Consider the following 72,089-nt stretch of genomic DNA (forward strand, 5'->3'; position numbering starts at 1 on the left):
TGATTTCCAGTAATACACTGTAACGTAGCATTTCGTAGGCAGATAAAGCCGCAGTTGCACACAGACTATAGGCATGCCTCATATCATTTTAATCAGCAGAAGCTGCTTGTGCCCCCAGGCATACCAAATGCCCTGGGCAATTGCCTAGTTTGCCTATGCCTAGGGCCGGCTCTGTATAGGCCTGCCCTCCCTGTGGACTTCACCTCGGCATCACTTCTAGTAGTGATGAGCGGGTTCGGTTCCTCGGAATCCGAACCCGCCCGAACTTCAGCTTTTTTTACACGGATCCGAGCGACTCGGATCTTCCCGCCTTGCTCGGTTAACCCGAGCGCGCCCGAACATCATCATGACGCTGTCTGATTCTCGCGAGGCTCGGATTCTATCGCGAGACTCGGATTCTATATAAGGAGCCGCGCGTCGCCGCCATTTTACACGTGCATTGAGATTGATAGTGAGAGGACGTGGCTGGCGTCCTCTCCGTTTAGAGAAGAAATAGATAGGAGAGTGAGAGTGAGACAGTGACACTTCATTTACTGGAGCTTAGGAGGAGTACTCAGACAGAGAGTGCAGAATTTTGCTGATAGTATTAGTTAGTTATACTAGTGACAGAGTGAGACAGTGACACTTCATTTACTGGAGCTTAGGAGGAGTACTCAGACAGAGAGTGCAGAATTTTGCTGATAGTATTAGTTAGTTATACTAGTGACTGACCAGTGACCACCAGTGCAGTTTTATATTATTTAATATAATCCGTTCTCTGCCTGAAAAAACGATACACAGTGACTCAGTCACATACCATATCTGTGCTCAGCCCAGTGTGCTGCTGCATCATCTATGTATAATATCTGACTGTGCTCACACAGCTTAATTGTGGGGGAGACTGGGGAGCAGTTAGGTTATAGCAGGAGCCAGGAGTACATATTAAAATTAAACAGTGCACACTTTTTTTCTGCAGGAGTGCCACTGCCAGTGTGACTGACCAGTGACCTGACCACCAGTATATAGTATACTATATTGTATTGTGAATGTCTGCCTGTAAAAGTTAAACACACGTCGTGTGACTTGTGTGGTGTTTTTTTATTCTATAAAATAAAAAACTCATTCTGCTGACAGACAGTGTCCAGCAGGTCCGTCATTATATAATATATACCTGTCCGGCTGCAGTAGTGATATATATATATTTTTTATATCATTATTTATCATCCAGTCGCAGCAGACACAGTACGGTAGTTCACGGCTGTAGCTACCTCTGTGTCGGCACTCGGCAGTCCATCCATAATTGTATACCACCTACCCGTGGTTTTTTTTTTCTTTCTTCTTTATACATACTACATCTCATTATCATCCAGTCTATATTAGCAGCAGACACAGTACAGTACGGTAGTCCACGGCTGTAGCTACCTCTGTGTCGGCACTCGGCAGTCCGTCCATAATTGTATACCACCTACCCGTGGTTTTTTTTTTCTTTCTTCTTTATACATACTACATCTCATTATCAACCAGTCTATATTAGCAGCAGACACAGTACGGTAGTCCACGGCTGTAGCTACCTCTGTGTCGGCACTCGGCAGTCCATCCATAATTGTATACCACCTACCCGTGGTTTTTTTTTCTTTCTTCTTTATACATACTACATCTCATTATCATCCAGTCTATATTAGCAGCAGACACAGTACAGTACGGTAGTCCACGGCTGTAGCTACCTCTGTGTCGGCACTCGGCAGTCCATCCATAATTGTATACCACCTACCCGTGGTTTTTTTTTCTTTCTTCTTTATACATACATACTACATCTCTTTATCAACCAGTCTATATTAGCAGCAGACACAGTACGGTAGTCCACGGCTGTAGCTACCTCTGTGTCGGCACTCGGCAGTCCATCCATAATTGTATACCACCTACCCGTGGTTTATTTTTCTTTCTTCTTTATACATACATACTACATCTCTTTATCAACCAGTCTATATTAGCAGCAGACACAGTACGGTAGTCCACGGCTGTAGCTACCTCTGTGTCGGCACTCGGCAGTCCGTCCATAATTGTATACCACCTACCCGTGGTTTTTTTTTCTTTCTTCTTTATACATACATACTACATCTCTTTATCAACCAGTCTATATTAGCAGCAGACACAGTACGGTAGTCCACGGCTGTAGCTACCTCTGTGTCGGCACTCGGCAGTCCATCCATAATTGTATACCACCTACCCGTGGTTTTTTTTTTCTTTCTTCTTTATACATACTACATCTCATTATCATCCAGTCTATATTAGCAGCAGACACAGTACAGTACGGTAGTCCACGGCTGTAGCTACCTCTGTGTCGGCACTCGGCAGTCCATCCATAATTGTATACCACCTACCCGTGGTTTTTTTTTCTTTCTTCTTTATACATACATACTACATCTCTTTATCAACCAGTCTATATTAGCAGCAGACACAGTACGGTAGTCCACGGCTGTAGCTACCTCTGTGTCGGCACTCGGCAGTCCGTCCATAATTGTATACCACCTACCCGTGTTTTTTTTTTCTTTCTTCTTTATACATACATACTACATCTCTTTATCAACCAGTCTATATTAGCAGCAGACACAGTACGGTAGTCCACGGCTGTAGCTACCTCTGTGTCGGCACTCGGCAGTCCATCCATAATTGTATACCACCTACCCGTGGTTTTTTTTTTCTTTCTTCTATATACATACTACATCTCATTATCATCCAGTCTATATTAGCAGCAGACACAGTACAGTACGGTAGTCCACGGCTGTAGCTACCTCTGTGTCGGCACTCGGCAGTCCATCCATAATTGTATACTAGTATCCATCCATCTCCATTGTTTACCTGAGGTGCCTTTTAGTTGTGCCTATTAAAATATGGAGAACAAAAATGTTGAGGTTCCAAAATTAGGGAAAGATCAAGATCCACTTCCACCTCGTGCTGAAGCTGCTGCCACTAGTCATGGCCGAGACGATGAAATGCCAGCAACATCGTCTGCCAAGGCCGATGCCCAATGGCATAGTACAGAGCATGTCAAATCCAAAACACCAAATATCAGTAAAAAAAGGACTCCAAAACCTAAAATAAAATTGTCGGAGGAGAAGCGTAAACTTGCCAATATGCCATTTACCACACGGAGTGGCAAGGAACGGCTGAGGCCCTGGCCTATGTTCATGGCTAGTGGTTCAGCTTCACATGAGGATGGAGGCACTCAGCCTCTCGCTAGAAAAATGAAAAGACTCAAGCTGGCAAAAGCAGTAGCACCGCAAAGAACTGTGCGTTCTTCGAAATCCCAAATCCACAAGGAGAGTCCAATTGTGTCGGTTGCGATGCCTGACCTTCCCAACACTGGACGTGAAGAGCATGCGCCTTCCACCATTTGCACGCCCCCTGCAAGTGCTGGAAGGAGCACCCGCAGTCCAGTTCCTGATAGTCAGATTGAAGATGTCAGTGTTGAAGTACACCAGGATGAGGAGGATATGGGTGTTGCTGGCGCTGGGGAGGAAATTGACCAGGAGGATTCTGATGGTGAGGTGGTTTGTTTAAGTCAGGCACCCGGGGAGACACCTGTTGTCCGTGGGAGGAATATGGCCGTTGACATGCCTGGTGAAAATACCAAAAAAATCAGCTCTTCGGTGTGGAAGTATTTCACCAGAAATGCGGACAACATTTGTCAAGCCGTGTGTTCCCTTTGTCAAGCTGTAATAAGTAGGGGTAAGGACGTTAACCACCTCGGAACATCCTCCCTTATACGTCACCTGCAGCGCATTCATAATAAGTCAGTGACAAGTTCAAAAACTTTGGGCGACAGCGGAAGCAGTCCACTGACCAGTAAATCCCTTCCTCTTGTAACCAAGCTCACGCAAACCACCCCACCAACTCCCTCAGTGTCAATTTCCTCCTTCCCCAGGAATGCCAATAGTCCTGCAGGCCATGTCACTGGCAATTCTGACGAGTCCTCTCCTGCCTGGGATTCCTCCGATGCATCCTTGCGTGTAACGCCTACTGCTGCTGGCGCTGCTGTTGTTGCTGCTGGGAGTCGATGGTCATCCCAGAGGGGAAGTCGTAAGCCCACTTGTACTACTTCCAGTAAGCAATTGACTGTCCAACAGTCCTTTGCGAGGAAGATGAAATATCACAGCAGTCATCCTGCTGCAAAGCGGATAACTGAGGCCTTGACAACTATGTTGGTGTTAGACGTGCGTCCGGTATCCGCCGTTAGTTCACAGGGAACTAGACAATTTATTGAGGCAGTGTGCCCCCGTTACCAAATACCATCTAGGTTCCACTTCTCTGGGCAGGCGATACCGAGAATGTACACGGACGTCAGAAAAAGACTCACCAGTGTCCTAAAAAATGCAGTTGTACCCAATGTCCACTTAACCACGGACATGTGGACAAGTGGAGCAGGGCAGGGTCAGGACTATATGACTGTGACAGCCCACTGGGTAGATGTATGGACTCCCGCCGCAAGAACAGCAGCGGCGGCACCAGTAGCAGCATCTCGCAAACGCCAACTCTTTCCTAGGCAGGCTACGCTTTGTATCACCGCTTTCCAGAATACGCACACAGCTGAAAACCTCTTACGGCAACTGAGGAAGATCATCGCGGAATGGCTTACCCCAATTGGACTCTCCTGTGGATTTGTGGCATCGGACAACGCCAGCAATATTGTGTGTGCATTAAATATGGGCAAATTCCAGCACGTCCCATGTTTTGCACATACCTTGAATTTGGTGGTGCAGAATTTTTTAAAAAATGACAGGGGCGTGCAAGAGATGCTGTCGGTGGCCAGAAGAATTGCGGGACACTTTCGGCGTACAGGCACCACGTACAGAAGACTGGAGCACCACCAAAAACTACTGAACCTGCCCTGCCATCATCTGAAGCAAGAAGTGGTAACGAGGTGGAATTCAACCCTCTATATGCTTCAGAGGTTGGAGGAGCAGCAAAAGGCCATTCAAGCCTATACAATTGAGCACGATATAGGAGGTGGAATGCACCTGTCTCAAGTGCAGTGGAGAATGATTTCAACGTTGTGCAAGGTTCTGATGCCCTTTGAACTTGCCACACGTGAAGTCAGTTCAGACACTGCCAGCCTGAGTCAGGTCATTCCCCTCATCAGGCTTTTGCAGAAGAAGCTGGAGACATTGAAGGAGGAGCTAACACGGAGCGATTCCGCTAGGCATGTGGGACTTGTGGATGGAGCCCTTAATTCGCTTAACAAGGATTCACGGGTGGTCAATCTGTTGAAATCAGAGCACTACATTTTGGCCACCGTGCTCGATCCTAGATTTAAAACCTACCTTGGATCTCTCTTTCCGGCAGACACAAGTCTGCTGGGGTTGAAAGACCTGCTGGTGAGAAAATTGTCAAGTCAAGCGGAACGCGACCTGTCAACATCTCCTCCTTCACATTCTCCCGCAACTGGGGGTGCGAGGAAAAGGCTCAGAATTCCGAGCCCACCCGCTGGCGGTGATGCAGGGCAGTCTGGAGCGACTGCTGATGCTGACATCTGGTCCGGACTGAAGGACCTGACAACGATTACGGACATGTCGTCTACTGTCACTGCATATGATTCTCTCAACATTGAAAGAATGGTGGAGGATTATATGAGTGACCGCATCCAAGTAGGCACGTCACACAGTCCGTACTTATACTGGCAGGAAAAAGAGGCAATTTGGAGGCCCTTGCACAAACTGGCTTTATTCTACCTAAGTTGCCCTCCCACAAGTGTGTACTCCGAAAGAGTGTTTAGTGCCGCCGCTCACCTTGTCAGCAATCGGCGTACGAGGTTACATCCAGAAAATGTGGAGAAGATGATGTTCATTAAAATGAATTATAATCAATTCCTCCGCGGAGACATTGACCAGCAGCAATTGCCTCCACAAAGTACACAGGGAGCTGAGATGGTGGATATAATCTGTGAGGAGGGGGATGTACACGGTGATATATCGGAGGATGATGATGAGGTGGACATCTTGCCTCTGTAGAGCCAGTTTGTGCAAGGAGAGATTAATTGCTTCTTTTTTTGGGGGGGTCCAAACCAACCCGTCATATCAGTCACAGTCGTGTGGCAGACCCTGTCACTGAAATGATGGGTTGGTTAAAGTGTGCATGTCCTGTTTATACAACATAAGGGTGGGTGGGAGGGCCCAAGGACAATTCCATCTTGCACCTCTTTTTTCTTTTATTTTTCTTTGCGTCATGTGCTGTTTGGGGAGGGTTTTTTGGAAGGGCCATCCTGCGTGACACTGCAGTGCCACTCCTAGATGGGCCCGGTGTTTGTGTCGGCCACTAGGGTCGCTTATCTTACTCACACAGTCAGCTACCTCATTGCGCCTCTTTTTTTCTTTGCGTCATGTGCTGTTTGGGGAGGGTTTTTTGGAAGGGCCATCCTGCGTGACACTGCAGTGCCACTCCTAGATGGGCCCGGTGTTTGTGTCGGCCACTAGGGTCGCTTATCTTACTCACACAGTCAGCTACCTCATTGCGCCTCTTTTTTTCTTTGCGTCATGTGCTGTTTGGGGAGGGTTTTTTGGAAGGGCCATCCTGCGTGACACTGCAGTGCCACTCCTAGATGGGCCCGGTGTTTGTGTCGGCCACTAGGGTCGCTTATCTTACTCACACAGTCAGCTACCTCATTGCGCCTCTTTTTTTCTTTGCGTCATGTGCTGTTTGGGGAGGGTTTTTTGGAAGGGACATCCTGCGTGACACTGCAGTGCCACTCCTAGATGGGCCCGGTGTTTGTGTCGGCCACTAGGGTCGCTTATCTTACTCACACAGCGACCTCGGTGCAAATTTTAGGACTAAAAATAATATTGTGAGGTGTGAGGTATTCAGAATAGACTGAAAATGAGTGTAAATTATGGTTTTTGAGGTTAATAATACTTTGGGATCAAAATGACCCCCAAATTCTATGATTTAAGCTGTTTTTTAGGGTTTTTTGAAAAAAACACCCGAATCCAAAACACACCCGAATCCGACAAAAAAAATTCGGTGAGGTTTTGCCAAAACGCGGTCGAACCGAAAACACGGCCGCGGAACCGAACCCAAAACCAAAACACAAAACCCGAAAAATTTCCGGCGCTCATCTCTAACTTCTAGGTAATAGACTGAATAGGCCCCTACTGCACTCTACAGTAAGTAACAGTAAGTGTGTTGGTTATTATTAATATTGTGTGTGTGTGTGTGTGTGTGTGTGTGTGTGTGTGTGTGTGTGTGTGTGTGTGTGTGTGTGTGTGTCTGTGTATGTTTCTCTTTATCAAAATTATTTTTACTAAAGTAATGTGAAAAAGGGTATTTTCACATTTTAGTTTAGTTTAGTATTACCTGCATGTATTAAAGTACTTTTGGAGCAGTTTTCAGGAAAAACTGCTCCAAGCCTTTTAATTAAGTAAGCCATTCTAGTAATGGGATTTTTACTAAGGGGAATTGCAGGAGTGGTTCTTGGTGCAGGACGCAGTCACCCCGCAGGCACCGCCGCCTACCCGCACCCCGCTCCCCGGCTGCAGCAGACGCCGTGGGCTGTGTGGTCGTCCGCTGCAGCCGGCTCCAGTGACAGACACTAGAGGTCATTATTGACCTCTAGTATATGTGCGGCGCTGCTATGGGAGAGACGTCATCATGTCTCTCCCATAGAGAGGAGCCGTGGGAGGCCAGACGGAGCAGCAGCAGCAGCGGTCGGGAAGCAGGAGCGGGACAGTGGTAAGTATTGTTTTTTTATTTTTGTGTGTGTTTGACAGCGACAGGGGCACAACTACTGGGGGCACAGCAACAGGGGGCACAGCAGCAGAGGGCACAACTACTGGGGGCACAGCGACAAGGGACACAACTACTGGGGCAAAGCAACAGGGGGCACAACTACTGGGGCAAATCTACTGGGGGCAAAGCAACAGGGGGCGCAGCAATAGAGGGCACAACTACTGGGGGCAAGGCAACAGGGGGCACAGCGACGGGGAATAGCTACTGGGGGCATAGCTACAGAGGGCACAGCTACGGGGGGCACAGCTACAGGGGGCACAGCAACAGGGGGCAAATCTACTGGGGGTAAATCAACTGGGGGTACAACTACTTGGGGCAGATCTGGGGGCATAACTGTGGCCACGCCCCTCCCCTATGATGCCACGCCCATATTTTTGCCACGCACACTGTTTTGCCATGCAAGGGGGGGGGTGGCGCCAGTGGAAACTTTCGCACAGAGCGCCACAAAGTGTTGAACCGGCCCTGGGAATTGTGATAAATACCTGGAGATGGCATTAAGCAGTGTCCCTTTCCCTACTTCACCCCATCTGCCACACTGCCCCCTCACTACAGCTGGATATGCCATCTGCCACGCTCCTCTTTCACTGCAGCCAGAATCCCCCTATCTGCCACATGCCTCCCTCACTGCAGCCAGACACCCTATCTCCACACTCTTCTCTCAATGCAACCAAACACCCCACCTGTCACATGGTTGTGGGATGATAGATAGACAGTGTCTAGTTAGACAGCCAATAGATAGACACCACATATTAGACAAACATTAGGTCGACAGGGTCAAAAGGTTGACAGGGTCAAAAGGTTGACATGACATAGGTAGACAGTACAAAAAGTCAACGGGGTCAAAAGGTCGACATGAATATTGTCGACACAAAAAAAGGTAGACACTATTTTTTTTGCATTTTTGTGGTTTGTGTGGATAGTTTTGTCGTCTGGGACACCCAATTGTAGAAAGGCTTCGCTCACCACACTTCGGGCACGGTGGCTCACTGCGCTCGCCACAAGGTTTATAGCCAGCTCGGGCAGTACAGATGGGTTTCCTCCGGGTACTCTGGTTTCCTCCCACAATCCAAAAATATACTGGTAGGTTTATTGGCGCCCAACAAAAAAATTAACCCTACCATGAATGTGTGTGTGTGTGTGTGTGTGTGTACATGTGGTAGGGAATATAGATTGTAAGCTCCACTGGGGCAGGGACTGATGTGAGTGGCCAAATATTCTCTGTAAAGCACTGCGGAATATGTGTGCGCTATATAAATAACTGGTAATAAATAAATAAATAAATAAATAAACTCTATGCCGACATGGATAGAGAAGGTATGAAATAGTCCCAAAACATGTAAAATAAAAAAACAGGATTTTGATAACCTACCGGTAAATCCTTTTCTCCTAGTCCGTAGGGGATGCTGGGGATGAAATCAAGACCATGGGGTATAGACGGGATCCGCAGGAGACATGGGCACTCTAAAGACTTTTCATTGTGTGTGAACTGGCTCCTCCGTCTATGCCCCTCCTCCAGACCTCAGTTGTAGGAACTGTGCCAGGGAGACTGACATTTCGAGGAAAGGAATTACTTAACTAGTGGTGAGATATCTATCAACTCACACCCTCAACCATGCCGCACACATGGCATTCAACATAACACACGCCAACAGGCATAAACCAATTGCAGCAACATGCTGAAACCAAGATAACACAACTTGTGTAACTCTAATAACTAAACTGCAGGTAAAGTACGCACTGGGACGGGCACCCAGCATCCTCTACGGACTAGAAGAAAAGGATTTACCAGTAGGTTATCAAAATCCTATTTTCTCATACGTCCTAGAGGATGCTGGGGATAACATCAAGACCATGGGGTCTATACCAAAGCTCCAGTACGGGCGGGAGAGTGCGGATGACCCTGCAGCACCGATTGACCAAACTTGAGGTCCTCATCGGCCAAGGTGTCAAACTTGTAGAACTTAGAAAATGTGTTTGACCCTGACCAAGTAGCTGCTCGGCAAAGTTGTAATGCCGAGATCCCCCGGGCAGCCGCCCAGGCTGAGCCCACCTTCCTAGTGGAGTGGGCCTTTCCCGACATCGGTAACGGCAAACAAGCCGTAGTATGAGCTTGCTGAATCGTCTTTCTAATCCAACGTGCAATAGTCTGCTTGGAATCAGGACAGTCAATCTTGTTGTGAGCATACAGGACAAACAGAGCCTCTGTTTTCCGTATACGAGCCGTTTTAGCGACATAGATTTTCAAAGCTCTAACCACATCTAGAGATTTTAAATCAGTGAATGTGTCAGTAACTACTGGCACTACAATAGGTTGGTTTATGTGGAAAGATGAAACCACCTTCGGAAGAAAATGTTGACGAGTCCTCAACTCTGCCCTATCTTCACGGAAGATCAGGTAAGGTCTCTTGTGAGACAAGGCCCCCAATTCAGACACCCACCTTGTGGATGCCAAAGCCAAAAGCATCACCACTTTCCAAGTGAGAAACTTCAACTCTATCTTTTGTAGAGGCTCAAACCAATCCGATTGAAGGAACTGCAATACCACGTTAAGGTCTCATGGTGCCACTGGAGGCACGAATGGAGGCTGGATGTGCAGAACCCCTTTCACAAAGGTCTGAACCTCTGGAAGAGAGGTCAATTATTTCTGGAAGAACACTGACAAGGCCGAAATCTGGACCTTGATTGATCCCAATCGGAGGCCCGCCTCCACACCATCCTGCAAAAAATGGAGAAAATGTCCCAACTCAAACTCTTCCGTAGGAGCCTTCTTGGATTCACACCAAGACACATATTTTCTCCAAATACGGTGGTAATGTTTCAACGTTACTCCCTTTCTGGCCTGAATAAGGGTGGGGATGACCTCGGGAATACCCTTCCTGGCTAGGATACGGCGCTCAACAGCCATGCCGTCAAACGTAGCCGCGGTAAGTCTTGGTACACGCACGGCCCCTGCTGCAGCAGGTCCTCTCGAGGAGGAAGAGGCCGAGGATCTTCTATGAGCAACTGCTGAAGATCTGGGTACCAAGCCCTCCTTGGCCAGTCTGGGGCAATGAAGATTGCTTGAACCCTTGTTTTTCTTATGATCCTGAGTACTTTTGGGATCAGCGGAAGTGGAGGGAAGACATACACTGACGGATACACCCACTGGGTCACCAGTGCATCCACTGCTACTGCTTGAGGGTCTCTTGACCTGGAACAGTATCTCTGAAGCTTCTTGTTGAGATGAGACGCCATCATGTCTATTTGAGGAACTCCCCAAAGACTTGTCACCTCTGCAAAGACTTCTTGGTGTAGGCCCCACTCTCCTGGATGGAGATCGTGTCTGCTGAGGAAGTCTGCTTCCCAGTTGTCTACTCCCAGAATGAATATTGCCGACAGAGCTTGTAGATGTTTTTCTGCCCAGCGGAGGATTTTTGTCACCTCTGCCATTGCCGCTCTGCTTTTCGTTCCGCCCTGCCTGTTTATGTATGCGACTGCTGTTACATTGTCCGCCAGGATCTGCACGGGACCGTCTTGAAGAAGATGTACCGCTTGTTGAAGGCCGTTGTAAATGGCTCTTAGCTCCAGAACGTTTATGTGAAGGCAGGCTTCCTGTTGTGACCAACGTCCTTGGAAGTTTTCTCCCTGAGAGACTGCTCCCCAGCCTCGGAGACTTGCATCTGTGGTTAACATGACCCAGTCCTGAATCCCGAACCTGCGTCCCCCTAGCAGGTGAGAGCTGTGCAACCACCACAGGAGCGAAATCCTGGTTTTTGACGACAGGATTATCTTTCTGTGCATGTGTAGGTGTGACCCTGACCACTTGTCCAACAGGTCCCACTGGAATACTCTGGCATGGAACCTGCCAAACTGTATGGCCTCGTAGGCCGCCACCATCTTCCCCAACAACCGAATGCACTGATGGATCGACACACTTGATGGTTTCAATATCTGTTTTACCATTTTCTGGATTTCCAGAGCCTTTTCCAGCGGAAGAAATACTCTCTAAACTTCTGTGTCCAGAATCATCCCGAGGAAAGACAACCTTGTCGTCGGTTCCAACTGTGACTTTGGGTAATTTATGATCCACCGGTGTTGTTGGAGTATTGACAGAGAGAGAGTGATATGTTTTGTAACAACTGCTCCCTGGATCTCGCCTTTATCAGGAGGTCATCCAGATAAGGAATTATATTGACTCCTTTCTGACGAAGGAGAACCATCATCTCCACCATAACCTTGGTGAATACCCTTGGCGCCGCGGAGAGACCGAAAGGTAACGTCTGGAATTGGTAATGGCAATCCTGAACCGCAAATCTCAGATAACTAAAAACATATACCATATAAGAATATGTATATTACAAGGAAGCGCATATATATAATCTATTTGATTAAAAATTGTAAATATTTTTTATTTAGTATTCAATTTTCTTAATAATGCATGACATAATAAAACCTTAAAACACACCAAATCTGCAGTGCAAAGAAGTCCAGAAACTGTGACTATTACCGTCCAGATAACCATATACCGCTGGAGCTCCAATAAGGATTTTCTTTAAGCACACTAAGTGCTATTTTTGTAACTCCCCGGTGAAAAGCTGGTTATTTTAAAGTGATATCCGTTGTTACTTTGTATCCACTAGCCAGAACAATATACTTTGTAGGAACTGCAAATGTTCACAATGTGCCTGCCGCACAGCAGCTAGTGTCCCCTTTCTCACCCCACCGCCAATGATTATTGCTCACCACAGCCGTACGTTGAAGCCTCAGTGCGGCTAGATCTTAAATGGTTAGTACCGAAGTTCTCTGGCGGGAGCGGCGGTAACAGCAGCGTCCACGGGGGAAGGGTGCACACTTTCAAAGTTGGTTTTAAAAGATTCTTCCAAAGTGTTCTCTGGCATAGAGGGATTCTGGACAGCCTGCCGGTGTTTAAAATGGATCCTTAACGCGTTTCTCCGTGCTTCCAATCTCACGGTTTCATCAGAAGGTATTGAGGTGCATTAGATTGTCCGTATTTAAATACCAGGTACCCAATCAATGGAGAGCATTAATTAATTAAACTTTTACAGGTGTGTTGATCTTCTAAACCTGTGTTATCATCTCTCATTAGTTCACACATTAAAAACTATAATAAACTATAACATAAGGCAACAACCTACTTATATTCATTATACAAATATAGAGAACCATTTCGTTTATAGTATATATTCCGTATTATTCATTTATTTATTTGCACAAGAGACATAGGAGTTAATTTTCATTTTAAATCTTTTTAGATGATAACTATCCTTTCTTATAGCTCAAAATAATGTGCAGCCGTGTGGCTCAAGAGGCTGAGGCCTCCACCTGCAACCGGGCAGACCCGAGTTCGAATCACCCTCAGAGCACAGGAAAAAAGATTTTCAATTTATTTCATATTCATTAGATATTTATTTTATATATTGATTATACTTACTAGAATTATCAAAACCAGACGTAACTTGATTCTAAGAAATATCTCGAATATATACACACTTTCTTAACACGATTGTATTTCGTATCTCATATAGATGTAATAATTTTGATTTATTAATACATATAAAAATCTTTATATAAACATAATTGTCACTAAACATATTATTCGGAAGAGAATCAGGCTTATCATACAATAACATAGTCCTATATGATTAATAAATCCCTCAGATATTTATAGTGTAAGCCCTTTATAATTTTGATCTATATATACACATACCATATATTCATTTTAGCTTTCCCACATTTTTTGTGTGTGTGTATATATATATAGCACTCTCTCTCTCATGCTCTTAAATGTTATTTTTATTTTTAATCCTTCAGAGAGTATAGACCCAATAATGTTCCCCAGGGGTCTCTTTCTTTATACATTATGCAGTCATATGTCATATTGCTCATTGGGATGTCCTATATATTGTTCATCTCAATTGAATCATTCAAACCATTCGGAAACAATGTACCCAGGGAGAAGATCCAAAACGCTTCGCGTTTACATAGAAGATTGAATCTATCCCCCCCTCTTGTTGTACTTTTAACATGTTCCACTCCTTGTATCCTGATCCCTGAAACATTACTATGATGTTTATACTTCACATGTCGCACTAAACTGTGTGTACTAACCCCCCGTCTTATATTGTTTTTATGTTCTAAGCATCTAATGTGTAACATTCTAGTCGTACGGCCTACGTATTGTATGCCACATACACACGTAATTACATATATAACATATGTGGTACGGCAGTTAATATGTTGTTGTATATCAAACGTGGTCCCATTTGAATAGGATGTAATGGTTGTGCTTTTATCTAACATAGTGCTACATGTGGAGCATCCTAGTTTTCTGCATCTATAGTTCCCCTTTTCCGTATGGAGCTTCTGTAGCCATGTACTTTTGTTATTAGGACCATTTTTTATAGATTCATAGTGACTAGGTGCCAAAAAGTTTTTCAAACTCGAAGCCTTTTTAAAGATAACTTGTGGTTTATCTATTAATTCTTTTGATAGGATCTTATCAGTTTTTAAAATAGGATAATTCTTCTGAATAATACGTTTGATCTCTTTTGAACAAGCATTATATTTTGTTATGAATCTAGGTTGACCATCATTAATGGAATCTTTTACATCTTCTTTCTTTTTATAAGTAAGAAGGGACTCTCTATCGCATTTCAAAGCCTCATCAAACGCATGTTCTATGATATCTAAAGGGTAATTCTTTTCTTTAAATGCTTGCGTTAATTCTAAAGCTTGAATTTCAAATTGTTCAATTGTTGAACAATTTCTACGGAGTCTAAGGTACTGGCTTTTTGGTATATTATTGAGCCAGGGGCGGTGGTGACAACTATGATAATTTAAGAAATTATTAGTATCAACCTCTTTTTTAAAAGTAGAGGTATCGATATAATTATTTTCTATTCTGAGGGCGATATCCAAGAAAGTTATTGAAGATTTGTGTACTGTGCTCGTGAAGGATAACCCAAATTCATTATTATTAAGATATGTCAAGAATTCCTCTATCTGATGCACATCCCCATCCCAGATAAAAAACATGTCATCAATATATCTTCCATATAGCACCAGGTTCGCCCCGAATGGACCACCCCAGACATACTTGTCTTCTAGGTGACCCATATAGATGTTAGCTAAACTCGGGGCGAACCTAGTGCCCATTGCCACACCCAATATCTGTAAGTAAAATTTGGTATTAAATGTGAAATAATTGTGAGTCATAATAAATTTGACCGCCTCCAAAATAAACCGTCTTTTGACTATATCCAATGATTTATCCATGCTTAATGTGATTTCAAGTGCCTCAAGCCCCAATTTGTGGGGTATATTGGAGTACAATGACTCCACATCACAAGTCATAAATATATAACTATTTTTCCATTTTATATCTTTAATTAGATTAATAAAGTGGGTGGAATCTCTAATATATGATCTGAGACTTATAACATGTGGCTGTAAATAATAATCAACAAAGGCAGATAAATTTGAAGTGAGGGACCCTACACCAGATATTATGGGACGCCCAGGAGGTGCATGCAGTGACTTGTGAATTTTTGGGAGGTGATAATATGTGGGAATAACTGGGTGTGTAATAAATAAGAAAAAATACTCAGACTTGGATATCGCCCCCTCATCTAGCGCCACATCCAGGAACTCTTTTAGTTCTTTCTGATATCTGGAGGTGGGGTCAGATTCAAGTGTTTTATAGAACAATGTACTATTCAATTGTCTATAAGCCTCCTTCAAATAATCCTCAGTGTTTTGTACCACCGTCCCCCCGCCTTTATCTGCAACCCTAATAGTAAGTGATTTATCTTTAGTTAGACTATTCATGGCCCTTCTCTCTTGGGAATGTAAATTATCTCGCTTTTTCATTAATGTCTTTGAATTTTGACATAGTGATCTCATGTCATTTAAAGTTATATTAAAAAAGGTCTCAATTCCCCCACTAAGTTGATTAGTGGGATAGAATTCTGATTTCTTTTTAAAGGGGCCTTTCTTATTCTTATCAGCCTCATACAAAGGTATCTCACTAGTCTGACTGTTGTTTTCTTGTTTTAATTCAATAAGAATATTTAAAGGCAATAAATCCGCATCATCCAAAATTATAGGATATCCCTCTTCGCCTTGTTTTTTCAAACATTTAGTAGCGAAGTAGCGTTTTCTACATAAATCTCGAGTATATCGATTAAGCTCTACATAGAGTCCGAATAAATCAGGTTTTTGTGATGGTGCGAATTTAAGACCCTTAGCAATTAGTGCCTTTTCACTTTCACTAAGTACACGTGAAGAAAGATTAAATAGACCTTTATTTCTTAGTTTTTCCTTGCGCTTTTTGATAGATTCCCTTCTTCCTCCTCTTCTTCCTCTGTATCTAGCTCTTTTCTTTTGGGAGAATTGGTTTGTAAGACCTGATATCTGTTCTTGTTTTTCCATATTGGATACAGTCTCTGGTCTAAAAAAGATGTGGAAGTATCTTCCATATGTGGTTCGGTGTTCCTAGGAGTAGTTTTTGGTCTAGCTCCTTGTGTGTATGCCCTTGTCCTATTGTCTGGACTTCTTTTGTGTTTATTATACTGTTGAGATATTTGTCCAGACTCACGTACATATTCTCTCCTTTGTTCTTTCTGCGGAACTGTATTATGATGGAATCGTTCTTTTTCTCTATATGTAATTCTATCAGATAAGCCTGGTGAGGAGGATAAATGGGAACATCCAGGTAAGCATCCTTTATGTCCACCGACACCAAGTAGTCCCCCTCCTCCAGACTGGCAATCACTGCCCGAAGTGATTCCATCTAGAACTTGAACCTTTTTAGGTAATTCAGATCCTTTAGATTTAGGATCGGTCTGACCGAGCCGTCCGGCTTCGGAACCACAAAGAGGCTTGAATAAAAACCCCACCATTGTTGTGACAACGGTACCAGGACTGTGACCTGGTCTTGACATAATTTTTGGATTGCCGCTGTTACTGCTTCTCTTTCTGACGGAGAAATTGGCAAGGTCGATTTGAAAAATCGGCATGGGGGAACGTCTTGAAACTCCAGCTTGTACCCCTGGGATACTATTTGCAACACCCAGGGATCCAGGCCAGACAGAATCCAATCCTGGCTGAAGAGTCTGAGACGTGCCCCCACCCAAGCGGCCTCCAGCAAGGGAGCTCCAGCGTCATGCTGGGGATTTGGCAGAAGTAGGGGTAGACTTCTGCTCTTGGGAACCTGGAGCCGCTGTGGGCTTCTTTCCCCTTCCCCTTCCCCTACCTGCAAAGAAGGGGGAACCTCTCGTTCTTTTTTGCTGGTGCAGGCGCAGAGGGCAAAAATGTCGACTTACCTGCGGTAGCCGCCGAGACTAACGCATCCAGGCCATCGCCAAATAAGGCCTCACCTTTATATGGGAGAGCCTCCAGGTTTCTTTTGGAATCTGCATCCGCGTTCCACTGGTGAATCCACAACGCCCGTCTAGCTGATACTGCCATGGTAGCGGCCTGTGAACTCAAGAGTCCAATATCCTTCATTGCTTCCAGCATGTAGGCGGCAGCGCCCTTGATATTCCCTAACTTAAGGAGTATCTCATCTTTATCAATCGTGTCAATTTCTGATGACACGCTTTCTGACCATTTTTCAATAGCGCGACTCACCCATGCGCAGGCAATAGTGGGCCTGATCAGTGTACCATTGGTAACATAAATGGATTTCAATGTCGTTTCCATTTTGCGGTCTGCCGGCTCTTTAAGAGAAGCCGTGCGAGGAGCAGGGAGAATTACCTTCTTTGTCAACCTGGAAAGTGCACTGTCTAACACAGAGGGTGACTCCCACTTTTTCCTGTCCTCAGCCGGGAAAGGGTAAGCTATGTGAATCCTTTTGGGAATACGAAATCTTTTATCAGGATTCACCCACATCCCTTCAAACAGAGCATTTAGTTCATGTGAAGGGGGGAACGTGACTTTGGACTTCTTTTCCTTACATAAATACGCCTTCTCCTGAGGTACAGGAGTGGTTTCTGTAACCTCCAACACGTCCCTTATAGCCACAATCATATATTGTATATTTTTTGCCAATTTATGATCTATCTCTCTGGATTCACTATTGTCGACACAAGAGTCAGAATTCGTGTCGGTATCAGTGTTTACAACATTTGCAAATGGTCTCTTATGTGGCCCAGAGGGGCCTCCCGCATAAGGAATAACAGCATCCTGAAAAATCACATCTTCCACAGATTTTCTCCAGCATGCAGCCTTAGATTCAGACTTATCTAATCTACGGTTAATCAGATGCATACTGTCACGTAACTCACCCATGCAGGCTTTTGGTGTGCCGGTAGCGCCACCACATTACAACTCTGTGTCCCTAAAATGGCTTCCTCCGGGGAGGAACTCCCTGCCTCAGACATGCCTCACACGTGTACAGCACACCAACAGACACACTGGGACTTATTTTGGGGACAGACCCACAGTAAAATCTGACAGAGGGACACAGGATAGGAGCAGCCAGTTCACAATCCCAGCACCAGTATTTCTTTTTAAATAGTAATATACACTATCAAATGCACCACAATCGCTTTGTGCCCCCCCTTAATAGCACCCTGTACTTGTCAGAAGTGGAGGAGAGGACCAGCGTGTTCTCTGCAGCATGAGGAGAGAGAGAAAATGGCGCTGAGTAGTGTGCTGGCTGCCTGAGGAAGAAGCTCCGCCCCCGTAATGGCGCGTCCTTACACTCATACAAACACTGTAATATTTATACTGGCGGGGGTAGGGCTGTGCCAGCGGCAACTTATGCCCCCTTTTAGCCAGTTTGAGATATTTTTCTTGCTGTCCAGGGCGCCCCCCCCGTGCCCTGTACCCTGCAGTGCCTGTGTGTGTGGGCAGCAATGGTGCGCTGCGCTCCCGCCAGCCTCGCCACACCTCAGCCGTCACTTACTTGATAGAAGATCATTCTTCTTATATTCACCTGTCTTCTGACTTCTGGCTCTGTGAGGGGGGTGACGGCGTGCTGTGGGAGTGAGCATCTAGGCACGGCTAGCGTTCAGTTCCCTTCAGGAGCTAATGGTGTCCTGTCAGCCAGAAGAAGAGCCATGAAACTCTGAGGAAGTTGGTTCTGCTTCTGCCCCCTCAGTCCCACGAAGCAGGGAGTCTGATGCCAGCAGATCTCCCTGAAAATAAAAAACCTAACATAAGTCAGTAGAGCTCCTCAGAGTGCATCCAGTCGTCCTGGGCACATTTCTAAAACTGAGGTCTGGAGGAGGGGCATAGAGGGAGGAGCCAGTTCACACCCAATGAAAAGTCTTTAGAGTGCCCATGTCTCCTGCGGCTCCCGTCTATACCCCATGGTCTTGATGTCATTCCCAGCATCCTCTAGGACGTATGAGAAGAACCCTGTGTCTACCTTTTTTCATGTCAACCTTTTGACCATGTCGACCTTTAAGCCCTGTCGACCCTTTGACCCTGTCGACCTTTTGTACTGTCTACCTTTTTCATGTCGACCTTTTAACCCTGTCGACCCAATGTCTGTCTAACATATGGTGTCTATCTATTGACTGTCTATCATCCGGATACCCTGTCACATGCCCCCATCACTGCAACTAGATACCCCATCTGCCATGCTCATTCCTCGATGCATCCAACCCACTTTATCTGCCAAACTCCTTCATCACTGCAGCCAAACTCCCCATCTGCCACATTTGTCCCTCACTGCAACCAGACACCCCATCTGCCACACGCCTTCCTCACTGCAGCCAGACTCTCCATCTGCCACACTCCTTCTTCACTGCAGCCAGACTCTCCATCTGCCACACTCCTTCCTCACTGCAGCCAGACTCTCCATCTGCCACACTCCTTCCTCACTGCAGCCAGACTCTCCATCTGCCACACTCCTTCCTCACTGCAGCCAGACTCCCCATCTGCCACATTTGTCCCTCACTGCAACCAGACACCCCATCTGCCACACTTCGCCCTCTCTGCAGCAATTATCCATCTGCCTCACTGCTCCCTCACAGCAGCCAGACACTCCCATCTGCCACATGCTCTCCTCCGTGCAACCAGACACCCCAATCTGCCACACTCCTCCCTCACTGCAACCAGACTCCCCATCTGCCACACTCCTCCCTCACTGCAACCAGACACCCCATCTGCTGCACTTCTTCTTCACTGCAACCAGACACCCCATCTGCCACACTCCTTCCTCACTGCAACCAGACACCCCATCTGCCACACTCCTTCCTCACTGCAACCAGACACCCCATCTGCCACACTCCTTCCTCACTGCAGCCAGATTCCCCATCTGTCACATTTGTCCTTCACAGCAGCCAGACACACCGTCTGCCACATGCTCCCCTCCCTGCAACCAGACACACCATCTGCCACACTCCTCCCTCACTGCAGCCAGACACCCCATCTGCCACACTCCTCCCTCACTGCAACCAGACACACCATCTGCCACACTCCTCCCTCTCTGCAGCCAGACACCCCATCTGCCACACTCCTCCCTCACTGCAGCCAGACACCCCATCTGCCACACTCCTCCCTCACTGCAACCAGACACACCATCTGCCACACTCCTCCCTCTCTGCAGCCAGACACCCCATCTGCCACACTTCTCCCTCACTGCAGCCAGACACCCCATCTGCCACACTCCTCCCTCACTGCAGCCAGACACCCCATCTGCCACACTCCTCCCTCACTGCAGCCAGACACCCCATCTGCCATACTCCTCCCTCACTGCAGCCAGACACCCCATCTGCCACACTCCTCCCTCACTGCAGCCAGGCACACCTGTCGGGATACGGCCGTTAGGTCGACACAACTTAGGTCGACAGTCATTAGGTCGACCACTGAAAGTCGACATGGACATTGGGTGGACATGTACTAGGTCGACGGCAAAAGGTCGACATGAGTCTTTCACATTTTTTATATTTTTTTACTTTTTCATACTTTACGATCCACGTAGACTACAATTGGGAACGGAAACCTGTACCATGCGCAGTGGTAGTGGAGTGAGGCACCTTGCCCGAAGCATGGCGAGCGAAGCGAGCCATGCGAGAGGACACAGTGCACTAATTGGAGTTCCCGGTCACTTTATGAAGAAAACGACACCAAAAACAAAAAAACAAAAAAACTTCATGTCGATCTTTTCACCTGTCGACCTAGTACATGTTGACCTAATGCCCATGTCGACCTAGTGCATGTCGACCTAATGCCCATGTCAACCTTCAGTGGTCGACCTAAGTTGTGTCGACCCAACAACCCATACCCCACCTGCCTCACCGTAAAGTACTATTTACTCTGTATTATTTTAAGTGTGCAGGGCCATGCCTCTCATGATTAAACCACGCCCCCTGAAAAGTACCTGGTCCCGGCCATGCTCTCTACTGCCCTGACCCCATCTGCCACACTACTTTCTCACTGTAGCCACACACCCTATATCCCACACTGATTAAGCATACCGCCACAGGAGGGAGGGGGCAGGATGGAGTAAGGGTAGAGCAGGTGGCAGACCAGGGTGACCATGCATATGTCGGGTCCATTTGCTAGTTATAATTAGTGATGAGCGGGTTCGGTTCCTCGGGATCCGAACCCCCCCGAACTTCACCCATTTTACACGGTTCCGAGGCAGACTCGAATCTTCCCGCCTTGCTCGGTTAACCCGAGCGCGCCCGAATGCCATCATCCCGCTGTCGGATTCTCGCGAGATTCGTATTCTATATAAGGAGCCGCGCGTCACCGTGCTTTGGAGATGATAGCGAGAGGACGTGGCTGCGTTCTCTCAGTTTCTGTGTTCAGTGTGCTGCAAATATCTGTGCTCAGTGTGCTGCAAATATCTGTGCTCAGTGTGCTTGCAAATATCTGTTCTCAGTGTGGATATCTGTTCTCAGTGTGCTGAAAATATCTATGTTCTCTGCCTGAAAAACGCTCCATATCTGTGCTGCATTGTAGTATATAGTAGGAGGACAGTGCAGAATTTTGCTGTGACCACCAGTATATATAGCAGTACGGTACAGTAGTCCACTGCTCTACCTCTGTGTCGTCAAGTATACTATGCATCCATACCTTTGCTGCATTTTAGTTGTGCACAGTATATGGTAGGAGGACAGTGCAGAATTTTGCTGACCACCAGTATATATATAGCAGTACGGTACAGTAGTCCACTGCTCTACCTCTGTGTCGTCAAGTATACTATGCATCCATACCTGTGCTGCATTTTAGTTGTGCGCAGTATATAGTAGGAGGACAGTGCAGAATTTTGCTGACCACCAGTATATATATAGCAGTACGGTACAGTAGTCCACTGCTCTACCTCTGTGTCCTCAAGTATACTATGCATCCATACCTGTGCTGCATTTTAGTTTTGCACAGTATATAGTAGGAGGACAGTGCAGAATTTTGCTGACCACCAGTATATATATAGCAGTATACTACAAAAGTTCAGTAAAATGACCCAAAAATCAAAATTAAAAGCGTCTGATGAGAAGCGTAAACTTGCCAATATGCCATTTACGACACGGAGTGGCAAGGAACGGCTGAGGCCCTGGCCTATGTTCATGGCTAGTGGTTCAGATTCACATGAGGATGGAAGCACTCATCCTCTCGCTAGAAAACTGCAGTGCCACTCCTAGATGTGCCAGGTGTTTGTGTCGGCCACTTGGGTCGCTTAGCTTAGTCACACAGCTACCTCATTGCACCTCTTTTTTTCTTTGCATCATGTGCTGTTTGGGGACTATTTTTTAAATCTGCCATCCTGTCTGACACTACAGTGCCACTCCTAGATGGGCCAGGTGTTTGTGTCGGCCACTAGGGTCGCTTAGCTTAGTCACACAGCTACCTCATTGCACCTCTTTTTTTCTTTGCATCATGTGCTGTTTGGGGACTATTTTTTAAATCTGCCATCCTGTCTGACACTGCAGTGCCACTCCTAGATGGGCCAGGTGTTTGTGTTGGCCACTTGGGTTGCTTAGCTTAGTCACACAGCTACCTCATTGCACCTCTTTTTTTCTTTGCATCATGTGCTGTTTGGGGACTATTTTTTAAATCTGCAATCCTGTCTGACACTGCAGTACCACTCCTAGATGGGCCAGGTGTTTGTGCCGGCCACTTGGGTCTCTTAGCTTAGCCATCCAGCGACCTCGGTGCAAATTTTAGGACTAAAAATAATATTGTGAGGTGTGAGGTGTTCAGAATAGACTGGAAATGAGTGGAAATTATGGTTATTGAGGTTAATAATACTATGGGATCAAAATGACCCCCAAATTCTATGATTTAAGCTGTTTTTTTAGGTGTTTTTTTTTAATCATATAAATTTTTATTTTGATAGACATATGTAGTAAGACGTTTTCGGGGGTAGAAAGATGTAGGAACAGAAAGAGTAGTGGGGTCGTGTGGTTCCGAGCTGAGGTGGAGGTAGTAAGTAGCGAAGTGGGTAGGAAAAGCAAGTGGGAAGTGAGGATCAGAAAAGAGAGATCAAGTGATATAGAAGAAGGTAGAAAATAAAGAGGAGGGGAAATTCTCTGAAGAGTCGGGGGTCTGAGGAGGAGAGGAGAGAGAGAAAAGAAAAAAAAAATAACAGGAAAAAAAAAGAGAGGGGGGGGGGTATAGGGGAAGGGGTAACAATCGTAGAACAGAGTCCATAATTAGTTTAAACCAGTTAGGGGGTGGTCATATCTGTACCAGGGGAGCCAGATGGAGTGGAATTTTTGTACTGTGTTTTGACGGAGACTGGTAATATACTCCATATTTGCGACAAACCAGATTCTATTCGTAAGTGCATGGCGATTGGGAGCTCGGGGTTCTTCCAATTTCGCGCTATTTGATATTTGGCCGCGCAGGAGATAAAGAGGGTCAGGCTTTTCGAGTCTTTGGAAATGTAATCGGGTGGTGCGCAAAGGAGGAGGTTCGCGGGTGAAAGAGGAGCTGGCAAATCAATTAATAGGGAGAGTAGCCTGCGGACCATCGCCCAATACTGAACAATTACCGGGCAGGTCCACCAAACATGATAAAACGTGCCTATTTGACCGCAGTTCCGCCAGCAAAGGTCGGAGGTGTCAGGATAGATCCTATGCAACCGATCTGGTACCAGATACCATCTTGTGTATATTTTGTATGAATTTTCGCGGATGGCCACGCTGATGGAGCAGCGTGAGATCGTAGTGCGGATTGTGTCCCAACCTTCCTCCCCGAGGTGACACCCTAAATCCGCTTCCCACGCTAGCTCGTGTGGTTCGAGAGGGGGAGGTTCAGGGTTGAGGGTGGCTTTGTAGAGAAGAGAGATAGTGCCCCTATCAGTAGAGTTATAAATGCAGAGTCTCTCGAAAGGTGAGGGGACCGATAGGGGAAATGGTGAATGTAGAGAAGAAAGGAAGTGGCGGATTTGTAGATATTGATAAAATAGAGAGTGGGGTAGATCGTATGTAGTTTGTAAGTCGGAGAATGATTTAATGGAGTGCGTCCCTGTGAAATGGTGGATTCTAGTAACACCTGCCGAGATCCAAGGGCGGGCCATTCCTCGAGAGAGCCCCGGGGGAAATGCTGGGTTGCTCCAGATGGGAGTCAAAGGGGAGGGGTGGTAGATAATTTTAACTTTTTGTTCAGGTTTCGCCAGTGTGTAAGTGTTAATTCTATTGTGGGTGAGATGCAGTGGTGTGGGGATCGTTGTTTTCCAGGGAGCCAAGGCAGGTATGAGATCGATGGGACTCCCGAGAGATCACTCTCCAGGTCAACCCATCTTTTAGTATGATTTGGGGCATGCCAGGCAACCATTTGGCTCAACCTGGTCGCATCATAATAACGTTGAAGGATGGGAAGGCCTAGACCGCCGCTCCGAGAGTGTTTAGCTAAGATATCCCGCCAGATTCTAGGCTTTTTATGGCTCCAAATGAATTTGCACAAGGAAGATTGGAGAGTATTAAGAGTCTGGGAGGGGATCGGAATTGGAAGCGTCTGGAACAAGTACAGAAGTTTAGGGAGGGCAATCATTTTTATAGCGTTAATGCGCCCTACCCAAGAGAGAAAGTAAGATTCCCATTGGTGGATATCATTAAGGATTGATGTGATGAGTGGGGGATAATTTGCCCTGTAAAGAGAACTGTAGGATTTAGTGATGGAGACCCCTAGATACCTGAGGGAGTGTCTGCGCCAGGAAAAGTTAAAATTCTTTTGTAATTGAGACTTAATTAGTTTGGGAATGTGTAAGGAGAGGGCTTCAGATTTTGTCTGGTTAATTTTGTATCCCGAGAGGTTGCCATATATGGATAGTTCTCGGAAGAGGTTCAGGAGGGAAATAGTCGGGTTCATCAGAGTCAGAAGGATATCATCGGCGAAGAGGGAGATGGTGTATTGGATTTGGTGGACACAGACTCCAGATATGTCAGGATTGGCCCGAATGCGGTTTGCAAGGGGTTCAATGACAAGTGCGAAGATAAGGGGGGATAGTGGGCACCCCTGGCGGGTTCCGTTCGAAATTTTGAAAGGGTCAGATAGTAGGCCGTTGGTGTGGACCGATGCTGATGGATTCTGGTATAAGGCCTTTATGGCCTGAAGAAATTTACCCTGAAGGCCAAAATGTTGTAAAGACTGCTGCATGAAGGGCCATGAAACCCTGTCGAAGGCCTTCTCTGCGTCCAGGGCAGGAGTCAGGGACGGGATCTTGTGAAGATTAATGTGGTGAATGATATCCACAACACGCCTAGTATTGTCAAGTGCCTGTCTGGAGGGAACGAAGCCCACCTGATCGGGATGTATGAGCGAGGGAAGAATAGGATTAAGTCTATTAGCCAGTACTTTGGCAAAGATTTTCAGATCAGAGTTCAGAAGTGATATTGGTCAATAGTTAGAAAGAAGCTGGGGATCTTTATTGGGTTTTGGAAGCACCGTAATGACAGCCGTAGTAGTGTGGGGGTGGAAGGGAGTCCCATCTAGAATAAGATTAAATACTGTCATGAGGTGAGGTAGTAGTGCGGGTTGAAAAGTCTTATAATAAGACATCGGATAGCCATCCGGACCTGGGGCCTTAGATGGTTTCTGGCTCTTGATAGCGAGGCTTATTTCTTTGGGGGTAATAGGTCCATCTAGGTCCGAAGAGGTATTTGGGTCGATACGGGGCAGTTCGGAAGACGTTAAGTAGTCAGAGGTCGTGGGGTGAGTCGGATCCAAAGAGGGTAAGGTGTCGGGCAAGTTATAGAGTCGCTTATAATAAGTCTGAAAAAGAGAGTTAATAGTCTTTGGGTTATATTGAAGAGAGCCATTCTCGTCTTTAATAGCCGGGATAGCAGTGCGCACCTTCCGGGCTCTCAGTCTGCTGGGCAGTAGCGAATCGGCTTTGTTGCTTTTCTCATAAAATTTTTGTTTCAGCCAGCGGAGTGAGTGCTCAGTTTTTTCGGCTAGTAAATCGTTTAATGTAGCCCTGGTAGATGTGAGTTGTGAATACAGAGACCGTGAGGGTCGTTGTTTATGTAGTGTTTCTAAGGTGTGGACCTCAACTGTGAGGGACGATATTTTTTGCTTGCGATCCCTGTACACATAGCTAATAATGTGCCCCCTGATGACGGCTTTATGAGCTTCCCAGATTAATGGGGTGCAAGAAGAATCAGTGATATTTAAGGAGAAATAGTCAGCGATGGCTAAATTGATTTTTTCCTGGAATTTAGGGATTTTCAGAAGTGTCTCGTTTAATCGCCAATTGGAGCGAGTTGTCGGAGTGTCAAGAATGTCAAAGGTGGCAGTGATGATGGAATGGTCTGACCAAGGGTTGGTAATAATAGAGGAGTCCATGCTTGGAGGCCTGTGTGCCACAAAAAAAAAGATCGATTCGAGAGTAGGATTGGTGCGGGATCGAGAAGAAGGTATAGTCTCTAGCAGTTGGGTTGAGGGCCCGCCATACATCGAAGAGGCCAGATTCATGGATATGTTTGTTTAAGGAACGTGAGGACGAGTCGCGCTGGGGGCGGGACTGACCAGAAGATTTATCCAGGTCGAGGTCTGGAACAGTGTTGAATATTAAATAACCTTTTCTGACTTTAGTCAGATCTGCGAAGAAAGAATTGAAAAAAGAGGGTTGCCCGGAATTGGGGGTGTAAACAGTGGCAATCGTGCATTCTAATTGTCCGAGTGCGCCCGTCAGAATGATATATCGGCCGTCAGTGTCAGTGTGAGACGAGTGTAGTGTGAATGGGATTTTGGAATGAATCAAAACGGCCACTCCATTGTGTTTCGATTGGCTTGAGGAGTAAAAAGCCATTGGATAGCACTTAGTAGCCAGGGTTGGATGTGACCGGGATTTAAAGTGAGTTTCTTGAGTGAACACTATTCCCGCTTTTTGAGCTTGAAGAGAGCGGAACAGGGACGAACGTTTCTGAGGGGTATTGAGACCCTTGGCGTTCAGGGACGCCAAGACCAGGGACATCTTAAATATTGCTTAAAGGGGCAAAGAATAGGGAAGTAGGAGAGAAAGAGATAATAATAAGAAAAAAAAAAAGAAAAAAAAAGGGGGGGGGGCGGGAGGGAGGGAGGGACCCCAAATCAACGGAGGAAAAAGAGGGAGGGAGAAGGAGGAGATAGGTACAGAAGGGAGGTGTCAGAGAGGAAAAAAAAAAGAAGGGGATGGGGGGGGGGGGGGGGAGTCTGTGCAGGGGTTCCTTACGACCAGCGAGAAGGTACAGGCACAGGAAGTAGGATCAAAGGATCCGAAGTGGAGGAGCGTCGGGTAGCGATCGTGCTCCCTCCACGGAGGGGAAAGGGTGGAGAGGCGGGTCGACGCGCTAGAAAGCAATAGTGTGAGCTTGTGTGGTAAGTAAAGGTGGTGGGGGAACACGTCCGTCCAGTGGTGGTCTATGTGAAATTTACAGTAGAGGCTGTGAGGAGTATGAACCAGTGTGTGAAGAACATTTAACAGGGGAGTGGTATACAGAACCAAACATTGATTGCAGTAATAGCAATACCGTGGTAATAATAATAATAATTATTATTATTATTTTATTTATATAGCACTCTTTCTCCAATAGGACTCAAGGCGCTTAACAGATACATAGCATAATATAGTACAGAAAATAATGAAGTACATTTTCATAAAATACAGAAGCATGAAGATACTAAAGGTGACATTATGGAAATGCTTGAGTAAACAGAAAAGTCTTGAGTCTACTTTTGAAGGATTCTACAGTTGGGGCCTCTCGCACTGTGCGGGGAAATGAGTTCCATAGAGCCGGAGCCGCATGACTAAAAGCTCGACCCCCAGATGAATTACGGTAGATTCTAGGTACTGCTAAAAGTCCTTCATCTACAGATCGCAGTAATCGAGTGGGGCAGTATGGGGTCAGAAGCTGTTTCAGGTACCTTGGGCCTTGGTCATGTAATGCTTTGAAACTCAGTAAGCCGATCTTGAAGATGATTCGCCATCTTACAGGCAGCCAGTGAAGGGAGTAGAGGATGGGTGTTATGTGGCTAGAACGGGGCTGGTTGGTTAATAGCCTGGCAGCTGTGTTTTGCACCAGCTGTAAGCGTTGCAATTCTTTTGCTGGTAGACCAAGGTAGACAGCATTACAGTAGTCTAAACGAGATGATACAAATGCATGTATGACTTTTGGCATATCATCTGAGGGAATTAAGTGCTTGATTCTGGCTATGTTCCTCAGGTGAAAGAATGAGGATTTGATTGTGGCTGATATCTGATGTTTAAGTGTCAAGCCACCATCCAAGACAACGCCAAGATTCTGCACACGATCACTGGTCTGTAATTCTGAATCCCCGAGTGTAAGTCCAGTTGGTTGGCTATGCTGCAGTCTTGTCCTTTGATGTTGCGGTCGTATCATAAGGACCTCTGTTTTATCCGGGTTCAGTCGCAGCCAACTGGCGCTCATCCACTCCTGTAGCTCAGCTAGACAGCCATTAAGGGTTGCTATTGGGTTATCAGTGCCCAGAGCAAAGGACAAGTACAGTTGTGTATCATCTGCATAGCAGTGGTAGACCAGGCCATGGCACCTGATTATTTCGCCCAATGGGAGCATGTATACTGCAAAAAGCATGGGGGATAGTATAGAACCTTGTGGGACACCACATGGCAATGGCACTGGTGGTGATGAGTATAATCCAGATGATACTCTCTGTGACCTGCCTGTGAGAAATGATTTGAACCAGCTTAGGACTGTGCCATCCAGACCACAGAAATGTATCAGTCGCTCAATCAGAAGCCCATGGTCCACGGTATCAAATGCTGCCGAGAGATCCAGAAGGATTAATATTGAACAGTCACCTCTGTCTTTTGCCATCAGAAGATCATTTAACACACACACCAGGGCTGTTTCAGTGCTATGTCTTCTCCTGAATCCTGATTGAAATGGATCATAAATATCATGGGTTGTCAGGCGGGTTTCCAGTTGATTTGCAACGACTTTCTCAATAACCTTTCCTAGGAAAGGAAGGTTTGATACCGGTCTGTAGTTGGTCATGCATTCGGGATCTAAATTTGTTTTTTTAAGAAGCGGTCTAACAATTGCTTCCTTTAGGGGTCCAGGAAAAATGCCTGTCTGCAAAGAGCATTGAACAATTTTTGTAAAGACAGGACCAATTATATCCATATAACCTATTAGAAGCTTGGTTGAGGCTGGGTCCAGATCACAGGTGGTGGGACGCAAAATCCGAGCAATTTCAGCAGTGTCCTTTACATCCACTGGATCTAAGCTGGTCCATGAAGGCAGGTAGCTTATATTGGCAGGCTTTGTAGTTTGGCACTCCTTTGATGGCACTGTGGAGATTCCAGCCCGGATGGTGGATATTTTATCTGCAAAGAAGTTTGCAAACTCGTTGCATCTTGCCTGGGAAGGGGTGTCATCAGTCTGCAGGCATGCTGGCTTTTAAAGCATCTCCACTGTGCGGAAAAGTTGAGCTGGCCTAGTGTTTGCTGCTGTGATCTTATTTGAAAGGAACTGTGCTTTCTTACGAGTGATTGTCGATTGATATTCTTCGTTATGCTTTATTAGTTTTATTTTGTCATCCACTAGGTTAGTCTTTCTCCATCGTCTTTCCAGTCTACACCCCCTTTTCTTGAGCTCACTAACACTGTTGTCGAACCATGGAGCTTGACGTTGTGGTTTACAAGGTCTTAAACGCACAGGGGCGATAATATCAATTGCAGCCATAACATCCCTATTATAATAACGGATCAGGGAACAGGGATCTTCACAGGCACCCAGTATAGCAGAGAGATCCAGATTTGCTGCAAGAGCCTGGGGAGTCATACCTCTCCTTGGACGATACCTGGTCAACTCCACGGGCAGAGATCTTATTTGAGGGGTTGCAACTGAGAACCAGACAAGATTTTCTACAAAAGGATCACATAGAAACTGTCAGGGATATAGATCACCTTATCCAGGATATATAACATAGAAACAAATATAATATAGAAACAAAATTACTAGAAATGTTTAAACTAAACATCCTGGTGCCCGTACACAATTATAAAGTATGCATTAGCAGCCGATATGTGGTATCAAGTGCCACGTGGGCAGACCTAATAAAATAGATATAGCCGCGGGGCTTTGAGTGGTGGGGTTAGCAAGGTAGGCTGAGAAAAGTGAGGGCAAGTAATATACAGTAGGCATACGGAGCAACCAGGATGAGAAACTGAGATAGGTTAAATAGTCAATATGGGTACTAGAGCAGTTTAACGAGAAGAGTGTCCACGTAACCGCTGGTGTAAAAGTGGTCAGGGCGGACGGGAGTCAGAATTCTGCCCGATTGGCGGGTCTGAGTCCTCCAGGTGTGACAGGAAGTCTCCTCCTTCTCTCGGATCTTTGATGACGATCGTTTTACTGTTGTAGTCGACCAGAAGTTTAAAGGGGAATCCCCAGCGGTAGCGGATCCCGCGTGTGCGGAGTGCGGAGGTTAAGTCCCTGAGTTCTCATCTTTTAAGTATGGTAGAGGGGGCCACATCTTGAAAGAACTGCAGCTTAGAGTCTTCAAACATTATGTGTGGCTTGCCCCGGGTCGGGAGGAGAACCAACTCTTTGTCTTTGAAGCTGAGAAAGTGCATGATAACGTCCCTAGGGGGATCGCCATCACGAGGTCTAGGTCGGAGGGCCCTGTGAGCTCTTTCCAAGGGCAGATCCCGCGGATTTGTACTTGGAACTAGGGAGGAGAACAGCCTCTGTAGGTATGCTTTGAGAGCCGCTGGAAGAATGGACTCTGGGATGTTGCGGATTCGGGGGATTGTTTCTCCTCTCGCGATTTTCCAGATCCTCGTTTTTGGCACGCAGCTCCGATATATCCTGGATAAGGTGATCTATATCCCTGACAGTTTCTATGTGATCCTTTTGTAGAAAATCTTGTCTGGATTCCAATTTAGAGGTTCTGGAAGACAGGGATGAGATGTCCGATCTAATTGAGGTGACCGCTCTGTCCAATTTGGATTTCAGCGATTCTTTGAAGTCCATTATGAGCGATTGCAAGGCCCTGATATCCTCTTTGGTCGATAGAACGGATGAGGAGGACAGGTCGTCTCTATCGGATGAGGATAGGCTAGAAGAGGGAGGGCCTGAGGGTAGGGAGGGCTTGTCGCTCTTGTCGGTTTTAGTGAAATGTTGGGTAATATCTGTACCCGCACATCCTCTGGTATTCGGGTTGGATTTAGACATGGTTGTACCTCGGTAGATGAGCTTGAATGAGGGAGGATTAAACAAAGCACTGGAGTAGGTTAATGAAGTAGAGCTACTAGAAGAAAGGGAGAGAAAGAAGGCTCTTGTGTGGGCGCACTCTTGAAAGAAAAGGAAAATTCCTATAACGTATAGAAAGAAATGCTTAAAACATAACTTTTAATGTATATGATAAAAATACCCCTATACATGATCCATATCAAAGAAAGATTGTGTTAGTTTAGAATTAATTATTATTAATTATTGATTAATAAAATGTTCTGGTCTGTGTAATCACACTGGGTAATTGGAATGGTTGTAGACATTGATTGGTCTTACCTCCAATTCCCTGACCAGCACAGAAAATCTGTGTTAATGGAACCAGGGAGTGATCATAAGAGTTATTAGATGAGTAAGACCCACTTGGGCTACTTGGTTCAAAATTGGTAAATCTCCTGCATGGAGGTGAGTTGGAGTTTCAGACGTAAGCCAAGAGAATTAGTATTAAGCCTCAAAAAGAAAGGGGGGAAGGAAGAATTAGTGGTGATACTGCTGTTGGTATTGCAAATACATGTGGAGGGAAATGGTCCCAACTCTACAACACCGGGTATTCGCAGGAAGTCTCCTCTCCTGGTACTGACCCGGCCCAACGCTGTTTGGCTTCCAAGATCAGACGAGATCGGGCATTGGCAGCGTGGTATGATAGTAGAGAATTTTTCAATTGCACCAATGAGAGTGCACCTATATAAGAAACAGAAGAAAGAGGGAAAAGGGGAGACAGAAATATTAGGAACGAAAAAAAGGAATGAAAATAGTATAGAGAAGAAAGGGAATGAATCAGTGTAGCATAATTGATGGATCTGCTTTCTGCGTTAGACACAGCTCAGCAATTCCCACTTGTGTGGTGTCGTGTTCTGTGAATCGCAGATGAGAGTCCATGAAACAATAGTGAAGTATGGAAGGGAGATATGAGAGATAGGCTAGGTTGGTATCAAAAATTAATTAATTAAGCATTGATTTAGAAAAGCGCATTATTATGTAACATGCATATTTGGAATAAAGTTTGAAAGTTCAACGAGTATGCTGAGGCTCACGATGAAATCAGATAATTATCAGACAGAATACTGGCCTCTGCTTGAAAAAAGTATTTTTTGTAGTATAAATACTTTAACAGGTATTGCTTTTGAAAGAATAAGGGAAGAGAAAAGAAAAATGGGGGATGAAAAAGACAATTGGGGCTATATATTTTAGACAGTGATGCTGTGGCAATGAGCTATATGTGTGCTGCATATGTCCAAATGATATGGAATAACATACAACAAGTAAATATAAAGCGCATCAAGAGTTTGTGGTCTGCGCAGAATATACACAGCACGGCAGTGGAACTCTGATAGTAATGCACAGGTCTAGACATATGCTGTATAGTCAAGCATTTTGATAAATACACTTAATGTGTTGTTGTCTGTGCGTACTATATACAGAAAAGGGCACCACTAGGTCCAATCGGATATGATGGGGGCTTAGTGCCCATCAAGTGGTTGCTGTCTGTGCTAGGTATGCATGGGACAGCAGCAGGCTTATAGTCAATGGTACTATCAGCCAGAAGATATCTACAAATGCCACATAACTGTTAACATGCTGTCTAATACAACATAATTATTAAGTACAAAAAGGTATGTTGCTGTCTGTGCAGGATATGCACAGAACAGCTGAGGCTTACGGTCACGCGTTTCGCCCTGACGGGCTTGTTCAAACCCGGAAGTGAACAAGCCCGTCAGGGCGAAACGCGTTTTCCGTTCCGAGAGGGGGACCACACATGGAGTAATCTCTCAGCTCCTGCCTGGGCACATGACACTGCCTTAACCTGCTTTCCTTCTCCTATTTTGGTGACCGTAAGCCTCAGCTGTTCTGTGCATATCCTGCACAGACAGCAACATACCTTTTTGTACTTAATAATTATGTTGTATTAGACAGCATGTTAACAGTTATGTGGCATTTGTAGATATCTTCTGGCTGATAGTACCATTGACTATAAGCCTGCTGCTGTCCCATGCATACCTAGCACAGACAGCAACCACTTGATGAGCACTAAGCCCCCATCATATCCGATTGGACCTAGTGGTGCCCTTTTCTGTATATAGTACGCACAGACAACAACACATTAAGTGTATTTATCAAAATGCTTGACTATACAGCATATGTCTAGACCTGTGCATTACTATCAGAGTTCCACTGCCGTGCTGTGTATATTCTGCGCAGACCACAAACTCTTGATGCGCTTTATATTTACTTGTTGTATGTTATTCCATATCATTTGGACATATGCAGCACACATATAGCTCATTGCCACAGCATCACTGTCTAAAATATATAGCCCCAATTGTCTTTTTCATCCCCCATTTTTCTTTTCTCTTCCCTTATTCTTTCAAAAGCAATACCTGTTAAAGTATTTATACTACAAAAAATACTTTTTTCAAGCAGAGGCCAGTATTCTGTCTGATAATTATCTGATTTCATCGTGAGCCTCAGCATACTCGTTGAACTTTCAAACTTTATTCCAAATATGCATGTTACATAATAATGCGCTTTTCTAAATCAATGCTTAATTAATTAATTTTTGATACCAACCTAGCCTATCTCTCATATCTCCCTTCCATACTTCACTATTGTTTCATGGACTCTCATCTGCGATTCACAGAACACGACACCACACAAGTGGGAATTGCTGAGCTGTGTCTAACGCAGAAAGCAGATCCATCAATTATGCTACACTGATTCATTCCCTTTCTTCTCTATACTATTTTCATTCCTTTTTTTCGTTCCTAATATTTCTGTCTCCCCTTTTCCCTCTTTCTTCTGTTTCTTATATAGGTGCACTCTCATTGGTGCAATTGAAAAATTCTCTACTATCATACCACGCTGCCAATGCCCGATCTCGTCTGATCTTGGAAGCCAAACAGCGTTGGGCCGGGTCAGTACCAGGAGAGGAGACTTCCTGCGAATACCCGGTGTTGTAGAGTTGGGACCATTTCCCTCCACATGTATTTGCAATACCAACAGCAGTATCACCACTAATTCTTCCTTCCCCCCTTCTCTTTCTTTTTGAGGCTTAATACTAATTCTCTTGGCTTACGTCTGAAACTCCAACTCACCTCCATGCAGGAGATTTACCAATTTTGAACCAAGTAGCCCAAGTGGGTCTTACTCATCTAATAACTCTTATGATCACTCCCTGGTTCCATTAACACAGATTTTCTGTGCTGGTCAGGGAATTGGAGGTAAGACCAATCAATGTCTACAACCATTCCAATTACCCAGTGTGATTACACAGACCAGAACATTTTATTAATCAATAATTAATAATAATTAATTCTAAACTAACACAATCTTTCTTTGATATGGATCATGTATAGGGGTATTTTTATCATATACATTAAAAGTTATGTTTTAAGCATTTCTTTCTATACGTTATAGGAATTTTCCTTTTCTTTCAAGAGTGCGCCCACACAAGAGCCTTCTTTCTCTCCCTTTCTTCTAGTACATGTACTCTCTGGCTCTGGGCGCACCACCAAGCGGGACAACTCTATTCATTGAAGTAAAAGACATAGTCTTCTCTTCTTTTTTCCTATTTTGGAGTGCCTTATTGTCCAAATGTTGGTTCCACATTATTAAAACAGTATTATTTTACCAGTGCCCGATCGCCCTTTGTCTAGTCTAATGAAGTAGAGCTACAGAACAGCCGGAGAAAGAACCACTGGAGGGCTGAGTTATGGTGTGATCAGTGGAACATGAGGACTGGTAGCCATCTCAAACAGTTGCGGGGTTCTCGAGCATTGCTGTGTGTGGGGATGCCCTCCGCCAGGTAGCTGGTGTGGAGCTGTAAAGCACGCACGGCTCTACCGGGTGTTGGAGGTCCAGATGTACGTGAGGTAGGGGTCAGGGAGCGTGGGCTGTCCGTCGCACTCACGAGAGCCTCCGATTAGCTGGAGAGGAAGCAACGGCCTCCAGGGGGCGGGTGTGCCTAGATCTGCTAGAGCTCTACTGGTGTTCCCTGTGCACCACCTGGGATCAGCTATAGGGGTTGGGGAGGCAGTAGAACATGTGGGAAACTGGGGTGGAAATAAAGGCCGGGGGTGCAGACGTGGATCTGGGGCCAGAGTGCAATGCAACTCCTAATCCAGAGCAGTATGTGGCAAACGCAGGGGGATTCTGGTGTCCCTGGTCTGCCTCGGTTGTCTGATGCAGCACCACTCAGTGGTGTCTGCTGGCTGGGGTGAGCAAAGTAGATCGGGGAGCAGCAACTGGGGAGCGCTGAGGGCACCAGCTTGTTGCTGTGAAGCTTACCTCCCCTCAGCAGTCACCCTCGGTCCAGGCTGCAGGCTTCGCCAGGTCCTGTTGCGGAGGTCCCGTTGCGGATCGCCGTGGGTGGGAGTCGGGGCACACTCTCCGGGTCTCCCCAGAGACAGGGCTGTCCGTCCCTGGCAGCACCACCCGAGGTGCGGCGCCGGGAGATGAGGTAGCGGGGGAGGCCTCCGGAAACAAGACGGTGGGCGCCCGTCCCGTCCAGGAAGCGGGGAGAGCCTCGGCTGCCACGAGGGACCAGAGCGGGCAGAAGCGAGCCGCTCCACTGGTGGTGAGTGCAGCGGTAGCTGGTCCGGGTGTTGCTGGGTCCCGGAGGGGGTCAGGCGGGCTGGAGGGATCCAACAGAGCCTCCAGCAGGTGGGCCCGAAAATTTAGGTCCCGGGCTGTATGGGGGAGGCAGGCCGCAACCTGCAGAGAGGCCTAGTGCCTCTCCCGGCTCCGCAGTCACTGCACTCCTGGAGGTAGGGAGGGGGGAGAGTGATTGTGAGGGATCAGAGCGCGGCTGGGGGATATATAAATAGTTTTATATAGGGATATAGCAGGAGCCCCTGGACAGCACGTCTTTCCACACAGGCTGCTAAACCACGCCCCCGTTTTTGAGGGTTTTTTTGTAAAAAAACACCCGCATCCAAAACACACCCGAATCCGACAAAAAATTTTCACGGAGGTTTTGCCAAAACGCGTCCGAATCCAAAACACGGCCGCAGAACCGAATCCAAAACCAAAACACAAAACCCGAAAAATTTCCGGTGCACATCACTAGTTATAATATATATTTTGTGCACTTGTGCTATTGTAAACTTGCATCTACTATTTGTATCTAAGTATCTAAATATACTGTTATTTAACTTAATGCAGCTACAGTACCTCAAAAGTGATTGTATGGATAAATAAAGAAATGAATTGATTAACCGATATCCAGCTTTCTTCTCAATTACACAGGGGATAGGTCACTGTAGGGATGGCCATTGGTGGATTGATGGATAACCTCAATGGTGTAAAACCATCTGAAAGGGATTCATCAATGGTTTTACCCACTGATGGTCATCCCTGTATTGCTGTGTCATTATTTATTATTTATTTATTAACAGTTTCTTATATAGCGCAGCAAATTCCGTTGCGCTTTACAATTTGAAATAACAATAACAAAATAGGTGATAACAAACAGTCATAGAGGTAGGAAGGCCCTGCTCGCAAGCTTACAATCTATAGGGAAATAGCACCTTTCCCTGTGTACATATGCCTATCTATTGCATAGAATGAGAAGACATGTGAGGATATGTGTGGGCTGTACAGAGTGGATGCAATTTGATAGGAAGGTTTATGAAAGTTATGTGGGCGGTTCTGGAATTTGATATGCTTGCCTGAAGAGGTGAGTTTTCAGGGAACGCTTGAAGGTTTGGAGACTAGAGGAGAGTCTTATTATGCGTGGTAGGGCATTCCACATAGTGGGTGCAGCCCGATGAAAGTCCTGCAATCGTGAGTGGGAGCGAGTAATGAGTGTGGATGAGAGACGCAGGTCTTGTGGAGAGCGAAGAGGTCGGGTTGGGAGATATTTTGAGATAAGCGAAGTGATGTACGTTGGTGTAGTTTGGTAAATGGCCTTGTGTGTGAGTAAGAGTATTTTATATTGAATGCGGTAGAGTACAGGTAACCAATGGAGGGACTGACAGAGTGGATCTGCAGACGATGAACGTCTAGCGAGGAAGATAAGCCTCGCCGCTGCATTCAAAATGGATTGTAGTGGTGAGAGTCTCGTTTTGGGAAGACCAGTTAGGAGACTATTGTAATAATCAATGCGGGAGATAATGAGAGCGTGGATTAGAGTTTTAGCAGTGTCTTGTGTAAGGTATGGTCGTATTTTGGATATGTTTTTTAGATGCATGTAACATGATCTTGAGACAGATTGAATGTGGGGAACAAAGGACAGATCAGAGTCAAGGATGACACCTAGGCAGCGAGCTTGTGGGGTAGGGTAGATAGTCGAGTTTTTAACAGTGATAGAGATATCAGGTTGGTACCTACTATTGGCCGGTGGAAATATAATTAACTCTGTCTCTGAAATATTCAGTGTCATGAAATGAGGGCCAATCAGAGACTGGGGCGTGGCTTCGTGGGTGTCAGTAGCACGGAACCATCGATGGCAGGAAACCATCTGGTTCTCCCCCATCAATGGTAAAAGTATTTGACATCGGTCATAGACCATCAATAATTTCAAATAATCGATGGTCGATGGCCATCTCTAGGTCACTGCCTCATACACAATCAGCACAATACTCTGAGCTGCTGTCTCCTATCTCCACTTTCCATAATCTGATGGACCAGCAGACAAAAGTAACAGATTGAATATTGCTAAAATGAATATTAAGGAGAGCATCACCTTGGTAACTTAGGAAACATTTTAATTACTGTAGTGGGTGATTTTCAGTTCTATTTAGTTAAGGTTTAATTTCAGTCCTGGTGGAAAACCAATACTTTCTGTGATTGCAAGGAAAATAATTATCTTTACTTCCATCCTCCCAGTCATAATGTATTCATATAAGATTAAAACTTTTCCAATTTTGTCTAGACTGAATGCCTAACAAAATTATCTGCTCCTGTACAAATGAATTCATTAATATTTATAATGTTATCACGGTAAGCTTTTGCCAGTGTTGCATATTTTGTTAAAGTGTATTAATTCTCTCAACCTTTTCAGTACACCCCACAATGGTTACATACATATGCAGAGCCAGCTCTCCTCTGTATGCAGCTCATCTTCCGGAGATAGTGTGATGGTGTGAAAGCTGCTGATCGAAGGCATTGACCCTGGGCTGTTTCTAGACAACTTGGCTCCAAGTGCGAGCATTAAAGAATTGCGCCTACCACCCCCCCTCGGACATAAAAAAAGATACTTTGCGTTTGCTCCCAGCGAGGGAGCATGCCCTCACTAAAATGGGCGTGGTCTCACTAAATAGGCATGGCCTCACAGGAAAGGAAGACCTTACACCACAGTTTTTGACCTTTTCGACAACAGACCTCGGCCACCAGTGGAAAAAATAAACATTCCACCATATACAGGGCGGGATGTACTAACCTCTCCCACTGCATTAACTGCTTTTCTCGGCGCTCCGCTGACATATTCCCCACGGTAACCTGTCTCCTTGTTTACACATATATCGCCTCTTCACCGCCGCAAGAACTCAGGTCTCAGCTTAGTTGATGCAGCGCTCCCCCTTTGCTATTCTTTTGCGCATGCGCACATGCCACAGCATCCAGAGCAAAGCCCCACACAGTAATGCCCCTTACACCATATTATGCCCCTTGCACCATATTATGCCACACACCCCAATGCACGTGATACATTATGCCCTACAGTAAAACTTCTAATTACTTTTAAATTACCTGCTTGTTGCCAGGGGTTTCATGTGCTGGGTGTCACGCTAGCTGCCAGGGGTTTCATGCACTGGGTGTCATGCTCGTTGCCAGGGGTTTCATGTGCTGGGTGTCAGGCTCATTTCCAGAGGTTTCATGATCTGGCAGCCATGCTCGTTGCCAAGGGGAATGCTCATTGCCAAGGGAGTGTAAGTATATTGGCCCCTTCCTTCCTCTTCCCTAATACTACTCCGCTCGTGGGGGGGAGGGGGGGTAGAGTTTTACGGAATGCAACCGTGTTATTCTGCGAAACTCGGCCTCCCCAAGCAGAGTACTATGCTAGAGGGAGGAGGGGGAGCAGAAGTAGCCACAATGTGCTGCGGTGGGCGCACCTGCAGTGCAACATGGTTTTGCCCGGTTGCTTACTGTTTTGCTTTACTTACAAACGTGAATCATGCCCAGTGTCTCTAGTTTGTGAAGTTGTGTCCCAAGTGTTGAGGAGTGCTGGGAGGAACGTCTGATGTGCAACAAGCCATAGTATTTTTGTATTCAGCTAGCCATTAATTCAAGTATAATTTAAAATACAAAATCACCTGAGTAAGACTAGATATGTTGTTTAATGCACAATTCATTGCAGTTTCATCCAAATGCAACAGTGAGGCACACTGAGGCTGATTCTCAGTCTGACGTAAAGTGACTGTGTTTGCAGGGAGCTATGTCCACTGTTTCTCTGTCCACAGCCGCATCCACCATTATTATTATTATAGGCACTTGCACCAGCCCCAGGCTAGGTGTAAGAGTTCTGTAAGAAACAGGCTTCCCTTCTCCGTATGCATGACAGAATAGCACTGAACCCAACCTACACAACCATGACACTGCAATAAAGACAGAACAATTGCATTGTCACCTACTTACTGCCCCAAAATGCCCATTTCACGCACAGACAGATCCAGCCAAGATCTACTGTATCTGACTCAAAATTGGAAGGAGATACACAAAAGGCATAAACTCTTTTCTGTGCATGTGCCATATGGTAAGACTTGCGTCTGTACAAAGAGACCCATCTGACTGCATCAGCCCCAATGTGTCTTACTAGTAAGTAAGAAGTGGAGGCACTGGTGTATCTATAATGGGTGCAGTGTGTGCATTGCAACACTACACTCTCTGCACCCATTTCTTTAATACTTGCCTCTCCAGAGTCCCCATTGGTGGCAGCAGTAGTGCTGAAAAATCACCAGGAAAATGGTTCAGCTGCCATTTTCCTGATGTTTTGTGCATGCACAATAGGGAAATCATAGGGAAATATCTGCCGTACTATTTCCCCTGAGACTTGTAGTAGACTCTAGCACTGTGCTAGAGTCTGCTAGTGTTCTGTGATAGGTGCTCATATACTAACAATAAGCTGCCGGCTAGAGAGGAGGGGCCCCCGATGGAGACGGCACATAGGCCCCCTCTTATCTTGATGCGCCCCTGAGTGGAGGGTGACTTCTGCTCTAGTAGTTAATAATCGTTTTGAACCCCATATAAAAGTATTGGTTTATAATTATTTGTCCTTCATAAATCAGGGTGAAGCCTTCTAACAACCAAAGTTTTGAATGTTAGATACACCAAGAAAGAAAAAAAGTTTCACAATATTTTAATATGACACAATAAAAGTTAGATTTTGAGAAAAGTGCGCCTTGTAAAAAAATGGATCTCTTCATACAGGGTATATCATACTGCTACACACGTGTCAGTTTTCCCATCTTTCCCTTGGGTTCATTGTATGGCTTATCTCCCACAGTGTAACCTTCGTGCCCAACATGCCTGTCTCACTTGGTAACCTCGTGGATGGGATAAAAATACATGGACCTGATGGTTATGGTAGGACCCCGCTCTGAGCATTAGGATGCTGACTGAAAAATCCATTTTGTGTCATCTCTTCTAGGAGTAACCTATTCCACCCAGTGTAATCCTATGCAGTACGCCCACCATGGCTGCCTCACCTGGTAGCTTTCCTGGGTGGAATATATTGTATAACCCATGAAGTTATTACCCAAAATGACTGCACCAACCCTGCACTACGCATAGTGGGGGTCATTCCGAGTTGATCGCTCGTTAGCTACTTTTAGCAACCGTGCAAACGCATAGTCGCCGCCCACAGGGGAGTGTATTTTCGGTTTGCAGGAGTGCGAACGCCTGTGCAGCCGAGCGGATGCAAACACATTTTGTGCAAAACAAGACCAGCCCCGTAGTTACTTATTCTGTACGATGATTGCTGCGTCGAATGACACGGTAATGACGTCAGATACCCACCCAGCAAACACCCGGCCACACCTGCGTTTTTCCAAACACGCCCAGAAAACGGTCAGTTGACACCCATAAATGCCCTCTTCCTGTCAATCTCCTTGCGATCGGCTGTACGAATGGAATCTTCGCTAGATCCAGTGCACAGCAGTGATGCTCTTTGTGCCCGTACGACGCACGTGCGCATTGTGGCACATAGGCATGTGCAGTTTTGCCATTTTTTTACCAGAACACTGCGCTGCGAAAATCGGCAGCGAGCGATCAACTCGCAATGACCCCCAGTGTTCTGTAGGTTTCTGTTGTTTTTAACTATTACTGTGTCATTTTCTATATTCTGTTTCACCACCTCCTTGTACAATGTACCACGTTTCTGTAAAGGGACTGAGAACTAAAGGGAGAAAAGCTCCATATAAATACAATTATTATTATTAGTAGTAGTAGTAACCCTTACTAATTAACATGACTGCTAGGGGGAAAAAAATTGGCAAGAAATCTACATTTCATAGTAACATCTTTTTCAAATACAAATCGGTATTCAACAAGTTAAAATCATCTGCATTGATGAATTACTGTGGAGTATATTAAATATAAAATAAATCAAATGCATTGCAATTTCCCTTCATTTTCTTTTTCATGCTGCCTACAGTTAAATCTGAATGGTGCGTGTTTCAAAGTGAAATGCGTCACCACCGCCTTCACACACACATCAATGGAGAAGTATGCGGATTCTGGCAGGATTTAGGGAGATTAGGGAAATATGAAGGGCACATATAAAAATGATTAAGCTGTACTGGACACAGATGATAGGAAATGAAAAGATTCTAAGCAAATGACATCTTTGAGCCTTTGCGCCCAGGATGCTTCTTTAACTTTCACAACTTCCCCTGCTGCTCATACTCACCAGCACCCAGGGACCAGTGATCGATGCTCCGGGAAGGCTGCTGGTCTTTGAATCCTCTTCCTGCTGTGAACCCCATTGCTGTAATGTGAGCTGCTGCTTCCAGGGCCGGCAACAGAAATCTTGGGGCCCGGTACACGGATATCTTTGGGGTCCCCCCTCGACCCCCCACACCCACACATCCTTCCCCTGGGAGCGAGAGAGAAAGGGTGTCAGGGTGAGAGAGAGAGAGAAGTGAGAATGAGAGTTAGAGAGAGGGTTGGGTCAGAGAGATAGAGAGAAAAAGAAGGTGTCGGAGCGCGTGAGAGAGAGTTTCATGGAAAAAGAGGGAATACGAGAATGAGATAGGGGAGAGAGAGGGTGTCAGACAGAGAGGAGCGCGAGAGAGGGTGTCAGGGAGAAAGGGATGAGACAGGGGAGAGGGAGAGAGAGAGAGAGAGAGAGAAAGAGAGAAAGGGCATCAGGGAGAGAGAGTGTGTCAGAGAGGGAGAGAAGCAAGAAAGAGTGTGGGGAGGAGTGAGCGAGAGAGAGAGAGAGTTTGTCAGGGAGAAAGAAGGGAGCAAGAGAGACTGAGAGAGAGTGTCAGGGAAAGAAAGAGGGAGAGATAGAGAGGGGAGATAGAGAGAGAAAGTGTCAGGGAAAGAGAGAGATAGAGTCACAGAGTGATTGTCAGTGAGAGAGACAGGGAGAGAGAGAAACTGTGTCAGGGAGAGAGAGACAGTGTCAGGGAGAGAAAGAGACAGTGTCAGGGAGAGAGTGTCAGTGAGAGAGACAGTCAGGGAGAGAGAGGAAGAGACTGTCAGGGAGAGAGAGGGTGTGAGAGAGACAATGTCAGGGAGAGTCAGAGACAGTGTCAGGGAGAGTGTGAGAGAGATACTGTTAGGGAGAGAGACCAAGTGTCAGGGAGAGAGGGGGAGAGAGTGTGTCAGAGAGGCAGAGTCACGGAGGGAGAGAGAGAAAGAAATACACAGTATCAGGGACAGAGAAAGAGAGAGAGACTGTCAGAGAGAGAAAGAGGGGGAGATAGAGAGAGACAGTGTCAGGGAGAGAGAGAGAGTGTCAGGGAGAGAGAGTCACAGAGAGAGTGTCAGTGAGGGAAACAGGGAGATTGAGACAGTGTCAGGGAGAGAGTGTAAGTGAGAGAGACAGTCAGGCAGAGAGAGTGAGAGACTGTCAGGGAGAGACAGTGTCATGGAGAGAAAGACGGTGAGAGAGAGACAGTGTCAGGGAGAGTGTGAGAGACACCATCAGGGAGAGATGGGGAGAGAGTGTGTTGGAGAGAGAGAGAAAGACAGATAGTCTTAGAGTGAGAGGCAGAGTCATGGAGGGAGGGAGGGAGAGAGAGAGAGAGAGAGAGAGAGAGAGAGAGAGAGAGAGAGAGAAAGAGATAGTATCAGGAATGGAGAGAGAGACAGAATGTGTGTCAGGGAGAGACAGACAGTCTCAGGGAGAGAGAGGCAGTGTCATGGAGGAAGAGAGAGCGAAAAAGTGTCAGGGAGAGAGAGTGTCTTGGACGGAGAGAGTGAGTCAGGGATAGAGAGAGAGAAAGTGTGTGTCAGGGAGAGAGGAAACAGAGTGTTAGGCAGAGAGAGGGATAGAGACAGTGAGATAGACTGTCAGTGAGAGAGAGGGGAGAGAGTGTTAGGGAGAGAGAGTGGGAGAGGGAGAGCAAGCTGGAGAGACATTACCTTCTCTGCATTAGGACACGCCCCCTAAACACCAAACACCTGCGAATCACAGCACTGCTGATCTGCTGTCGGGAGCCGCTACCGGTAATCAGGAAGGGGAGGGGTTGTTCCTGTGAACCTTGGGACCCCTAAGGACCTTGGGGCCCTGCACTGGGGGTCACCCAGCAGCACTGGAGGATCTGATGGCTGGCAGCCCTTACTGGAGCACTGTCCCTGGGTCTGGTAAGTATGATTATTTTCTTATTTTTTTACACAGTGATCAGCATGATCAGAGCTGATCACAGTGGCCGGGATCCTGGCTTTCTTTTTTTTTTTTTATAGTAAATTCGTCCAGATCGCATTTCCCATTATAAGTATAGGAAATGCTATCTGGTTACTAAAAAAAAAAGCAAATTAAAGGGTTGGAGCAGTTTTTCTTGAAAACTGCTCCAAAAGCGCTTTAATACATTTCAGTGAAACTAAAATAATGTGAAACGAGTTAGAAAACAAAAACACCCACACCCACATTATTATCAAAAATGTATTGTTTTCAAGTTAGAGGATATTCTGTTTCTGGAGAGAAAATACAGTTAGCCACATAAAAAGAACAACTGGAATCATACCAGACATTTTTTTTATTATTTTACCATATCTTTTTGAAAAAAAGAAACCCCCAAAAGCTTTCATGGGTAAAATACTGTTCCATAACGGGATCGGTATGAAATACCTCCAATCAAAATCCTGACGTCAAAATCCCGACAAGGTCAAAATCCCAACATGGACAAAATACCGACAAGGTCAAAATACTGACATGTAAAATGCCGACAGGTCAAAATACCGACTTGCGTTTTTCATTGGGTTTTTGTGTGTGTATGTCGACATAGGTCGACACGGACAGCATATAAGTGTACCGCGTCCCCTAACATGCACGGTGCCTCGCTGCGCTCGGCACACTATTATATTCCTCCTCCAGGCTCGGCACACTATTATATTATTTCTCCAGGTCCACTGGGATGGTAAAGTATGAACAAATCGGTTTCAATGAAAAAATCATTAAAAACTCATGTTGGCATTTTGACCTGTCGGCATTTTACATGTCAGTATTTTGACCTTGTCGGCATTTTGTCCATGTCGGGATTTTGACCTTGTCGGGATTTTGACCGTTGGTCAATTGCTGAGGGGATTTCGACCGTCGGGATTTTGAATGGAGGTAAATTGACTGCATCCCTCCATGACAATAGGCTGATTTTTAGGTTGCAGATACATGTTGTCTAGGTGGACATGTGTATAACTTCTTTAGTTTTATAGTTTAATAAAAAAACAAAAAAAACTTTTTCATGTTTGTATGAGCCCTAAACACCAATAAAACCATTAAAAAAATCTTGCATTAGGTAAAAGATTATCAACCTGTGTGCTGTGGCACCCTGGGGTGCCTCGGGACACTTGCAGGGGTGCTTTGGATTAGTGGTCCAGGACCAATTCAACTTATTTATGGTTAATTTAATAGGCAAACCAGTGCCGGTGTCTGTCAATCATAATATATGTGGACAAACAGAAGTGAATCCTGTCCCTCATCACACAACTGACCCTCAGGATGACAGATGAACACCATTTACTTCATTTAATAGTTGTTCCTTAAATTCTTAATAAGAAACTTGTGGCCTTGGGGTGCCGTGAAAAATATTCTGATACTCTAGGGCGCCATGATTCAAAAAGGTTTGGGAACCACTGCATTAGGATATTATAATTTCTGCATGATAGGGTTAAAGATTTTGATTTTCCATTTCCATTTTCACAATACTTAGTGTACAGTATGTAGCGTGTTGTGTCTATTACTGATTGAATGATAGGGTATGGGTGTGAGCGAAGGACAAATAGAGTCTCTGTCTAAGGTCATGTGGAATACATTTTTGTCCCTGTAGTCCCATATTACATATTTACTATTAAAATATTTATCAATTACAAAGTCTACATTAATCTTTTTATGAACAATATTGACCACTCACATTGGTGAATACTAACAGCCCCATTTCCTCAATAATCCTCTATTTCATCTTTTTTTTTATTCAAAAGAGCACCATGGAATGAATGAAATGTGTGAACTGATCTGTCCAAGGCTTCATGTGATCCTCTTTGTGACGTACTGCAAAAGGGACACTATGAGTGTGTTTGTTATCAATCGGACAGCCTGTGGCTTTAGCGTGGAGGGCTCATTATCCTTGCTAGAGAAGCGTCAATCTGTAATGTAAATGCACGTGTGCCACTACAGACCTGGGAACCAGCACAAAGGAATGCTTAGATCTCTGATATCAATAGCCAATGGAACAGTGCCCCCCCCCCCCCCCCCCCCCCCAGAGGTGTCAGTCAAAGTACTGGGTTGTGGGTTGCAGTGCGGCTGCCATTAATATGGGCAGTGTCAGGACGGAGATAATACCCTCCCCTACATTGTGTGGGTAGTTACTGTGGGCTGACCCCCCTTTGGGAAAATCCCAGCACCCTTCTCACCTTTCACATGTTCCTCCCCTCTTCCTCCCTCAGCTCTCCTTTGTACTCCCACCCACTTACCTCGTGGCACCCCCTGACCTCCAACCATTTCCAACCGGGTACAGCTGAAAATGTACCAGGTAAAGTCTCATTACAGTACCTTCCATGCACAGCCTCAGCCAGTGTGTGAGCTATGAGTGGATCCTGTCTTTCGTCTTCTACAAAAAGTCACTTACATGTTACGGTTACTGTATGTTTTTTAGGGCATATTTATTATACACATTTTGTAGGAAATCACCTGAAAAATCGGGATACACTTAAAATGTAAGTATTTACCAGGAGAGGGATTGTCTGGATCGCTCCTTGGTAACAGCTACTGGAGCATGACCACGCATGCACAGTAGGTCCGCAGCATATAGTAAAGTGATCCCTGATGCGATCATTTTATCTTACACATTGCAGGGATGGGCTCCTATCAGAGTGCCTGTCCCTGGATGTCATTTTTAATACATCTGGGCAGAAATGATATCTTTGTCATCAGGTAGATGGTGTGTCAGGTCCAGCTGCCCTGAAGGGGGCAACATTCAGCAATTTAGGTGCACCAAAATGAAATTATATTTTGCCCCACTCCCCCCCAACCAAAAAGGTTGTAGCGCCCCTGCTGATGCCCAACTAATTTTATGGGAAGGGATGTAAATGATAGAAATGTGCCATACGATTAAAGCTACCGTGTTCAAAATTGAAGAAGACTAGAATAAACACTTTGAAATCTCTGTGGGCATCATGACTATCAGATGTATACTTCTGGCAAACCTATTGTGAGCTGAAAAGCAATTTTGAAAGTAAATTTCAAAAGGCAAAATTAGAGTAAGCGGGTCCGGTTCTCCCAGAACCAGACCCACCTGAACATTGAGATCCGAGGTGGGATCTGAGTCTGGCTCGGGTTTTCCCACCTTACTCAGATCCCAAATTGAGACAAAATGTCACCCTCCCGCTGTCGGATTTTTGCGGGTTTTGGATTCTATACAATACTCCAGCTGTGGAGGTTATAGTGAACGGACGTTTCACTGTGGTGTCTCTCCAGGGGTGCTTTGTTTTTGTCCATCAAGGACTGTGGTTGCTAAGGGGGTACCTTTGTCCTGGGCTGCGGTGTTCAGGGGTACTCTCCAAGCCCATAAAGGGGATGCTGTATAATCAGTGTACTCAGAGCCGGCCCTAACCAACATGATGCCTAGGCAAGATTTCGGCTGGTGCCCCCAAGCACCACTGCTAGATTCGCCTCTGACCCTGCACCCCTTTCCCAGCACCATCACCCCCACCCATAGCAGTCCTTATTTTGATGTTCCTATCCCCTATATTTTAAATAGGAACAGTGCGCACATTCAGCGCACAGCCCAAAAAGGGGCATGTTCTTGCTGGGAAGGGGCATGACCACACAACAGTACCCCCAATTCAAATTCCGCCACACAGTACTGCAACTTTATTCACATTTTACCATGCAATAGTGTCCCTTATTCATGTTACATCACACAGTAGTACCACTTTACCTTATATACGTTACTCCTCACAGTAGTGCCCTTATTCACATTACATCACACTGAATTGCTCCTTATTCACATCACACCATACCATAGACCACACAGTAGTGCCCTTTTTATACATTACGCCACACAGTAGAGCCCCTTATTCACAATACAAGACACTGAATTGCTCCTTATTCACATTGCATCACACCATATTGCTCTTTATTCACATTAGACCACACAGTAGTGCCTTTTCTATACATAATGCCACACAGTAGAGCACCTTATACACATAATGCCACACATTAGTAATGTTTTTATACACATAACACCACACAGTAATGCCCCTTACACATGACACACATTATTAATGTCCTTATAAACATAATGCACTTTACACATTATGCCAACTTTTATTAATGCCCTTATACACATAATGTCCCTTACACATATGCCACACATTATTGATGCCCTTATACACATAATTTCCCTTACACATATGCCACACATTATTGATGCCCTTATATACATGACACACATAATGTCCCTTACACATATGCCACACATTATTGATGCCCTTATACACATAATGACACACATAATGTCCCTTACACATATGCTGCACATTATTAATTACCTTATACACATAATCAAATATGACAAGGAAAAAAGAAATCGACTTTTGTTAGCAGCACTCTTTCCCTTCCACAAGAAAATTAATTCTTCTTTACTAGAAATAACATGTTCATAATTTTATTAACGATCTTGTAAAAATAAAGAAGAAGTTCCAATACCCATATGTGATGTAGATATCTTTATTGTCATCACATATGATTTATTATATGTCCCGTTATCTTTGAGGGGTCATGTAGAGTGAAATATTAAATTATTAGAGGCAGAAAAACGTGTGAAAAATAAATTAATATATTTACGTGAATAAAGATACTTTAAAAGAAATTATTAGTGCATAATTAGCAGGCATCATCCTATATATAGAGAGCAAGAAAATAGGATTTTAATACCTACTGGTAAATCCTTTTCTCTTAGTCCATAGAGGATGCTGGGGATGCTTCAAGAACCATGGGGTATAGACGGGATCCGCAAGAGACATGGGCACACTATAAGACTTTGAATGGGTGTGAACTGGCTACTCCCTCTATGACCCTCCTCCAGACTCCAGTTATAGGAACTGTGCCCAGGGAAACGGACATTTCGAGGAAAAGGATTTATTGAATTATTTTAAAACCTTGGTGAGTTACATACCAGCTCACACTCAAACACATCGTACAACATGGCATTCAACAACAACGCAAGCAACGGCATGACCAACAACAGTCACAGATTGACTGAACTCAACGCAACACGAGCGTAACTATAACCAAACTGCAGATACAGCCCGCACTGGGATGGACGCCCAGCATCCTCTACGGACTAAGAGAAAAGGATTTACCGGTAGGTATTAAAATCCTATTTTCTCATACGTCCTAGAGGATGCTGGGGATGCTTCAAGAACCATGGGGTTTATACCAAAGCTCTAGAATGGGCGGGAGAGTGCGGATGACTCTGCAGCACCGATTGACCAAACAAGAGGTCCTCCTCAGCCAGGGTATCAAACTTGTAAAACTTCGCAAAGGTGTTTGATCCCGACCAAGTAGCTGCTCGGCAAAGCTGTAATGCCGAGACCCCTCGGTCAGCCGCCCAGGATGAGCCCACCTTTCTGGTAGAATGGGCTTTCACTGATTTCGGTAACGACAATCCTGCCATAGAATGAGCCTGCTGAATCGTATTACAGATCCAGCGTGCAATAGTCTGCTTGGAAGCAGGAGCCCCAATCTTGTTGGGAGCCCACAGGACAAACAGAGCCTCTGTTTTCCTAATCTGCGCCATTCCGGTGACATAGATTTTGAAAGCTCTGACCACATCGAGGGAGACTTCGATTCCGCCAAGGCGTCAGTAGCCACTGGCACCACAATAGGTTGGTTTACGTGAAATGACGAAACCACTTTTGGCAGAAATTGCTGACGAGTTCTCAACTCCGCTCTATCAGCATGGAAGATTAAATAGGGGCTTTTGTGAGACAAAGCCGCCAACTCAGACACTCGCCTTGCGGACGCCAAGGCCAACAACATGACCACTTTCCAAGGAAGGAATTTTAACTCAGCCTTGCGCAAAGGTTCAAACCAATGCGATTGCAGGAATTGCAACACCACATTAAGATCCCACGGTGCCACAGGAGGCACAAATGGAGGGTGGATGTGTAGCACACCTTTCACGAAGGTCTGAACTTCTGGAAGGGAGGCCAATTCTTTCTGAAAAAAGATCTACAAGGCTGAAATCTGTACTTTAATGGAGCCTAACTTTAGGCCCGCATCCACCCCTGCTTGCAAAAAATGGAGCAACCGCCCCAAGTGAAATTCTTCCATAGGAGCCTTCTTGGATTCACACCAAGACACATATTTTCTCCAAATGCGGTGGTAATGCTTTGCCGTTACTTCTTTTCTAGCCTGAAGAAGTGTGGGAATGACTTCACTGGGAATACCCTTTCGGGCTAGGATTTGGCGTTCAACCGCCACGCCGTCAAACGCAGCCTCGGTAAGTCTTGATACACACACGGCCCCTGTTGCAACAGGTCCTCTCGAAGAGGAAGAGGCCATGGATCTTCTATGAGCAACTCCTGAAGATCTGGATACCAGGCCCTTCTTGGCCAATCCGGAACAATGAGTATCACCTGAACCCTTGTTCTTCTTATAATCTTTATCACCTTTGGAATGAGAGGAAGTGGGGGGAACACATATTCCAACGGAAACACCCACGGTGTCACTAGGGCGTCCACCGCTATCGCTGAAGTTTCTTGTTGAGGCAGGACGCCATCATGTCCACTTGAGGAACTCCCCAACAACTTGTCACTTTGGCAAAGACCTCTCGATGAAGACACCACTCTTCTGGATGGAGATCGTGTCTGCTGAGGAAGTCTGTTTCCCAGTTGTCCACTCCTGGAATGAAGACTGCTGACAGAGCGCTGGCATGTCTTTCCGCCCAGTGAAGAATCTTCGTGGCCTCGGCCATCACCGATCTGCTCCTTGTTCCGCCCTGGCAGTTTATGTACGCCACCGCTGTCACGTTGTCTGACTGAATCAAGACAGGCAGACCCTGAAGGAGATGTTCTGCTTGCAGAATGCCATTGTAAATGGCCCTTAATTCCAGAATGTTTATGTGTAGACAAGCTTCCCGGCTTGACCACTTTCCCTGAAAATTTCTTCCCTGTGTGACTGCTCCCCAGCCTCGGAAGCTTGCATTTGTGGTCACCAGGATCCAATCCTGAATCCCGAACCTGCGTCCCTCCAGAAGGTGAGAACTGTGCAGCCACCACAGGAGAGATTCTGGTCCTGGGAGATAGAATTATTTTCCTGTGCATGTCCAGGTGACACCCAGACCACTTGTCCAACAGGTCCCACTGAAACACCCTGGCATGGAACCTGCCATATGGAATGGCCTCGTAGGCCGCCACCATCTTCCCCAGCAATCGAGTGCAGTGAAGAACTGACACCTTTGCTGGTTTCAGAATCTGTTTTACCATGTTCTGTATTTCCAGAGCCTTTTCCACTGGAAGAAAAACTCTCTGCAATGCTGTATCCAGAATCATACCCAGGAACGACAGCCGTGTCATCGGATCCAACTGTGATTTTGGCAAATTTAGGAGCCAACCATGCTGTTGCAGAATCTTCAATGAAAGGGCAACATTTTTCAGCAATTGCTCCTTGGATCTCGCCTTTATGAGGAGATCGTCCAAGTACAGGATAATTGTGATTCCCTGCTTGCGCAGGAAAACCATAATTTCCGCCATTACTTTGGTGAAAATCCTCGGAGCCGTGGACAGACCAAACGGCAATGTCTGAAATTGGTAATGACAATCCTGAACAGCAAATCTCAGGTAAGCCTGATGTGGAGGATATATGGGGACATGTAAGTAGGCATTCTTTATGTCGACCGACACCATAAAATCCCCCTCCTCCAGACTGGAGATCACTGCTCGGAGAGTTTCCATCTTGAATTTGAATTTTTTCAGAAAGAAATTGAGGGATTTTAGGTTCAGAATCGGTCTGACTGATCCATCCGGCTTCGGGACCACGAACAGGCTCGAATAAAAGCCTTCCCCCTGTTGTGACGGGGGTACCCTGACAATTACTTGATTTTGACACAACTTTAGTATCGCAGTGCATACTACCTCCCTTTCTATAAGAGAAGCTGGCAAGGCCGATTTGAAAAATCAGTGAGGGGGCACGTCTTGAAACTCTAATCTGTATCCTTGGGTTACTATTTCTATTATCCAAGGATCCAGGTCCGAGTGCACCCAGACCTGACTGAAAAGTCTGAGACGTGCCCCCACCGGTGCGGACTCCCGCAGAGGAGCCCCAGCGTCATGCAGTGGATTTGGCAGAAGCCGGAGAGGACTTCTGCTCTTGGGAACTTGCCACAGCCTGTGACCTCTTACCCCTTCCTCTTCCTCTCACAGCAAGGAAGGAGGACCCTCGTCCTTTTTTGAATTTATTGGGCCAAAAGGACTGCATCTGATAGTGAGGCGTTTTCTTCTGCTGTGCAGCAACATAAGGTAAAAATGACGACTTACATGCAGTAGCCGTAGACACCAGGTCAGTGAGGCCGTCACCAAACAGGACACTACCGTTAAACGGTAACGACTTCATCGCCTTCTTAGAGTCAGCGTCAGCATTCCATTGATTAATCCACAATGCTCTCCTTGCTGAGACTGCCATGGCATTGGCCCTTGATCCCAAAAGGCCAATATCCCTCACAGCTTCTTTTAATTATGCTGCAGCGTCCCTGATATGACCCAGAGTCAAAATCACGCTATCCCTGTCTAGGGTATCTATCTCAGATGACAAGTTATCTGCCCATTTTTCAATAGCGCTACTCACCCATGCCGAAGCAACGGCAGGTCTGAGTAGTGACCCTGTAGTGACATAAATTAATTTTAGAGTGTTTTCCTGCTTACGATCCGCTGGATCTTTTAGGGCCGCCATGTCAGGAGACGGAAGCGCCACCTTTTTGGATAGATGCGATAAAGCTTTGTCTACCGTGGGGGTTGACTCCCACTTTTCCCTGTCCCCAAATGGAAATGGATATCCCACTGGAATTCATTTGGGAACCTGTATCTTCTTGTCAGGATTTTCCCAAACCTTTTCAAAAAGCACGTTTAGTTCATGAGAGGGAGGAAACGTTACCTCAGGTTTCTTTCCTTTATACATACAGACCCTAGTATCAGGGACAGCAGGGTCCTCTGTTATATGCAATACTTCTTTTATTGCCACAATCATGTACTGAATGCTCTTAGCTAGTTTTGGATTTAATCTGGCATCACTATAGTCGACACTGGAATCAGAGTCCGTGTCGGTATCTGTATCAGCTATCTGGGTAAATGCACATTTCTGTGACCCCAAAGGGGTCTGAGCTTGTGACAAAGCATCCTCCATGGATTTCCTCCATGTCTGGTTCTTAGACTCAGATCTATCAAATCTCTTAGTCAACTGAGTCACATTTGCATTTAAAACACTTAACATATTTACCCAATCATCCGTCGGCGGATCCGGCACTGTCACTTTCACAGTATTTTCTGTCCCCACTCCAGCCTCCTCCTGGGAAGAACACTCAGCCTCAGACATGTCGACACACAGGTACCGACATCCACAACCACACTGGGGTTATAGGAGACAGACCCACAACAAAGCCTGTAAGAGAGACACAGAGGGAGTTCTGCCAGCTCACAACCCAGCACCTATCCGGTACTGAAACGAGTAAAATACTGCCCAGACCTGTTAGCGCTTTATATATATAAACAATTAGCACCAAATCACTTGTGCCCCCCCCCCCCCCCCCCCCCGTTTTGCACCCTGTTACTTGCACAGCAGTGTGGAGGTCAGGGTCAGCGTCTCTGCAGCTTCTGTGATGAGAAAATGGAGCTGGTCAGAGCTTTGAGGGCTAAGCCACGCCCCCTACATGGCGCGCTTCAGTATTGCTTTAATTTTATATTTATACTGGTGTGGGTCCCTTAACTAGTACCTAGGCACTGTTTTTTCTTTTGCCAGTGCCCTGCAGTGCCATGTTATGTGTGGGAGCATGGCGTGCAGCGCGACCGCTGCGTGGTACCTCAAACGCCGTCTTCTGCCGTCACTGAAGTCTTCTGATCTTCCTATACTCACCCGGCTTCTGTCCTCTGACTCTGTGAGGGGGGTGACGGCGCGGCTCCGGGAACAAGCAACTAGGCGCACCAAGTGATCGAACCCTCTGGAGCTAATGGTGTCCAGTAGTCTAAGAAGCAGAGCCCTTGAACTCAGAGAAGTAGGTCTGCTTCTCTCCCCTCTGTCCCACGATGCAGGGAGCCTGTTGCCAGCAGGTCTCCCTGAAAATAACAAACCTAACTAAGTCTTTTTTCTGAGAAACTCTGGAGAGCTCCTCAGTGTGCATCCAGTCTCACTGGGCACAGAATCTGACTGGAGTCTGGAGGAGGGGCATAGAGGGAGGAGCCAGTTCACACCCATTCAAAGTCTTATAGTTTGCCCATGTCTCCTGCGGATCCCGTCTATACCCCATGGTTCTTGAAGCATCCCCAGCATCCTCCGGTAACACAGTCCACAGTACAGTTTTGTTTCAAACACTGTCAGTATATCATTCATTAGCAACAAATGTTGCATTTTGAACACTGAACCAAGGACCATGCAAACATTGTTACATTTGTAACCTTCCTCCAACATCACTGTCAAAAGCAGCCAGTGGTTATTTAAAGAATATTAATTAAAATCACAGGTAACAGACTAAAGGTGTGTACACACGGTAAGATATTTTCTTCCGATTCTGACTATATAGTCAGAATCGGAAGAAAATATAGTGCAGATCGCAAGGTGACAGTCACCTTGCGATCTGTATCCGATCCCGATGCGCGTCCCCGCGCGGTCGGCATCGCAAGAAAAGATAGACCGAGCTGGCAAGTCAATCCTTGCTAGATCGGTGTCCTATCTAGTTCATATCGCAAGTGTTTCTAGTACCTTGCGATATGAGCTTGCGATGCCGATCAGCGTCATGCGGCCACTCCCCGCCGGTCTATTCTCTTCACAGCGCGGAGGAAGGAAGAAAGAAGAAGCAGCAGCAGCGGCAGCACGTGGAGGAGAAAATCCAAGGACACGTAAGTATATCCAGCGGGGTTGGGGGGCAGCACTGGGGACTGTGGGGCACTGGCACTGTGGGGCAATGTAACCTGGCACTGAGGGGCATATCTGGCACCGTGGGGCAATGTAACCTGGCACTGGGGGTCATATCTGGCACTGTGGGGCAAAACTGGCACTGAGGGGCATATCTGGCACCGTGGGGCAATGTAACCTGGCACTGGGGGTCATATCTGGCACTGTGGGGAAAACTGGCACTGAGGGGCATATCTGGCACCGTGGGGCAATGTAACCTGGCACTGGGGGTCATATCTGGCACTGTGGGTCAAAACTGGCACTGAGGGGCATATCTGGCACAGTGGGGCAATGTAACCTGGCACTGGGGGTCATATCTGGCACTGTGGGGCAAAACTGGCACTGGGGGGGGCATATCTGGCACTGTGGGGCAATGTAACCTGGCACTGGGGGTCATATCTGGCACTGTGGGGCAAAACTGGCACTGAGGGGCATATCTGGCACCGTGGGGCAATGTAACCTGGCACTGGGGGTCATATCTGGCACTGTGGGGAAAACTGGCACTGAGGGGCATATCTGGCACCGTGGGGCAATGTAACCTGGCACTGGGGGTCATATCTGGCACTGTGGGGCAAAACTGGCACTGGGGGGGCATATCTGGCACTGTGGGGCAATGTAACCTGGCACTGGGGGTCATATCTGGCACTGTGGGGCAAAACTGGCACTGAGGGGCATATCTGGCACTGTGGGGCAATTTTTCTGGCACTAGGGGGGCACCGTATCTGGCACTGGGGGGGCACCGTATCTGGCACCGTGGGGCAATGTATCTGGCACTGTGGGGGCTCTCCCACATGCGGCTCTCCCCCCTCCTCCGCCGGCTCCGTCCTCCCACTGACAGGAGCAGCGGCATGGCCCTGCAGTGTATGCGGCTCTCCCCAGCAGCAGCAGGTTAGTCTCTCTCTCTCTCTCTCTCTCTCTCTCTCTCTCTCTCTCTCTCTCTCTCTCTCTCTCTCCTGTGGATGTGTGATGTGTTAAGTTTTTTTTTGGATTTTTTTACAGGTACCCCTACCCTATTGGATTCTACTGGACAAGAGGACGTGACCGGCGTGGGATGTAGGTAAGTAATCTGTCTCTCATTTTTACAGGTACCCTATTGGATTCTACTGGACAAGTGGACGTGACCGGCGTGGGATGTAGGTAAGTATGTGTGACTGTGTAAGTGTGTTTTAATAAATTTTTACTGTCACGGTGTGCGAGTTGTGTTTTTATTTGGGTATTTTTTTTGTTGTAGACCTACAGGTACCAGCGAACCCGTTATTTCCCTGCATACTGGTACTTGAGGTTCTCCAAGTACCAGCGAGCGGGGGAGGCTTGCTGGGCCTTGTAGTTCCACAACAAAAGACAATATTCTCTTCTTTAAACACATGACTATCAGCCTCCCATCCACCGCCCACGGATGGGGGGGACAGCCTCGGGCTTCACCCCTGGTCCTTGGGTGCCTGGAGGGGGGGTGACCCCTTGATTTAAGGGGTCCCCACTCCTCCAGGGAACCCCGGCCAGGGGTGACTAGTTGGGGGGGTAATGCCACGGCCGCAGGGACCTCCATAAATGTGTCCCCCGGCTGTGGCATTATGTCCCTGGCTAGTGGAGCCCGGTGCTGGTTTTAAAAATACGGGGGACCCCTACATCTTTTGTCCCCCGTATTTTTGGAACCAGGCCCGGACTAAGAGCCCGGTGCTGGTTGTCGAAATACGGGGAACCTCTGTCCATTTTTTCCCCAGTATTTTAACAACCAGGACTGGCTCAAAGAGCCCGAGGCTGGTTATACTTAGGAGGGGGGACCCCACGCATTTTTTTTTTAACTTTTTTAACACATTCAGACCCTTCTCCATTAAGTTAATGGAATCCCTGGACAACAAAATTGCATTCATGTCCTCCTCCCACTCCCTTCCCATACAGTAATTGTTATTGTTTCTATAAAAATGTACAATATATTACAAGTATGATGAGCAGGCAGGCCTGGAGATGCAAATTAGTGGCGGAGGGCTGGGTCAGTTGATGGTGGGCGACTTCGTAAGCCATTGGTGGTGGCAGCAGGCATTGGCTCATAGGCAGTAGTGGGCATTGGCTCGGCGGCGGTAGGGGTCATCTGCAGGATTCGTCGAACATTATGGCTGTAGTGCCTCACCAGCCACTGACCTCACCGCACGCCACTGGTAAAAAGTGGACTCTTGCCTGCCGTGATGTATAAAATGGGGACAATTGCCTGCAGTAATGTATAAAATGGGCATTCTGCCCTGATGTATAAAATGGGGACACGTGCCTGCCATAATGTGTAAAAAGGGGGACACTTGCCTGCAGTAATGTATAAAATGTGGACTCTTGCCTGCCATAATGTGTAAAATGCGGACTCTTGCCTGCCGTAATGTGGGGATTTCATGTATCAAGGGCATTGCGGAGTGTGGCTTAATATGGTGCAGGGGGCATTACTGTGTGGGGCTTAAGATGGTTGAATTTTTATTTCCCTATGGTGGGCGTGATCTGTTGGTACACGGTCAAATACTGGGGTTTGAGGTAGTTTTTTCAGATGAGGCACGCCCATTAAAATGAGGCCAGCACATTCAAATAATGAGGACACGAACCCTTGCCGGGGGGATGCTGGCGACACATTAAGGGATGCATTTTTGGGGTAGATAGATACATATATATATATATATATATATATATAGAGAGAGAGCGAGAGAGATAGATATAGATATATAGAGATAGATATATAGAGATAGATAGATAGATATATAAATAGTATTTTTAGGCTTTTTGTATGTGACGGTTGTATTTTGTCGGCTAATTGTGTTATTTTATTTTCAACCAGCAATGTCATCTGCGGAGTACCGCCAATTCTGGTCAGGATTAATTGATCTGTACCGTCAGAACGAGTGCCTGTGGCGTGTCAGGAGCCCGGACTATGCCAACAGAATCAAGCGGAATCGGGCATATCAGCAGCTTATTGAGTACAGTAGAGGCAAAAACTCTGATGTTGATGTCGATTGGGTGAAGAAAAAAATTTCAAATTTCCGAACAGTGTTCGTGAAGGAACGCAAGAAGGTGCAAGATTCACAGCGATCCGGAGCCGGGACTGATGAGGTCTATAAACCGACGCTGTGGTACTATGACCAAATTCAGTTCATTATAGAGCAAGAGGCGCGGGTAAGGTCACGGGACGCTCTAGATCCAGAGTCTCCAGTTCTTGTCGAAGAGGAGGCCCAGGAGAGTCTGGATCTGGTAAGTACACACACATTTGTTTCATATGCCACCCACCAATTTTGACATAGACCTAATTTTTGTTTTTCTTATATTGCAGGATGCTACCCCGGAGCTGGAGGTGGAGCCTACCACAGGCCAAGGGGCAGAAGTGGAGGAGCCGGTAGCGGAGCCGGTGGCACCCCCACAGGCGCGCCCAGGAAGACCGAGGCGCACGGCAAGGAGGACCACTTCTGCAGCCTATAGCACCCCCTCTGGCTCCCAGCAGTTTTTTCAACGCGCTGAGGAGGTTTTGCATAGGCCCCCGGATGCCGAACAACAATTTGGCAATTTTATTGCATCGGAAATGCGCCTGATGACGGATGATCAAAAATTCATCGTCCAACGGTTAGTCAATGAGATTGTCTCACGTGGCAGGCGCCAAACACTGGTGTCGGCGTGTGAGATAGTGCCAACTGACCCTTGGTATCACCCAAATTTGTCCCGTCCCCCCTTCCCAAACAACCCCCCCATGGAGCATGCGCCGGTAAACCCCCCTCAGCAACCGTATTTTTTTCCGTCGGGAGCCACACAGCCCAGCCCCTCCCTCCAATCTAGCACCTCGTCCAGTGGCATGTACTCTGACATGCAGAGTACACAGTCCTCTGTGCTGGGCGACCCACGCTTTTTTCATTTATAATTAGTTTTTTGGACCCGGTTTTTTAGTTTTGTTCGAAAAATCTGCTGGTGACCTTATCCTACGCTCTTGCTCAAAGTGAACTGTATTGAGGTCATTAGTACTGCAGCGTCGGTTTTGTGTCCTCACTGTCCCGGACTACGGATCGTTGTAAAGACTGCACTTCTTGTGTTCCTTCCAGACTGTTTGGAAATTTGATGATGTTCTTCACCCAAGGCAAAATTGCACTGTTTACCTCTACTGTACTCGGATATGCCCGTTTCCTGTTCTGTTGGCATAGTCCCTGTCCAAAGGCACTCGTTCTCATGGTACAGCTTATGAATCCTGGCCAGAGTTGGCGTTGGCATTTAATATTTTTATAAATTTTACGAAAAAACAAACTGTGTGGTGTATTTTTTTTTAAAAAGGTAAAGGGGTTTATATTGTGTTATCGGCAGGTAGTAAAAACTACATGTCCCAGCAAGCCTCCCCACATGCTGGTACTTGGAGAACCACAAGTACCAGCATGTAGAGAATTAAAAGGCCTGCTGGTACCTATAGTTCCACAACAAAAGAAATACCCCAAGAAAGACAAAACACACACACCGTGAAGGTAAAAGTTTATTGACACACACACTAACACATACTTACCTAGTGTCCCACGCAGCCCCTCGGTCCTCTTGTCCATGTAGAATCCATAGGTTCACTGGAAAAAAATGTCAACAAAAATCAGCCACAGAGCAGAAATGCACTGTTTTAAAAATGGCTGACAGTCGAAAAAGACACTCCCCCCAACCCTGTAATGCCATCCCACTATTATAATGAGATAGTCAAAATCTCACATAAGCCGAAAACTCACATAAGCCAAAATCTCACATAAGCCAAAATCTTAAGCACACAAACACAGATCTCAAGAAAAGTTAGTCAAAATCTGTCCTATCTGGCCTCCGGGGAGTTCAAGGGAAATCTCAAGAAAAAATAGGACATAGCAAGGATCTCACCGTGTGTACACACCTTAACTCACAGAATAAAGACAGCGAACAGTTTTTAATAATTTCTTTTAAAGTATCTTTATTCACGTATATATATTATTTTCTTTTTCACACGTTTTTCTGTCTCTAATAATTTTATATATCACTCTACATGACCCCTCAAAGATAAGGGGACATATAATACATCATATGTGATGACAATAAAGATATCTACATCACATATGGGTATTGGAATTTCTTTATTTTTACAAGATCATTAATAAAATTATGAACATGTTATTTCTAGTAAAGAAGAATTAATTTTCTCGTGGAAGGGAAAGAGTGCTGCTAACAAAAGTTGATTTCTTTTTTTCCTTGTCATATTTGTATATGTATATTTAAATGAACAAGCAGCACCACCCATATGCATTTGTGTTGAAATATTTGTGTGGTCAACACAAATTGTTATGCCATTAATATTCCCTACATAATATCATTCATTTAAAACCTGGTGCGGGAGTCTCTCTAACTCGAAATCTTATACACATAATGACACACATAGTGCGCCTTACACATTTGCTGCACATTATTAATGCATATATACACATGACACGCATAATGCCCCTTACACATATGCCGAACACTATTGCACAAACAACCCACTCACACACAGCACTCACACTGCCGCTAACACTGTGACCCCTGTCTGCTTGGACACAGATGTGTCCTCATAAATCTTGCCTCAATGCGCCATGCAGCAGGAGTTGCCTAGCATGAATCAGCTGGCAGCTCCCAACCAGCTCTGATAACATCGGGCACCTTTTTTTTTAATGAAAAATCATCTTATTTGCATTGCTATGTGGCTAGGACGCACAAGCAGCTTCTGCTGATTAAAATGATATACAGCATGCCTATATACTGTGTGCGACTGTAGCTGTATCTGCATACAAAATGCTACACACAGAATGTAGGCATGCCGCATATCATTTTAATCAGCAGAAGCTGCTGGTGCCCCTAGGCATATCAAATGCCCTAGGCAATTGCCTAGTTTGCCTATGCCTATGACCGGCTTTGAGTGTACTCATACACTGGCCCTCATTCCAAGTTGATCACATGTAGCAACTTTTTGCTGCTTGTGCGATCAACTAGACGCCACCTATGGGGGAGTGTATTTTAGCATAGCAGGGCTGCGATCGCTTGTGCAGCCATGATATGCTAAAAAAGTTTCCTGCAAAACGAAGACCAGGGTAAAAGTTACTTACCCTGTGCGATGGATCCAGTGACGAAGGCCCCGGGATTGATGTCAGACATCCACCCTCCAAATGCCTGGATCCGCCTGCATTCGCCTCACCATGCCTTGAAAACGGTCAGTTGCCGCACCGGAACGCCTCCCGCCTGTCAGTCTTCATGCCATCGCCGCTGCAATCACTTTCTGCGCTGGCGGCATTGCATTTTGGGTGCTGCGCAGTTCCGTCCCATTCGCACCGCAGCGAAGAACCACTGCGTGTGAACGGGTCGGAATGACCCTCACTGTACTATAATCATATGTCATACATGTATTGTGAGTGTCGGTATTTTGACCTTGTTGCCATTTTGACCGTCGGTCTATTGTTGTCGGAATTTTGACCATCGGTCAATTGTTGTCGGGATTTAAACCGTCGGGATTTTGATTATAGGTACTTCATACTAAACCCTTTTTTTGGTGCTAAACCCCAGTGTACTATTATTATTCTGTGACACTGCCGGCCAGATCGCAGTGTATAATCTCATACACATATTGTGCGACACTGTTGGTTAAATGAAACCGCAGTTTTCGATTACTATTTCTGAATCATACATGTATATTGTGACACTGTGGGTGAAGGTGGTACCACAGCAATATATTTTATTAGTTACTCTTATTGTGTGGCATTGTTGGTGAAATTAAAGGGCCAAATGTAATAGAGTGAGAGTTTAATTTTTTTTTAGATTTGGTAAGGTTTTGCAGTTTTTTTTAAAAGTGGCAATCAGTTACACAGCAAGATCAACCTGGTTTTGCAGTCTAAATGATTGAAACTTTAAAAAAAAGCTGAAAATCCTTACCAAATCTCTCACTTTCTGAAACTCTCACTCTATTACATTTGACCCCCAAGTGTTCGATTACTATTTCTGACTCACACACGTATTATGTGACACTGTAGGTGGTAAATTTTTTGTACAAATTGTGGTGTGTGATGTACCCCACTACGTTCGTGTTTGTTGATAAATATGGAGGACGAATTAATGAGAGGAGAGCAGAAAGAACATAGTCATGATGATAAAAGTCCGTTAACGTCATCTACTAAGGCCAGTGCCCAAGGGCATAAAGGGCTTAAGTCACGGCATGTAAAATAAAAAAAAGCAATTTAATTTTACAGTTGTAAAGAAAAAAACATCAAAAGGAAAGTTAGCTGCAGAGAAACATGAAAGTGGCAAGGAAAGACTCAGGTCTTGGCCTTTAACTTGTGGTTTAGCGACTCTCAGTGAGGTATTTCTTCTGCATTTCATGATGGTGCAAGAACATTTCACCCAGAGTATAGAAGAGGTGTCAAAAAAATAAAAACCATGAAGGCATGTGATCGGATGGTCCCGTACGAGAGCCCTCACCAATACGCGTCTCTTCCCCAGTTACAGAATGGAGTTTTAGGTCACATGGGACCTGGCCAATTAGGGGATTCCTGCTTACCATCAGAACCCGCCTGTTACTGACTCCACCCACTGCGCAGTGGGCGTGTACTATGCTGCCACCAACAGACTCCTACCCTGTCGTGGCATCTGGAACCACGTTTCTGCTCCGTATGCGTCGACACGCTGTCTTAGCACACCTGTGTGGTGTTGACAAATCCCCACTAGAAGCTTGACTAGGCCTCTACCCGGTAGCTGGCTGGAGGCGGAGCTTGTAGACGCTGGGTGCACCCTGGACAGACGGAAAATGGAGCTAGGTTTTGCCTAGCCCTGCAGGTCACAAGACGAAGCGGTCGTCTTGAGGCAGAAAATCTTTATTTGCCCAAAAATAGTTCTGAAAATAACTCAGCAATACAGGAAGATTTTTGGGGAAAAGGTATGGAGGAATCCAACAGCCTGCACAGCCATGGATTCCCCCTTCCTGGGACACACAACCAAGTAAGTGCATTTTCACATTAAATACACTTCAGATACATGTCTGTTTAAATACACTGAGCCTGTGCCCTGCACAGGCTCCACATACCCAGGCACTGCAGCTGGGGGATCTGCTATCCCCAGCTCAGTGCTTCACATCACAACATATATATTATTTTGTTTAAATACATTGTTTTGTTTTAAAGACTGTGCCCAGCGCCGAGCGCTGGGCTCCCCTAGCCCTGCAGCCTGGCTGCTAGGGTCTCCCAGTGCTGGAGGTATGGGGCTGGCTTCCCCCGTCCTCCAGCCGGGATCCGGTCTGAAGATCGACAGTGTCTAGGTCGACAATGTTTAGGTCGACCACTATAGGTCGACAGTCACTAGGTCGACATGGATGGAAGGTCGACAGGAAAAAAATCCTCATGTCGACCTTTAGACCTGTCGACCTAGCACATGTCGACCTAGAAACCCTGTCGACCTTCCATCCATGTCGACCTAGTGACTGTCGACCTATAGTGGTCGACCTAAACATTGTCGACATAGATATTGTCGATTTGATGAACCACACCCCCTCCAGCCTACCTGGACACTGCCTGCCACTGTGGTTCAGGGAGCGAGCTCTCTCTGTCCCCCCCAGTGCGGCACTCATTTGTTGGCCTCGCCGCAGCATGCAGCGCACCCTCCTTCTGAAACCCGGCGGCTCGGGATGCTCATCCCACCCGCTACGGCTCCATGCCTCTGGAGTTTAGCTCCCGGTCCCCAGTGTTCAGTCCCCTACACACACTTCCGCTGCTAGGGAGCCGGCTAGCCCGGTCCCCCATGAGCGGCACACCCCAACTGCAGCACAGCAGCCCGGGACACACCGTCCCGGCTGCCGCGGCTGGCCACCTCCGTAGCGCTGAGGCGGCCGTGGCTGGTCCCCAGCGGCAGTACATACACAGCGCTACAGTGGGAGTTGATCTCCCAGCTGCAGCGACTCCCCCCTCTCCCCCAGTACACACACACATGCTAGCACACCGGGGGCTCACTCACTGCCGCGGTCACCTGAGAGGTTCGGGACCATGGCGCAGACACTTAAAACATATTTTGAAACAGTTTTTAATTCTCGGCGCCAATACATTTTAAAGATGGTGCCTAATACCAGTGCACATTCATAAAGTGGCACCAAGCACCCATTGTCCCTCAGTATGGCACCAGGTGCTTAAGGGTTAACCCCTTTAGTGCTGTGGCCGCCAATGTCCATGTGGTCACCAGGGTCTCCGGCCACAAGGCAGTAGAACAAACTGAGCATTCAAAACCGTCACACACTCCTGAGGAACATTTAGGGGTGTAGTCATCAGCTATGTGTGAGTCTGACATTTCTCACACTTTCCTCATAGAGAAGCCTCCTTTCACCTCCTTCCACAATTAGTACAAGTAAAGATGGTGATTATGAGGGCATATTAGAAATTGAGGACTCATGTGTGGAAGTGGAACCGGATGAGGGGGATATGTGTGTACTACTATCTGACAGGGCTGTAACTAGGTGTGTGCGGAGGAGGAACCGCACATAGCGCCGCAGCACTTGTCAATTATCTGTTTTAATTGCATTCACTTGCAACTTCCTCCCTTTTTGAAGCCCAGCATCTCCTGACCGCACCTGTCTCCTACTCCCACCCCTTCTGTTGCTAATACCTATACAACATTCATGAGCTCAATTTGAGATTTTTTGTTATTCAGTCACACTGTCCTTTATTACATTTCAAGATGCTGACATACCCGGGATTCGAACCTATTGCCTGTGGGATTACAGTCATTGCATAGAAAGGTAGATAATTCTAAGCTAGAGAATTCTAACTATTTGAAGCTTACCTTGTACTTTGTGAAAAAATTATCAGCATTACAGTGGTCTGCGTAGTGTGTGGCTGCAAGAGATTGGATGTGTGGCTGCACACTACATACAGTAGATCTGCTCAATTGCAATGCTGATGATGTTTTTACAAAGTACCAGTAGCTTTGTACAGTGTTCATAGTTTTTATTCAGGATCTAATAGCTCAATGAGTAGGGTGTTTGATAAGAACTCAACAGGTTATAGGTTTGAATCCCGGGTATGGCAGTATATTGAAATGTGTTATTTAATAAAGGGTATTGTAACTGAATAACAACGACCTCTCAAGTTAAGTGCATGAATGCAGTATAAATTGTGTCCAAATCCATTTTCTTGCAGTGGTCTATAAATGTGTGTGTAATATATATATATATATATATATATATATATATAACAAATACTCTCCCTCTGCGCTTTTACACAACAAGAAAATGGGGGATATAGATATGGCTGCCCAAATTCCGCTAAGTCCCTTGTTAGGAGGGACTAAAAATAGAAATATGTAGCAATAGAGGAATAGGCGCCCTTGGGATATACTTCCTCCCAATAATAAATAGGATTCAGCAGGAATCTCTAGACGTGTATAAATATATGTTTGCTCAATATTTTAGAGCATAAAAATCACATTAACATGTTCCAAATAAAATGTATTAAAACATAAAAACTAGAGATGAGCGCCTGAAATTTTTCGGGTTTTGTGTTTTGGTTTTGGGTTCGGTTCCGCGGCCGTGTTTTGGGTTCGAACGCGTTTTGGCAAAACCTCACCGAATTATTTTTGTCGGATTCGGGTGTGTTTTGGATTCGGGTGTTTTTTTCAAAAAACCCTAAAAAACAGCTTAAATCATAGAATTTGGGGGTAATTTTGATCCCAAAGTATTATTAACCTCAAAAAACATAATTTACACTCATTTTCAGCCTATTCTGAACACATCACACCTCACAATATTATTTTTAGTCCTAAAATTTGCACCGAGGTCGCTGTGTGAGTAAGATAAGCGACCCTAGTGGCCGACACAAACACCGGGCCCATCTAGGAGTGGCACTGCAGTGTCACGCAGGATGTCCCTTCCAAAAAACCCTCCCCAAACAGCACATGACGCAAAGAAAAAAAGAGGCGCAATGAGGTAGCTGTGTGAGTAAGATTAGCGACCCTAGTGGCCGACACAAACACCGGGAAACACCGGGCCCATCTAGGAGTGGCACTGCAGTGTCACGCAGGATGTCCCTTCCAAAAAACCCTCCCCAAACAGCACATGACGCAAAGAAAAAAAGAGGCGCAATGAGGTAGCTGTGTGAGTAAGATTAGCGACCCTAGTGGCCGACACAAACACCGGGCCCATCTAGGAGTGGCACTGCAGTGTCACGCAGGATGGCCCTTCCAAAAAAACCTCCCCAAACAGCACATGACGCAAAGAAAAAAAGAGGCGCAATGAGGTAGCTGACTGTGTGAGTAAGATTAGCGACCCTAGTGGCCGACACAAACACCGGGCACATCTAGGAGTGGCACTGCAGTGTCACGCAGGATGTCCCTTCCAAAAAACCCTCCCCAAACAGCACATGACGCAAAGAAAAAAAGAGGCGCAATGAGGTAGCTGTGTGAGTAAGATTAGCGACCCTAGTGGCCGACACAAACACCGGGCCCATCTAGGAGTGGCACTGCAGTGTCACGCAGGATGTCCCTTCCAAAAAACCCTCCCCAATCAGCACATGATGCAAAGAAAAAGAAAAGAAAAAAGAGGTGCAAGATGGAATTATCCTTGGGCCCTCCCACCCACCCTTATGTTGTATAAACAAAACAGGACATGCACACTTTAACCAACCCATCATTTCAGTGACAGGGTCTGCCACACGACTGTGACTGATATGACGGGTTGGTTTGGACCCCCCCCAAAAAAGAAGCAATTAATCTCTCCTTGCACAAACTGGCTCTACAGAGGCAAGATGTCCACCTCATCTTCACCCTCCGATATATCACCGTGTACATCCCCCTCCTCACAGATTATCAATTCGTCCCCACTGGAATCCACCATCTCAGCTCCCTGTGTACTTTGTGGAGGCAATTGCTGCTGGTCAATGTCTCCGCGGAGGAATTGATTATAATTCATTTTAATGAACATCATCTTCTCCACATTTTCTGGATGTAACCTCGTACGCCGATTGCTGACAAGGTGAGCGGCGGCACTAAACACTCTTTCGGAGTACACACTTGTGGGAGGGCAACTTAGGTAGAATAAAGCCAGTTTGTGCAAGGGCCTCCAAATTGCCTCTTTTTCCTGCCAGTATAAGTACGGACTGTGTGACGTGCCTACTTGGATGCGGTCACTCATATAATCCTCCACCATTCTATCAATGTTGAGAGAATCATATGCAGTGACAGTAGACGACATGTCCGTAATCGTTGTCAGGTCCTTCAGTCCGGACCAGATGTCAGCATCAGCAGTCGCTCCAGACTGCCCTGCATCACCGCCAGCGGGTGGGCTCGGAATTCTGAGCCTTTTCCTCGCACCCCCAGTTGCGGGAGAATGTGAAGGAGGAGATGTTGACAGGTCGCGTTCCGCTTGACTTGACAATTTTGTCACCAGCAGGTCTTTCAACCCCAGCAGACCTGTGTCTGCCGGAAAGAGAGATCCAAGGTAGGCTTTAAATCTAGGATCGAGCACGGTGGCCAAAATGTAGTGCTCTGATTTCAACAGATTGACCACCCGTGAATCCTTGTTAAGCGAATTAAGGGCTGCATCCACAAGTCCCACATGCCTAGCGGAATCGCTCCGTGTTAGCTCCTTCTTCAATGCCTCCAGCTTCTTCTGCAAAAGCCTGATGAGGGGAATGACCTGACTCAGGCTGGCAGTGTCTGAACTGACTTCACGTGTGGCAAGTTCAAAGGGCATCAGAACCTTGCACAACGTTGAAATCATTCTCCACTGCACTTGAGACAGGTGCATTCCATCTCCTATATCGTGCTCAATTGTATAGGCTTGAATGGCCTTTTGCTGCTCCTCCAACCTCTGAAGCATATAGAGGGTTGAATTCCACCTCGTTACCACTTCTTGCTTCATGATGATGGCAGGGCAGGTTCAGTAGTTTTTGGTGGTGCTCCAGTCTTCTGTACGTGGTGCCTGTACGCCGAAAGTGTCCCGCAATTTTTCTGGCCACCGACAGCATCTCTTGCACGCCCCTGTCGTTTTTTAAAAAATTCTGCACCACCAAATTCAAGGTATGTGCAAAACATGGGACGTGCTGGAATTTGCCCATATTTAATGCACACACAATATTGCTGGCGTTGTCCGATGCCACAAATCCACAGGAGAGTCCAATTGGGGTAAGCCATTCCGCGATGATCTTCCTCAGTTGCCGTAAGAGGTTTTCAGCTGTGTGCGTATTCTGGAAAGCGGTGATACAAAGCGTAGCCTGCCTAGGAAAGAGTTGGCGTTTGCGAGATGCTGCTACTGGTGCCGCCGCTGCTGTTCTTGCGGCGGGAGTCCATACATCTACCCAGTGGGCTGTCACAGTCATATAGTCCTGACCCTGCCCTGCTCCACTTGTCCACATGTCCGTGGTTAAGTGGACATTGGGTACAACTGCATTTTTTAGGACACTGGTGAGTCTTTTTCTGACGTCCGTGTACATTCTCGGTATCGCCTGCCTAGAGAAGTGGAACCTAGATGGTATTTGGTAACGGGGGCACACTGCCTCAATAAATTGTCTAGTTCCCTGTGAACTAACGGCGGATACCGGACGCACGTCTAACACCAACATAGTTGTCAAGGACTCAGTTATCCGCTTTGCAGTAGGATGACTGCTGTGATATTTCATCTTCCTCGCAAAGGACTGTTGAACAGTCAATTGCTTACTGGAAGTAGTACAAGTGGGCTTACGACTTCCCCTCTGGGATGACCATCGACTCCCAGCGGCAACAACAGCAGCGCCAGCAGCAGTAGGCGTTACACGCAAGGATGCATCGGAGGAATCCCAGGCAGGAAAGGACTCGTCAGACTTGCCAGTGACATGGCCTGCAGGACTATTGGCATTCCTGGGGAAGGAGGAAATTGACACTGAGGGAGTTGGTGGGGTGGTTTGCGTGAGCTTGGTTACAAGAGGAAGGGATTTACTGGTCAGTGGACTGCTTCCGCTGTCACCCAAAGTTTTTGAACTTGTCACTGACTTATTATGAATGCGCTGCAGGTGACGTATAAGGGAGGATGTTCCGAGGTGGTTAACGTCCTTACCCCTACTTATTACAGCTTGACAAAGGGAACACACGGCTTGACACCTGTTGTCCGCATTTCTGGTGAAATACCTCCACACCGAAGAGCTGATTTTTTTGGTATTTTCACCTGGCATGTCAACGGCCATATTCCTCCCACGGACAACAGGTGTCTCCCCGGGTGCCTGACTTAAACAAACCACCTCACCATCAGAATCCTCCTGGTCAATTTCCTCCCCAGCGCCAGCAACACCCATATCCTCCTCATCCTGGTGTACTTCAACACTGACATCTTCAATCTGACTATCAGGAACTGGACTGCGGGTGCTCCTTCCAGCACTTGCAGGGGGCATGCAAATAGTGGAAGGCGCATGCTCTTCACGTCCAGTGTTGGGAAGGTCAGGCATCGCAAACGACACAATTGGACTCTCCTTGTGGATTTGGGATTTCAAAGAACGCACAGTTCTTTGCGGTGCTTTTGCCAGCTTGAGTCTTTTCAGTTTTCTAGCGAGAGGCTGAGTGCTTCCATCCTCATGTGAAGCTGAACCACTAGCCATGAACATAGGCCAGGGCCTCAGCCGTTCCTTGCCACTCCGTGTGGTAAATGGCATATTGGCAAGTTTACGCTTCTCCTCCGACAATTTTATTTTAGGTTTTGGAGTCCTTTTTTTTCTGATATTTGGTGTTTTGGATTTGACATGCTCTGTACTATGACATTGGGCATCGGCCTTGGCAGACGACGTTGCTGGCATTTCATCGTCTCGGCCATGACTAGTGGCAGCAGCTTCAGCACGAGGTGGAAGTGGATCTTGATCTTTCCCTAATTTTGGAACCTCAACTTTTTTGTTCTCCATATTTTATAGGCAGAACTAAAAGGCACCTCAGGTAAACAATGGAGATGGATGGATTGGATAGTTTACTAGTATACAATTATGGACGGACTGCCACGGTTAGGTGGTATAAAAAAACCACGGTTAGGTGGTATATATTATAATAATAATACAATTATGGATGGACGGACTGCCTGCCGACTGCCGACACAGAGGTAGCCACAGCCGTGAACTACCGCACTGTACACTGGTTGATAAAGAGATAGTAGTATACTCGTAACAACTAGTATGACACTATGACGACGGTATAAAGAATGAAAAAAAAACCACGGTTAGGTGGTATATATTATAATAATAATACAATTATGGATGGACGGACTGCCTGCCGACTGCCGACACAGAGGTAGCCACAGCCGTGAACTACCGCACTGTACACTGGTTGATAAAGAGATAGTAGTATACTCGTAACAACTAGTATGACACTATGACGACGGTATAAAGAATGAAAAAAAAACCACGGTTAGGTGGTATATATTATAATAATAATACAATTATGGATGGACGGACTGCCTGCCGACTGCCGACACAGAGGTAGCCACAGCCGTGAACTACCGCACTGTACACTGGTTGATAAAGAGATAGTAGTATACTCGTAACAACTAGTATGACACTATGACGACGGTATAAAGAATGGAAAAAAAACCACGGTTAGGTGGTATATATTATAATAATAATACAATTATGGATGGACGGACTGCCTGCCGACTGCCGACACAGAGGTAGCCACAGCCGTGAACTACCGCACTGTACACTGGTTGATAAAGAGATAGTAGTATACTCGTAACAACTAGTATGACACTATGACGACGGTATAAAGAATGGAAAAAAAACCACGGTTAGGTGGTATATATTATAATAATAATACAATTATGGATGGACGGACTGCCTGCCGACTGCCGACACAGAGGTAGCCACAGCCGTGAACTACCGCACTGTACACTGGTTGATAAAGAGATAGTAGTATACTCGTAACAACTAGTATGACACTATGACGACGGTATAAAGAATGGAAAAAAAACCACGGTTAGGTGGTATATATTATAATAATAATACAATTATGGATGGACGGACTGCCTGCCGACTGCCGACACAGAGGTAGCCACAGCCGTGAACTACCGCACTGTACACTGGTTGATAAAGAGATAGTAGTATACTCGTAACAACTAGTATGACACTATGACGACGGTATAAAGAATGGAAAAAAAACCACGGTTAGGTGGTATATATTATAATAATAATACAATTATGGATGGACGGACTGCCTGCCGACTGCCGACACAGAGGTAGCCACAGCCGTGAACTACCGCACTGTACACTGGTTGATAAAGAGATAGTAGTATACTCGTAACAACTAGTATGACACTATGACGACGGTATAAAGAATGGAAAAAAAACCACGGTTAGGTGGTATATATTATAATAATAATACAATTATGGATGGACGGACTGCCTGCCGACTGCCGACACAGAGGTAGCCACAGCCGTGAACTACCGCACTGTACACTGGTTGATAAAGAGATAGTAGTATACTCGTAACAACTAGTATGACACTATGACGACGGTATAAAGAATGGAAAAAAAACCACGGTTAGGTGGTATATATTATAATAATAATACAATTATGGATGGACGGACTGCCTGCCGACTGCCGACACAGAGGTAGCCACAGCCGTGAACTACCGCACTGTACACTGGTTGATAAAGAGATAGTAGTATACTCGTAACAACTAGTATGACACTATGACGACGGTATAAAGAATGGAAAAAAAACCACGGTTAGGTGGTATATATTATAATAATAATACAATTATGGATGGACGGACTGCCTGCCGACTGCCGACACAGAGGTAGCCACAGCCGTGAACTACCGCACTGTACACTGGTTGATAAAGAGATAGTAGTATACTCGTAACAACTAGTATGACACTATGACGGTATAAAGAAAGAAAAAAAAATACCACGGTTAGGTGGTATATATTGTAATACAATTATGGATGGACG

At 46.0% G+C, this 72,089-nt stretch overlaps 1 protein-coding gene and 2 pseudogenes across 1 annotated transcript; 2 read left to right on the forward strand and 1 right to left on the reverse strand.

Annotated features, from left to right (window-relative positions):
• Positions 1-31,950: 31,950 nt before the first annotated feature.
• Positions 31,951-32,069, reverse strand: LOC134934634 (5S ribosomal RNA; annotated as a pseudogene).
• A 2,190-nt stretch (positions 32,070-34,259) lies between these two features.
• LOC134934639 (5S ribosomal RNA) lies at positions 34,260-34,378 on the forward strand (annotated as a pseudogene).
• Positions 34,379-36,681: 2,303 nt separating this feature from the next.
• Positions 36,682-59,439, forward strand: LOC135050422 (uncharacterized). The gene is made up of 3 exons (XM_063956921.1): positions 36,682-36,772; positions 57,995-58,404; positions 58,484-59,439. The coding sequence occupies exons 1-3, from the start codon at positions 36,682-36,684 to the stop codon at positions 59,060-59,062; spliced, it is 1,080 nt and encodes a 359-aa protein (XP_063812991.1). The 3' UTR covers positions 59,063-59,439.
• The last annotated feature ends 12,650 nt before the right edge of the window (positions 59,440-72,089 follow it).

This window comes from Pseudophryne corroboree, chromosome 1 (genome assembly GCF_028390025.1).
Source record: "Pseudophryne corroboree isolate aPseCor3 chromosome 1, aPseCor3.hap2, whole genome shotgun sequence".
Taxonomy (NCBI): Eukaryota; Metazoa; Chordata; class Amphibia; order Anura; family Myobatrachidae; genus Pseudophryne; species Pseudophryne corroboree.

Bases quoted from the DNA above. Each gene is read 5' to 3' on its own strand.
- LOC135050422 (XM_063956921.1), top strand. From the start codon at position 36,682: ATGGCCATTGGTGGATTGATGGATAACCTCAATGGTGTAAAACCATCT. The intron at 36,773-57,994 runs GTATTGCTGTGT...ATTTTCAACCAG, and splicing joins ACCCACTGATGGTCATCCCT to CAATGTCATCTGCGGAGTAC. The intron at 58,405-58,483 runs GTAAGTACACAC...CTTATATTGCAG, and splicing joins CCCAGGAGAGTCTGGATCTG to GATGCTACCCCGGAGCTGGA.